The following is a 72,089-nucleotide window of genomic DNA, read 5'->3' on the forward strand; positions in this document are numbered from 1 at the left end:
TCATCGCGTCTTCTCCCTTCGTCGCCATCGTCGCACGAGCTCTCTCCGCTGCCGCTCTCGTTGTGCCTGCTCCCTTCGTCTCTGCATTTCAGGTATATTCTGTTACTTCCAAGCCAGCCTCTCCTCCAGTATATTCTAACACTGACGCATCTCCTCCAGTTTGCCTTTTTTGTCGAGCTTTGCCGTATCTTGTTCGATTCTGTTACATGAAAGAATTGACTCAATATGACTTCAGCAGTTGAAGTTCTAGCGGAAAGGACTCAGATCAAATAAACTAATCTTGCTGTTAACAATGCAGTGTAAAGAGGAGAGTTTGTTATTCAGAACTGAATTGATTCTATTTTCTATATCTCATATCATATATATATATATATATATATATATATATATATATATATATATATATAGCAGAGAGGTTAGGTAAGCTGCTGAGGTGGAGAAACAGAACTATAAGATTTTTCTCCTTTAGTAACTAACCAACTAGTCTAACAAACTAGTTCCTATTTGTGGGCTTACCCTCAACACCCCCCTCAAACTTAGAGAGGGATGAGTCCCTATCCTAAGTTTGCTCTTAAATTTAGTGAATAGGGAAATTGAGAGCGGTTTGGTGAATAAATCTGCCACTTGGTCAAGAGCTGATATATGGACTACATAAAGTTGCTTAGCATTGACCAAGTCTCTGATCAAATGTAAGTCCATCTCTAAGTGCTTGCACTTGCTATGCAGTACAGGATTGGTAGCAAGCATACAGGTGCTATGATTATCACAGTAAATGGTTGGAGGAATTTGTTGTTGTACTCCCAGTTCTACCAATAGCTGCTGGATGCTCATAATCTCTGTTTGCGCTGAGGCTATTGCCCTGTATTATGCCTCTGGTGGATCTGCTAACCTTTGACTGCTTGCCACTCTTCCAAGCTATGAGGTTTATTCCTAGATAGATACAGTAACCCGTGTTGAGTTAAGAAATTAACTAAATTAATTAGTGATGACAAACATTATTTTTGGGCAAAATAAATAATTAGTGTTGATCAATTTTAATGGCATATTACTAATTATTTATTTCATGTTGCAGGCCAAATTCATTTAAGCAGCCCAAATGGTATAAAGACAATATAGCAAGGCTGATGGGTAAAGCCCAAACAAAAGCAAAAGATAGAAGCCAAAGAAATCAGATGGGCCAAACGGGTTACATGAACCAAACCGATCCAAGCCCGAATTGATTTTCAAATTCCACCATATTGCTCCAACCAAAGCAACGTTCTCCTCCTCTCAAATCAAGTCAAATCAAACCTTCAGAAAAGTAAGAAAGAGAAAGAGCTTCTTCACTAAACAAAACACCAAAGAAGCAAAAGAGAGAAAGGTAAAGCTTGACACACAGAAATTAAATCAGAAAATCCAAACCAAATCAAGTTTAGGTTAAAGGTAATCCATCTCATTTTGCTTGCATCAAATCTTCTTCTCTTCTTCCCAACTCTCTGCTATATCCGAAAATGGCATTCAAGGAAAAGTGGTTCTCTGCCCTATTCTGTTTCACATCTACGGTCACAAGTGATACTTGGGGACCAAGTAGTTTTTCTATGGCTAAGATCAAGCTGACCGTGAAAAGATTTCTATGGTTACTGCTTTGTGGCTTTCGGTCAAGATGAGGAAGTCAGAGGGAAAGTTTCTACTCTGATGATTAAGGAGAAAAAGTGAATTTGTGGTTGGTGAAGCTCAAGGCTCAAGATGTTGACCTTGGAAGAAGGACCCAGCAACATGCAAGGAGTTAAAAGAAGTTTTTCTGTTCATACAGAAGCAAGGAGAGATAACCAGTGAACTTGAGGTGTTTGTTCTGAGAGAGCTCTTTGAAGAAGTTCAACTAACTGGACAGTGTAACCTATTCAAAGGTGCATTCCGCCAGTATGAAGAACTAAATCAGAGGCTTGCTAATCTGGTTTTTCGCATAGCACAGAGGCTGTTGATGAAGTCAATCTCCTTCATGTTTTACTATTTGTAATGTACTTTTCTAAGCTTATCTTTCTGTAATTTCTTGAGAGAAAAGGCATTGTGAGAAAGCTTGAGAAAAAGCCAAGAGTTGAAAAAGGCTGAGAGATACACTTTAGAGAAAAGCCTAGAGTTATTTTCAGATTTCTTTAGGTTAGCTAAGTGTCTTGTATCTTGTACCTGTTTGGTATCCCTTTCTTAGTTAGGTTAGCACTAAGAGTGAATAGTTAGGAGTTAGCATAGCCAATGTCAAGTTAGGATAGGACTTGAGTGTGAAATTGGTGTATGTAATACTGTTAACTATAGTGAAATTCTTCCATAGTTGTGGAGGAGACTGGATGTAGGTTGTATAGCACAAAGCAACCGAACCAGGATATATGCTGGTGTTAGCTTTTTCTTCTCTGTCATGTTCTGTTTTCTGATATTCATGAGGTAAAAATAAATTGTCTCATAAATTTCCGCTGCTGAGTTCAAACAGAATCAGATTTGTAACTTTGATTAAAAAGGGTCAAAACAGCAACTAACCAAGGAAGGCATAGATTCAACCCCCCTTTCTCTAAGCCTACCACAACCTTCAATTGGTATCAGGAGCTAAGGTCTCAAGAATTAAGCTTAACCGCTTGGAGCAAAAATCCAATGGCGAACAACTTGGGCACAACCACAGTTGCTTACACCCTCACTGAAGGCCAGTCAAACAACCGGCCACCTTTCTTCAACGGGAAGAACTATTCCTACTGGAAAGAAAGGATAAGGATCTTCATCCAATCCATTGACTACAACTTATGGAAGATCGTTGTGAGCGGTCCAAAGATCCCAACAAAAATAAGTGCTGATGGAGTGGTGACTCCAAAAGAAGAAGCTGAATGGAATGAAGATGACAAGAAAAAGATAGAGCTGAACGCTAAAGCAATCAATCTTCTTCACTGTGCTATCAGCTTTGAAGAGTACCGGAAGGTGTCTAGATGCAAGACAGCCAAAGAAATCTGGGAAAAACTCCAGGTTACACATGAAGGCACCAAACAAGCCAAAGAAACGAGGATTGACATGCTGCGAAAAGAGTACGAGATGTTTAGCATGAAAGATGGAGAAAGCATTGATGAAGCCTTTGAGAGATTCTTAATCATAATCAACAACCTTGATGCTATGGGTACAAACTATGCAGAACAAACCTTGGTGAGAAAACTCCTTAGAAGCCTCACAAAAGAGTAGGAAAACACTGCTACTGTCCTAACCGAAAATAACAACATAAGTCCCATAACCTATGATGAGCTGAAAGGAAAACTCCTTGCCTATGAAGCCACACACACAAACACAGACTCAAAGAAAAAGGGAATAGCCCTTAAGTCACAAATAGAACCAAAAGAGAGTGAGTCTAGTGATGGTATTTCAGATGACGAGCTTTTGTTTTTTGCTAGGAGATTTAGAAGAATGATGAAGAGCAAGGGCAAATACAAAGGTTCAAGTTCAAAGGAGCACAAAATAGACTTGAGCAAGGTGACGTGTCATCATTGCAAGGAGGCTGGACACTTCAAATCAAACTGTCCAAAGCTCAAAAAGGAAGATAAAGGAAAGAAGGAAAGGAAGAGAGTACTCATGGCAGCTTGGGAAGATCTTGAGAATGACTCAAATGAAGAAGAAGAATCTGAAGGAGATGACAAAGACTGTTTCATGGCTGGAAACAACAATCTTGATGAGGTAAATTATTATGATTTGACCATTGAGGACTTGCATGCTATTATTGATGATCTTACTTTAAACACATCAAAACTGCTTGATAAATACAATGAATGTAAATCTGAAAGAGATATGTTAAGAGCTGAAAATGATTTTTTAAAAGAAAAAGTAAAGGAAACTGAATGTGCTTTAGACATCATTGAAGAAAACAGATTTCTAAAATCTGAACTTGAAAAATTAAAAGGAAAGCACATTGTGGATCCTTCTCATGAGTTAATTGCTGAAAATGAAAGATTAAATGATATGATTAAAAGGCTGAATGGTGACTTGGCAAAATTTGCTCAAGGTTCTAGTAACTTGGACAAATTACTTGCAAGTCAAAGACCATTGTTTGAAAAATCTGGTTTAGGCTACATAGCCAAGGAAGATGCAGTTTCCAACACTTCCTCTATGAAATTTGTGGCCTCTTCATCAAATACTAAATCCATACCAAATAAATCAGGTATCGAATATGTTTCAACTTGTGAAGAAAAATCTGATGAAGAATACACAAATGAAGCTGAAATTTCACCAAGAACTGGTCCGAGTTCAAACCGGCCAGGTTTGGGTTATATTTCGAAAAATGAGGCTGCTTTTAAGAAACCAATTTTCTATTACAAAACCTCATTTTTGAAAAATCCAAAGAGCTCTAAAAATTCTGGTGAAAACAGTTTTGCAAAGAGGAACAATTGTAACAAAAATCAATTTGTTAAAGGAAATGTGTCTCCCCCAAAAACCAGAAAATTTCAACCATTTAATCACTTCAAGCAATTTAACTCACCCAAGTTTCAGCGACACACACCAGAAAATCATTGTGTTAATTGCAGAAAATTTGGTCACTCATATGCACAATGCTTCATCGAAAAGAGAGTTGTAGGAAACAAGGTCTACAATGTTGTTTGTGATTTCAATGCACTTGGGCAACCAAGATGGATTAACTTCAAAGGATCCAAATTAATTTGGATACCTAAGACTACTTGAAACCCATCATGCAGATTTGCCTAGCATCCAAGAACAAAAAGGACATGTGGTACATGGATAGTGGATGTTCAAGGCACATGACTGGAAGGTCAACCTACTTCATCAAACTAAATAAGTATGACGGAGGTTTTGTGACCTTTGGAGATGATGGCAAAGGTAAAATCATTGCAGTTGGAAAAGTAGGTAATGAGCAATCTACTTTCATTGATGATGTGCTTTTAGTTTGTGGTTTAAAGCACAATCTTTTGAGTATTAGCCAACTGTCTGATTTAGGATATTTAGTTGTTTTCAAAAGACTTGAATGCTATGTTGTTAATGAAAAAACAAATGAAGTGATGTTTGTTGCCAAGCGTTTCAATAATATGTATAGACTTACTCTTGATGAACTAAAGGATCAAAATGTAGCTTGTCTTCACTCTAAAGAATCTGAAAAGTGGTTGTGGCACAAGAGATTGGGCCATGCAAGTATGTTTCAAATAAACAAACTTGTAAAGAAAGAGTTAGTAAGAGGTCTTCCTTTGATTAAGTTTGACAAAGACATCACTTGTGATGCTTGCCAAATGGGAAAACAAACAAAAAGTTCTTTTAAACCAAAGGAAGACATCTCTACTAAAAGACCACTTGAGTTGCTACACATTGATTTATTTGGTCCAACAAGAACTCAAAGCCTAGGTGGTAAACATTATGGTTTAGTAATTGTGGATGACTACACTAGGTTTGGCTGGGTTTTATTTCTTGCACACAAAAATGAAGCCTTTTCGGCCTTTGAACCTTTTTGCAAGAAAATTCAAAATGAAAAGGATTTGAAAATCTCTTCTATAAGAAGCGATCATGGAACTGAATTTGAAAATAATTTGTTTGAATCCTTTTGTGAGGAATTTGGAATGTCTCACAACTTCTCTTGTCCAAAACACCACAACAAAATGGTGTTGTGAAAAGAAGAAATAGAAGCATACAAGAGATGACAAGAGCCATGCTTTGTGAGAGTAATGTTCCAAAATTCCTTTGGGCTGAAGCGGTTATCACAGCTTGCCACATTTTAAATAGAACAATCATAAGGAAATTTTTAAAGAAAACCCCTTATGAACTTTAGAAAGGCTACCCACCAAACTTAGATTACTTGCACATCTTTGGATGCAAATGTTTTGTTCTAAACAACAAAGAAAATTTGGGAAAATTTGATCCAAAGGCTTATGAGTGCTTATTTGTAGGATATTCCACAACTAGTAAAGCATACAGGGTTTATCATCAAGATGTTAGAATTATTGAAGAGTCCATACATGTTACATTCTGTGATACTAACTTGGTGCAAAGCATTTTGGAAGATGGTGATGCAGGAAATCAAGCTCAAAAGGAGGATGAAACTGCTCAGAATCATGGAAAAGAAAATTCTGGACAAGCTGAACCAGAAACAGCAAATGCTGAAAATTCAAGAGACAATTCCATTTTGTCTCATGAATCTGAAGGAAATTCTGCAGACAGCAGCACACAGAATCCCTTGGTGACTGAATCTGCATCCAAGCCCACCAGACCTCGTGAATGGAGATTCTTGAAGAATTATCCTGAGGAATTTGTCATTGGGGACGTCTCTCATGGAGTGCAAACTAGGTCTTTCACTAGAAACGCAAATGAAGGTTCAAACATTGCCCTTCTTTCACAAATAGAGCCTCAAAACATCAAGGAAGCACTAAATGACTCCTCTTGGGTTAAAGCTATGAAGGATGAGCTTCTTGAGTTTGAAAAGAACCAAGTGTGGACTTTGGTTCCAAGGCCAAGTGGAAAGAAAGTGACCGGCACCAAGTGGATATTTCGGAACAAGTTAGGAGAAGATGGTAGCATTGCAAGAAACAAGGCAAGACTAGTGGCACAAGGATATGACCAAGAAGAAGGAATAGACTTTGATGAATCCTTTGCCCCTGTTGCCCAAATGGAAGCCATAAGACTTCTCTTAGCCTATGCTGCATTTTGTGGTTTTAAATTATACCAAATGGATGTGAAATGTGCATTTTTGAATGGTGTGATAGATAGAGAGGTATATGTGGAGCAGCCCCCTGGTTTTGAAAATAAAGAGCATTCTAATCATGTTTTTAAATTGTCTAAAACTCTCTATGGTTTAAGACAAGCTCCTAGAGCTTGGTATGAGAGACTTAGCTCTTTTCTTTTGAAAAATGATTTTCAAAGAGGCACCACTGATACAACTCTATTTATCAAGAACTCTAATGATTCTTTTATTTTAGTCCAAATATATGTTGATGACATTATCTTTGGATCAGCAAATGAATCCCTTTGTACTGAATTTGGAAGGCTCATGACAAGCGAATTTGACATGAGTATGATGGGTGAACTTAATTTTTTCCTTGGGCTGCAAATTAAACAAACTGAAAACGGTATTTTCATTCATCAAGAAAAGTATGCCAAGGAATTAGTTAAGAAATTTGGTATGGAAAATGCCAAACCCATGGGAACTCCCATGCATCCTAATTCTAAATTAGATAAGGGAGAAACTGAGAAAGATGTTGACGAGACTAGGTATAGAGGGATGATCGGTTCTCTTATGTATCTAACGTCCTCTAGACCCGATATTGTGCAAAGTGTTGGATTGTGTTCTAGGTTCCAATCCAAACCTAAAGAGTCACATCTTTCTGCAGTTAAAAGGATCATTAGATATGTTCACGGCACATCCAATTTTGGTCTTTGGTATCCTAAGACTCATGATTTTTCTGCAGTTGGTTATTGTGATGCAGATTTTGCTGGTGATAGAGTTGACAGAAAGAGCACTTCTGGTTTATGCTGCTTCCTTGGAAAGTCCTTAAATGTTTGGTCAAGTAAGAAGCAACCAACAGTAGCCTTATCCACTGTAGAGGCTGAGTATATAGCTGCTTCTTCTTGTTGTTCTCAGCTTTTATGGTTAAAAACACAGCTTGCTGATTACAAGTTAAATGCTAAAAATATTCCCTTAATGTGTGATAATATGAGTGCCATCAATATTTCTAAAAATCCAGTTTTGCACTCTAGGACTAAGCATATTGAAGTGAAATTTCACTCAATAAGAGAACATGTCCAAAAGGGGGATATTAGCATTCAATTTGTTAAATCTGAGAAGCAATTAGTAGATATTTTTACAAAACCATTAGCTGAGGATAGATTCTGCATACTTAGGACTTGTCTAGGCATTTTGAGCTATGATTTTCTGTTTGAAAAGTGCTGATATATTTGCTGGAGCTTTTTGTCTCATAAACAGGTATGAGACAATTCTGGGCAGATGATGAATGTTTCTTTCAAGACAGCGTGTTTTGGACTTGCTTAAAGAGAAACTCAATGTGGGCCAACTTCAAGACTCAGATCAAGAGTGGTCCAAATATGTTTCATTAAATCCAAATCACTTCAAGGCCCAAACATGAATGTTACAATTTTTTGTGTGGCCTGTGTGTTTATTTTTTTGTCCAAAAAGGATTTACAGTGTGATTTGATTTTTAAAGTTTTTTTTGAAAATTTAATATTTTAAATCAAATCAAATCTTTCTCTTATGATGCCATGTCTTTTCAAATCTTTTCAATTGATGATGCAGTTGCATGGTTTTGGAAACTTGCTTTTGGGTTCGATTACCAACACTCCCTCCTTCCCTCCATAACTCCTCCTCAACCCTTCGGTTTCTTCCCTCTCACACCACTATCTCTCTTCCATCAAAAGCATCAATTTAACCAAAATGAGGAAGAAAGTCATTGCCAAAAGAGCACCTCGTGAGAAAATCCATAAACTTCCAGGTTTTCTTAGGCCATCAACCCGTTCTCAAGACACCACCTTCACTCCCTCACCTTCTCCTCCTACCTCTCCTCCTCGCTGTGACCCCATGGCTCGGACCAAGAACACTCCAAGGTATCCTGCTCCTGCCAAACCGACGCCACCTTCGAAGGCAACGCCATCCAAACCAAGCTCTACAAAACCTAGTTCATCCAAGGGTAAGCGTCCTGCTGTTGAAGAACCTGTTCCTGAGACTGCAAAACCTAATTCAATGTCTGTTCCTGTGCGTTCACAAAGAGGTAACCCTCACCCTTTCAAATCTGTTAGCGAACCAGACATTGATCCCTTTGCTCACAAATCACACTTTATGACATCTCACTCAGACTATAACCCCCATCATTTCAAATCTGCCATGAACCATGACTTTTATGAGGGAGTTATTGATGACGTCATCTATGTCCCTCTTTTCTTGCTGATTTACTTGATTTGAAAAAGAAAGGATTTCCTTTTGTTGAAAATCTGGAATTTTTAGACTGGAATCACCTTTTCAAAATCAAAAAACCAGTATATCCTAAGTTAGTCAAAGAATTTTATGCAAACATGACTTACCATGAAGGAAGTGTGCATTCTTATGTTAAGGGCAGAGACATTATCTTGAATAATGAGACAATCAGTGACTCCTTGAAGTACACTGATGTAGGGCCGTGTGCTTATACATCTGTGAAGTGGGATGAAGGTGTTGGTATCTCTTACCATGATGCTCTTTCTCACATTTGTGAACATGTTTCTTTAATTGATGGCATCACACCCACTCACAAAGCCCTAGGATATGAACGTGCTCAGTTGCATCGTATTATCAACCACATTTTAATTCCTCAAAGTGGTTCATATCAAAGGGTTTCTTACACGGACACACTTGTTTTGTATGCCCTAATCACTAAAACAGAAATCTCTTTTGCCTATTTGATGGCTAGATACATGTTTGATTCTGTTAGAAGTGTGAAGGATAAAGCACTACCTTATGGCATGTTTTTGACTTGCATATTTGAGACTTTTGGTGTTGACTTGTCAAATGAGGCTTATGAAAATAAACATTCATACCTAAAAGGGGGTGGTTCAGTGAAACAGCAAAAAGGGCCAACTAGATCTGAGAGAGTGGTCTTAGATGATGATGATGAAGAGTACATACCAGATGACTCTCCTCCTCCTTCCACTGAGGGTACTTCCATTTCCACTGGGAAGAAATCAGCTCTGCTGAATGTAGTCAAAGATGTTGCTCAAGAGTTTGTCTCCCAGTCAAATCATTTGATTGCCATGAGTAAGGAACAAAGAAAGCTAGCTAGCAAGCATGAGAACTTCCTGAAGAAATCAAGAGATAGGGTGGCTGTGCTTATGAAATTCATTGATAACATGAATGAGGATGAAGATCAGGCCACTGAAGATGAAGAGAAAGATGGATCAGAAGGGGATAATTCTGATGCCTAAAATTTGTCTCATGAAAACTGCTGCTGCTGCTCTCTTTTTGTCTCATGATTTTTGTTTCTTTTGTTACTTTTGCACTGTTTCATTTTGGATGACTGTAATAACTTTTAATTTTCCTACACTTTTGACAGTTTATTTAGTGCTTTGTTATGTGCTCTAACTCTTTTCTGCAGGGTACAAGACTTCCTTTTGTTGGTCTTTTTCTCATCCGCCCTTGATGACAAAAGGGGGAGTAATAGGAGCAATAACAATAGCTGTTTGATTATTTTTGTGAACTTTGTTTGATAGATATTGTGAACTATTGTGAATGAGGCTGGAAACTTGCTTTATGATATGTTGCTATCTGACTCTGACCCTGATGTATTAAAATTTTTTGGCAATTTAAACTGTCACTGTTTGCTATACTTTTGGTTGGTACATAAGCATCTGTTTAATTCCATAAGAAGCATATGTAAACAGGAAAGAAGAAAAGAGCATCAATCCAGGGGGAGCAACATAAAAGCAAATCAAAGGGAGTTTCTAAACCTTACTTCACTTCCTTTTGATTATTGCTTAAATCATGTTTGTCATCAAGGGGGAGATTGTTGAGTTAAGAAATTAACTAAATTAATTAGTGATGACAAACATTATTTTTGGGAAAAATAAATAATTAGTGTTGATCAATTTTAATGGCATATTACTAATTATTTATTTCATGTTGCAGGCCAAATTCATTTAAGCAGCCCAAATGGTATAAAGACAATATAGCAAGGCTGATGGGTAAAGCCCAAACAAAAGCAAAAGATAGAAGCCAAAGAAATCAGATGGGCCAAACGGGTTACATGAACCAAACCAATCCAAGCCCGAATTGATTTTCAAATCCCACCATATTGCTCCAACCAAAGCAACATTCTCCTCCTCTCAAATCAAGTCAAATCAAACCTTCAGAAAAGTAAGAAAGAGAAAGAGCTTCTTCACCAAACAAAACACCAAAGAAGCAAAAGAGAGAAAGGTAAAGCTTGACACACAGAAATTAAATCAGAAAATCCAAACAAAATCAAGCTTAGGTTAAAGGTAATCCATCTCATTTTGCTTGCATCAAATCTTCTTCTCTTCTTCCCAACTCTCTGCTATATCTGAAAATGGCATTCAAGGAAAAGTGGTTCTCTGCCCTATTCTGTTTCACATCTACGGTCACAAGTGATACTTGGGGACCAAGTAGTTTTTCTATGGCTAAGATCAAGCTGACCGTGAAAAGATTTCTATGGTTACTGCTTTGTGGCTTTCGGTCAAGATGAGGAAGTCAGAGGGAAAGTTTCTACTCTGATGATTAAGGAGAAAAAGTGAATCTGTGGTTGGTGAAGCTCAAGGCTCAAGATGTTGACCTTGGAAGAAGGACCCAGCAACATGCAAGGAGTTAAAAGAAGTTTTTCTGTTCATACAGAAGCAAGGAGAGATAACCAGTGAACTTGAGGTGTTTGTTCTGAGAGAGCTCTTTGAAGAAGTTCAACTAACTGGACAGTGTAACCTATTCAAAGGTGCATTCCGCCAGTATGAAGAACTAAATCAGAGGCTTGCTAATCTGGTTTTTCGCATAGCACAGAGGCTGTTGATGAAGTCAATCTCCTTCATGTTTTACTGTTTGTAATGTAATTTTCTAAGCTTATCTTTCTATAATTTCTTGAGAGAAAAGGCATTGTGAAAAAGCTTGAGAAAAAGCCAAGAGTTAAAAAAGGCTGAGAGATACACTTTAGAGAAAAGCCTAGAGTTATTTTCATATTTCTTTAGGTTAGCTAAGTGTCTTGTATCTTGTACCTGTTTGGTATCCCTTTCTTAGTTGGGTTAGCACTAAGAGTGAATAGTTAGGAGTTAGCATAGCCAATGTCAAGTTAGGATAGAACTTGAGTGTGAAATTGGTGTATGTAATACTGTTAACTATAGTGAAATTCTTCCATAGTTGTGGAGGAGACTGGATGTAGGTTGTATAGCACAAAGCAACCGAACCAAGATATATGCTGGTGTTAGCTTTTTCTTCTCTGTCATGTTTTGTTTTCTGATATTCATGAGACAAAAATAAATTGTCTCATAAATTTCTGCTGCTGAGTTCAAACAGAATCAGATTTGTAACTTTGATTAAAAAGGGTCAAAACAGCAACTAACCAAGGAATGCATAGATTCAACCCCCCTTCTCTAAGCCTACCACAACCTTCAACCCGAAGTCGACCTCCGATCATCTAGGTCTGAAGCCCAATCTGAATCTGCAAAGGAGAGAATACGATAGTCAATGCATTTGGAAAACACTAAGCCATCTTGAATTGTACCTTGAAGATATCTAAGGATCCGTTTGACTGCTTTCCAATGATCAATGGTTGGTGAATGCAGTAGGAGTGTGATTATATTGCAGATATCTAAATGGATTTGTTGTATTAGTAAAACAGTCATAAACAGAACGGGGGGCATGAAAATAACCACACAATGCATCATTAGAGGCAACAGTATTAAGAGCAGTATAAGGGGATTTATGCTTGTCATATAAGGGATCAGGATTGATATGGAGAGATGAAGTAAGAATAGGAGAAGAATGAGTATTATTGTTATTCATCTTTAGATCTTTATTAAGAGCATTACAAATCTGATTATTACACAGAGCAACTGAATTAAAAGATGTAATAGATCTGTGTAAATTATCTTGATTAACTAAGGCCTTAGGACTAGCAATAGTAGATTTTATCACTCCATTTCTTGGAACAACTAATTGATCAAAACAATAGATTCCTCCTTTATCCATTCCTTAAAGGAGATGATCCCGAGTAACCTGATCATGAATCACACAAAAATCAAGCCAGAATTAAAAAAAGACATGATTGTCCTTTGCAAATTGAGAAACACTTAATAAGTTTTGAGAGATATTAGGAACATGTAAAAGAGTATTTAATTTAAAGCATATATTTTGACATTTATCATAAAGAAGAGATGAGCCATGGTGCAGAATAGGAATCCCATGTCCATTACCAACAAAGACTTGTTCTGGACAATTTGAAATGTCTAATGTATGGAGAAGGTTCGCATGGTCAGCAGTCAGATGATGGCTAGCTTCTGAATCAGGGTACCATGCAGTGTCTGGTAGAGCTGAATTTGTAGAAAGATAGGCTCTTGGTTGATGAAATGATGAGGAAGGTGGTGGTGGGAACGAATTACTGTAAGGAACTTGTGCTGGGGGTGGTGTGTTAGACTGTGCAGAAGTAGTGGAGTTCTGTTATTGGGGAGTGGAGGCTACAAAGTAGCTTGAATTCTGGTACTGAGGATCATATCGAAAGAAGAAATTCTGCACCATATGGCCAAGTTTGCCACATAATTGGCACTATGGTCACTGAGTACCAAACCTTCCACCACGGCCAAACCTACCTCCACGCCCTCTTCTTCCACCAGTTCCTCTATTGAAATTATACCATGGAGTGGAAGGTGTTTGTGCTAAGTTGGCCAGTGCAATTCCCTGATCAGACTTCTTGTATCTTTCGAGTAAATCCTCATAGCCAAGTAAAAAAGACTCAGCTTCTTGGACTATGAAATTTGACATCCGTGACATTACCGAGGTAACATATCCATGATATTCTTCTGTGAGGGCATCCAAAATAGCTTGAATATGATCATCCTCAGTAAGAGGATATCCAATGGCTAAAAGAGAATCCACAAGTTTTCGAATGCTAGCCAGATATTCAGTCACACTTGAAGTTTTCTTGACCGATCGAAGTTGTGTTTTGAGGCTTTGGATTCGAGTTCTTGAGGATGTAGTAAAATAAGAGTGAATGACATTCCATACCTCATAAAAGTGTCTGCAGTTTACCACCTTATGCTTGAATGTTACCGACATGGAAGCCAATATCCAGTTCATGAGGGCTTTATCATTCTACCTCCATTCTTTGAATTTACTGGATTCGTTCTTGCTTGAAGGAGTAGCTGGAGGTTTAGAGGGAGTAGCTAGTTTTGTTGAATCTGAATCTGCCTTTTCTTGCACAGGTTCTTGTGGATCGAATTCGGAAGGGATTTTTGAAGGATCCAAATGATCTTCAAGTTCAAGGGTTTCAAGGGTGAGAAGAACAGCTTGCTGCCATGTAGAGAAGTTATTTTCTTCAAGCTTGCCTTGTATTGGAACCAGGGCATTCTTGATAGTTGAGGTTGAATTCGGAAGAAGAAACGCCATGAATCTTCACAACCTTGCTCTTGATACCATGTTACATGAAAGAATTGACTCAATATGACTTCATCAGTTGAAGTTCTAGCAGAAAGGACTCAGATCAAAGAAACTAATCTTGTTGTTAACAATTCAGTGTAAAGAGGAGAGTTTGTGTAAAGAGGAGAGTTTGTTATTCAGAACTGAATTGATTCTATTTTCTATATCTCATATCATACAATGAAGCATACACTTGTATATATACATCTCTATAGAGCAGAGAGGTTAGGTGAGCTGCTGAGGTGGAGAAACAGAACTAATAGATTTTTCTCCTTTAGTAACTAACCAACTAGTCTAACAAACTAGTTCCTATTTGTGGGCTTACCCTCAACAGATTCACCGCCATTGATTTCTGTACTGATTTTTTGTTAAGGATTTTGGTTTTGTTCTGATTTGGTTTTAATTTTTGGTTCTATCTGTTCTAATTTTATTCTTGCTTCTTTTCTAAATTCTTGTTCTATTTCTGGTTCTGATTTTGGTTATCTCTGGTTCTAAGTTTTTGTGTTTCCACGATAGGGATATATCCCTTGATGGACAAACTTTGGAGGTGATCACTCAATCTTTTAAATTTGTCATAGTTTGTCATTGATTAATTAATAATGATCTGCCTCTGATTATTGCACTGGTTGAGTTTGTCATAGGAAGCTAATGAAAGCTTGGATGAAGTGGTGGCTCTTGCTAAAGACCTTCAAACTAAGGTAATTTGACATTAAGCATCCTTTTTCTTCTAGCTTATGTCATACATATACATTTGTTATAAATAATGCATTAAGTATGTATTCATTTTATAATATTTTATTTTCTATTATATTTAATCATGTAGAGCAACAAGAAACTTACCTTAACTGATAATTCAAAATGGTTGAGAAGCAGAAAGTTCAAATTAGGAGCCAACGTTGTTGAATCAACTTCCTCTCGAGCAAGCATAAAGGAAGGTACAAGTGAACCTTTCGTCATCAAAGATAATCGTGGAGAATGTGAGTCTTAAAACCGAATAATTATTTCATCTGGGATCATTGTGCACAAACTTACATGTGATATTGTGATGTCTTTTGTTGTAGCTTACAAGAAACACTACCCTCCATACTTGAATGATGATATACGGCGTTTGGAGAAAATTGCAAAGGATGAAAAAATCCACAAGCGGCTCTCTTCCCATGGAATTCTTATGTGGTAATAAATCTTGTTTCTTTTTATTTTCTTATGATTATGGAATGTCATAAAATGCTAAAGAATTTTTCATTGAGATGCAGAAGTGTGGCAGCATTCCAATTAAGTCATGGACAGCAATTACTAGCCATGCCAAGACTTGTGTGATAAATGATCACAAGCTCTATAGCTATTGTGCGACACAATAACCTATAGTCCTGCTATTCAATTCCATCTACATCCTTGTAGGAGTATTCAACGGGCAAAATTATTGTTCACCTGATGCACTCACTCCAAAGGAGAAAGTATGCATTTAAATTCTATTCTGAATTGTCTACTACATATAATTTTAAAGAACATGTTTCTGGGACAGAAATGAATAAGTCAATCCTTCATTTGCGGAATTTGGTGGAAACCATGAAATAGTATCTATGCACAGATACAAACTATGAAATAGTGTATACTAATCCGAATAGTTCTAGTTTAATCCTTTTCTCTTCCAAATAATTTAGGCGGAGAGAAAGTACAGATGTTGAAGACTTGTTCATAGCTCACATTGTTGGAATGGACACAATGGCTCGTGGATTCAAGAATGCTGCTAAGTTAATTGAGGTACCATTGCTTACACCTATTTATCAATATTTTTCTAATTTAGATCTAGAGACTCCATGTCAAAACTTCACTCATAAATCATACTAATTTTTTCTTTTTAATTTCCATTATATTATACTTGACCAAAGGATGATTCCCTTGCTCAGTTTGTTAAAAAGCGACCAGATTTTTGACACTAACCTAGGTGTTCAGATAGAGGTACATTTTTCTTTAAAAAAAATTCTTCCTCTCTGTTTAATGCTTTTTAATTTTGGGAGTTAATGGTTTGATTGGAGATAGTGCTGCCTTAGAATGGTAAAACTGACTTTGAATTACTTGAGAAGAAAGTCAAAGAAATAGATGAGCCTAAAGTAGCTTCAGGTAATTCACCAATTTATGCACTTTGGTAAGCTTTTCTTTTTGTTTCCTCATCAATGAACTTGGTAAGGTTTTTATGATGTAAGCTTTTTATGATGAGAAATTGTATTTGTATCATTTTCCTTTTCTTTTAACCCTAAGTGTACAAACTTCTTTGTTTTTAATATTAAAAGAGAAATATTTTACATTTTTTGTTTGTCTTCCTGTCACTTTATATACTAAAAGAGACAATATATACAAAATGTGTAAATACGAAATGGTGAATATAATCATCAAGGTTGCGAGAACCGGACTGGTTATTGAACCGGTCAAGTAACTGGTTCAATGGTTCAATGGTCCAACTGGGGTCGAACCGTGATCGAACCGGTTTAATTAAATATACAGTAAAATTATAAAAAAAATTTAATATATAATCAAAAATTGAATATAGCATTCAAAAATTAAACAGGTTTTCAACTAAATAAAGACACTACTCATTAATAATCATAATCATCATTAAGTATTCCATTGTTCCTATCATAAAGACAATCCATATTACAAAATTTGATGTAACATTCAAAAATCCAGAATTACAGAATCCATAATCCAAAATATTCTATATAGCATTCAAAGTAAAAAATAAAAACTGAAAAGCAGATTTTGAGTGGATATCAAATTGCAAAAGAACTTTTGTACTTTCTGTAACAAACAAACCACACAAGCAATTAGCATCCATTGAAAATAAAATCATTTGTTCCTAGCAAAGTTCTGTTACAGGGTTTGGACCAACAATGAGCTTGAACAATTGAACACACACTTATCTTCAATTGAAAACAAGATCATTCATTCATAACAAGATCATCCATTGAAAACTCTTCTTCCAATATCAAGTCAGAGATAAATCCTCAATTGCATATTGACACATTTATTCCCAGCAAAGTACCATCAACAACTCAGAATTAGTAAGAATTAGAAAAAATCAGGAACCAACAACTCAAAAATCAAAATTAGTATAATAAAACAAAGCTCATAAATCAGAATCAATCTAACAAGCCAAGTTTTTTTTAAGTTTAACTAATTTCACTTGGCAACAAGCCAACAACTAGTAAATTAACTTAGAATTAGAAAAAATAACACCAAAATAACTCAAAAAATTACCAATAATCAACAATAATTAACCAGAGGTCAGAACAAAACAACAACAATAATCCAGCTCTGTTAACAACAATAAACAGCGAAAAAAATTAACTCAGAAAACAACTAATTAGCCCAGAATTAACAATTACCATCAACAATCAACAAAATTATTTTAAAAAATTTAACTTAAAAAAAATTATCAAAAATCAGACAAATTAACAAGAATAATTAACTCAGAAGTATATATTAATCATAATTAATTTCAGAAAAAAAAAGGACTGAAGAAGCACCAGAGGAGTGCTCACTGGAGAAGACAAGACAGCCGAGCAACAGAGACGTCCGAGAGGAGGTGATGGCCGAGCAGTTAAACGGAGGTGACGGCGAGGAGGACAAGCGAGCAGAGACGTTCGCGTTTCGCGTGAGACAGAGTGAGATCGGAGAGGGAGAGAGAGCGAGCTTGAAGAGATAGAAGCCAAGCAGAGACGTCCGGGACGGCGACGAGAACAAGGCCAACGATGGCACCTTCTGTCGCTGCCGACGACGACGATCACAGAGGTGGGCTTCACGACGAGCACAGAGACAGTGAGGAGGAGAAGAGTAGCGGCAGTTGATGGCGCTTCACGACGAGCACAGAGAAGGGGAGGAAGAAAAGAGTGGCGGCGTCTAGGGGCTCACGGTGGCTGGTGGGGTTTCAAGACGAGCAGGCGGGATGGGGGCTGACCATGGCGACAGTGTTTGCTCTGCTAGGGTTAGGGAGTGAGGGAATTGGGACTGGGAGTGAGGGAATTGGAAAGAAGGGAATTGGGTCTGGTGGGTTACCGTGGGTGTTAGTATAGTTAGCCTTTCTTTTCTTTTTTTTTTTAATTTTATAAGAGACAAAACGACGCCATTTTGTTCTTTTATTTTTAAACCAAAAACCGTTAAAAAACCGGACGGTTCTTCCGGTTCACCGATTAACTGCCGGTTCGACCTTTTTTAACCGGTTTTTTATCAGACGGTTTCTGACCTTATCCGGACCGATTAAGTGACCGATTCCCGGTTAATCCGGTTGAACCGGCCGGTCCGGTTCGGTTTTCAAAACCATAATTCTTCTATAATCATAATTTCTCTTCTCTCACAATTACATTAATATGAGGTATCTTTTGAATTTTTGCAAGGGCAGATATCAGCCTGATCCAGTATCAGTGGTGATGGGAGGCCCAAGCACCATACTTGCCTATAGATGGAAGGTAAGAAACTTTGTTAAAATGGAATCTCCAACTTTCCTCACTTGAGTGGTTTATTCCCATATAATTTTACTCATTTCTTCGTTAAAAAGAAATTAACAACTTCGTTGTCTTCTTTCTGTAATTATTGCTGCTGCTTTTTTCTTTCCTTTTTCCTTTTTATGTTATTGTTTCGGTTGGTATATATTTTATATTTTATATTTTAAGTTTTCTTCTCCCTAACATTCTTCTTTGGATGAGAAGCATGACAAGGATTTCATAGAGTTAAGTTTACAAGACAGCGAGAAAGTGAGTATAAATGTTAGTTTTCTAGGTCAGATAGAAATTTTCAGTGTCATAACATAGTACTGAAGTAGTATATTTGGTTGTTCTTGTTGATGAACAGATAGAAGGTATTGTGCTGTGTGAAGGTGTTTAGAAGGGCCTCCAATCCTTATTGAGTTTGTGTAGCGGGTAATTGGTTTCTGTAGCACTCTTTAATATAAATTTTGGTAATAGATTTTGCCAATAAGTGAGAAAGATCCAAAATAATAAGGTTCTAGTTGGTTACTTGGTTCCAATTTTTAAAACCTGATTTCAAATACTAAATAAAACTATTCTTGGCTTTTCAATTAAAAATTTTCCCTGAACTCAATCATGTAGTAATTAACTGAGCATTTCCTTCCCTTCTTTCTAGTTTCAAGAATATAATGCTTAACTACATCAGTTTTGTTAAGGTTTTATTTTCTTCTCTTGACGTGGTTTCTTCCCAGTTTTGTGAACAGTCAGAAGAAAGATTAAAAGATCAAAGAGAGGAGGAACTAGAGCAACATCTGAAAGAAAGAGATGCAACAGGGACCTGGAAGGTACCCATCTGAAAGAGAACTAGAGCAATGCTTGAAGGTGGCTCCAAATTTCCTTTCCTTTTGAGTTTTATACATAGTGGTTCCTTCCCAATTTTGCAAACATGTTCTAATATATCTTATCAAATATTGTATCAATTTTTTACATCTTGTTTATTCTATTGACAGGATTCTTGGAGCCGTTGTTGTAATAGCTGCAAATGCTAGTGGTGCATGGACTCCTATTGGTGATGTTACCACCACTATGCTGTGGATACATGGTTAAATATCTACAGTGCAAACAATGAAGGTACCTTTAGGGTTTGTTTGTACCTTCAGCCATTTCTCTAGCTGTTCCATTGGCGCTCATGTCCCTGACTAGGTATCCTTCTATCTCTAGAAAAATCTGCCAGCAAAGCTTAATTGAATGTCGAGATTCAGCATAACATAACACATTACAGTTTAGATGATGTTGATTATTTTTATTTACAGCGAAGTGAATGGGAAGGGACAAGATTCTCCAAATGTCTTAGCTTCCGAACAGATGGCACCTCGAGGACAGCTTGTTTTCTCAGTAGGTTTAGGGGTTTTGATTTTTGTCCCCATGTTCAAGGCCCTCACAGGTTTGCCTCCGTACATGGGGATGCTACTTGGACTTGGTGTCCTTTGGATCTTCACTGATGCTATTCATTACGGTGAATTGGAAAGACAAAAGCTAAAAGTGCCGCAGGCTCTGTCAAGAATGGGAGCGGATTTGGTGTGCCGAACCGCTTTGGCACACCAGTGCACATGATGTTTATGTTTGGCTGATCGGTGCGCCATTTGAGGATGGCCGTCGGATCTCTCTATTTTTTTAATCCAATGGTAGAGATTACTCTTTCTCTTTTCTCCTATGATTGGTTAGTTGTGTAGGTGTGTCAGAGGGGTTAGTTTGCAAATTTCACTTTGTAGCTGGTTATTTTTGTTACAATAAAAAATTAGTTGGGTTTATGTAGAATTAGTTTATCATGTTTTAAGAACTAAATTAATGGCTGTTTAGTGATTCTGTTTAACGCCAAATCAGACATGATAGAGGAGGGCTGAGAGGGAAGAAAAAGCGCCGTGGACGTCGTTTGACGCATACAATATAAGCTGCGATCCGTCACTGACCCGTCAATGGAGTAACGGAGTTGCAGGAAGCTTTCTCTCGCGGAGTCACACTGGAAAGCTGCCTGCTCTCCGAAATGCGGCCTCTGTCGTGACTCGTTGGTTCGGAGGATGAAGATCTGCATAGCGTCCTCGCCGGAGCTGGAAACGGTCACCGTCGGATAACAATGAGTGATGTTTCGGCTAAATGCCTGGCTTTGCCGGAGACGCCCAACAAGGAAGGATCGAAGCGGCGCGGGGATGGTGGGCGACAGGATGACGAAGGAGAAGCCCATGGTGTTACGGGTCGGGCGGGTTAGGTTAGAACACAGTTGGTTGAACTTGGGTCAATCGTGATGGGCCTCTGGAGTTTTTTTCCCTGAGATGCACATTTTTTCTAAAACCAATGCTGGGCTCAAGTGTTGGGCTATTAAAAGTGTTGTTAAAACTAGATAAATGGTCTAGTATGGTGGTCCTTTTCACCGCACGAGCTGGTCCGGTGTCGAAAGAGGCAAAGAAAGGAAACGATGAAAGGGGGTGCAGAGGTGCGGTGTTTGTCGCCAGCATAATGAACACAGAAGAGGGTGCAGCATACTTTATTGGTGAGGGCGAAGGTGAAACTGGCAGAAGGGAGGACTCGTCTGCGGAGGATGAGGTAAGACTTTGCCAACAAATTTGTTTAGTCGTCTTTTTCAATTAATGTATTGCTGTTCATCGATTCCTAGTTCATGGCTAACTGAAAGTATCATTGTAGCTGGCATGGGACGATGCATCGGATGTTGCCTTGGACAAGGATTATGATTCACAGGGCACAATTTGGTAACCAGTCATTATTTTTAGTGCGCTCACAGCTAAATCCAGTGGGAACGTGGGTCTTCAAATTAGGCAAAGGTTTGGTGATGCAGCAGGTGTTTTAGCTTCTTAGAAGATCATGCGTGATGTTCTATATTTGGACAAACAATAGGTAGCTATAGAAAACTGTTTTGGACTGTTATACTTCCAATTTGACCATATCCAGGCCGCTATATGACTTTATTTTGTAACGCGCTATATTTAAACTGGAAATTATTGTAGAGCATCCATGGTGCTGTATGAATTGAAATTGCAAATTAGTGTAGAGAGCATCCATGCTGCTGTGTGAATTGGAATTGTAAAGTAATCTATGGAACACTGATATTTTGAAAAGTTCTTAGTTACACCGGTCATAAGATTGTACCATGTACAAAAAGAGTTAAGTCTAGCAGTTGCAACACATCAACAATCAGAACAGAAAAAGTTGTTTCCAAATCAGAAAAGGCAATCCAAAATAACATGCTCAGCTAGTTCATCAACCCAGTTGGATTCATTCAAAATCAAGAAATTGGACCAACAGCTCCACTTCTGGGTGGGTACTGGAGATCTCAAAGACGGCCAGCTTGGGCACACCTATGTTACACTTGCGCAAGAAACCCACACAGCCTTGGCTAATGGTGCCACAATTGCTCCTTCTCTTGCCCCCGTATTTGCTGTAGACGGCCGGGACGGAAATCTCCCCCGATCTGAGAGTGACCATGACACCATCGTTGATGTCGTCTCCAAAGTGAGGCGCATTTGGCTGGGCAAACCAAAATGGAGAAGGAGATGAAGTTAAGGACATGTGTAACATGAATGCAATGTGCATGCAGTCAAACAGAATGAAACGACAACTACTGACGATGGCATTATGAACAATTAGCATGCAATTGGGTGCTTATTTCCCTAAACAATGGAATTTAAGTATTTAACAACAACATGCATTACGAACAAATTTCTGTAATGAATCTGAAGTCAACAACCGATCCACCAGATAGCCAACCATTAACAATTATGCAACAGCAGAGGACAGAAGATGTGGAAAACGTAGAAGGGCACACATGCCAACAAAGTAAGGACCAGCGAAAGAACAACACTTTATGTAGACCAGGTAGGCCGCCACATTACTTTTAATAGAGGGCACAGCAGGGGAACAAAACAGATAATGCAGTCCCCAAAGTTGAAGAACGTAACACGTGTATATATAGTGGAGAGGGAAAGCCATTACCAGGAAGTGGGTGCCCAAGAGCCTTTTTGTGATGTGCATGATGAAGAAGGGGTGCTCGGACCAAAACGTCTGCTCCACCTCAGCTGCAGCTGCGCTCCTGGGGACATTGATGCACCCCGTTCGACGCCGGGGCGCTTCAGGAGCGCGTGTACGGTTCCGTCGAACCTTCGGGGGTGTGACGTCGACGGCTTCATCACCGGACGTAGCATACGTCCTCTCGACACCTGGTGACTGAAAGATGCGAACGCTGAAGTCGTCTCTGCCCTTGTGCTTGAACAGCAGAATGTTAGATGGTTGTAGCTTGTATTCACGATAGAACCTTTGCCATCCCTTGCCGAGAGTGATCGCTTTCCACCCCTTGGGTCTGAATGCAATCTTGTAGGTATGGTTTGACCCATCGGCGACCGTGACGTAGAGATGGTTGCTATCTTTGGGCAGGAGCCCATTCGGTAACGGTAGACACTGCATATAAGGGCACATGAGGAGTCGGCGTAAGAGATAGAACAAAATGCGGAGAGGAGAGTCAGAAATAATGGAAAGAACAGAAGAGCAAGCTTTAACCTACCATCGGTCGCGACGGATCTCCTGCCGCTTTGATAACCCTAACGACGTCACCTTTCGCGTGTTCTCGTACCATTTTCTCGTCCAGGCACCAACAGAGAAGAAGGGGATATTCCTAGTTAGGAGAACACCAAGAGAGTGGACAGCGTGTGAATCGAGTGGATATGAAGGGTGAATCCTATCTAATTAATTAATTTAGTCAGAGTTCCACCCCTTAGCACTGTGCGCCATCACCCTTCCATGAAGTCTTCCTGGAGAAGCCAAAAAGTTTCGTCCCTGAAGAGGAGAGGAGCTTCGAGTGGGGTCGGGTATTAGGGGTTGGGTTTCTGGCAAGTTCGGGTTTTCGTATTTGGTCGAGTCAGTTTCTCTGGCCCAATACCAGATTAAGAAAAAATGTTATTTTCCAAGATGACCAAACCAAAAAAAAATTTAAAAACCGTAAATATACAAAATAATAAGTGTAATTATGAACAACTTACCTGCTTCGATCGACTACATCAATTCGTGCACCCATCAACGGGCCAAGGCTGACAACACGAAGGGATTTTTCACTGACCCACTCAAATGGAACGATTGATAAGATTAGGTTAAGGCTATAATTTAAATTTTGAATTCATTCGGTGGTCATAGCTTTTTTTAGAAATCCGATTATTGCCCTTGGTAATTGCACCCACATTAATTCCCAATTAATGTCCAGTCTAATCAGGTTTAAGGGTTATTTATTAAAAAGATAAAAATATTTTAAAAGGCGGGAGGTGTTTCGCCAGATTAACGCACGTACGTTTACGTTTTTCACTACCCCCCAAACAAAAAAGCGCGTACTTTTCAAATAAGGGAATCACACTGAGGTACGTACTTGTTTAAACCAGTCCCGTCGTATTTTTTGTTGATCCAAGCATCTTAGTTGGAATCATGAGTTGTAAATAGTTGCCGAAATGTTCTGGAATCATGAGTTGTAAACGTTAAATGATAACGGCTCGAGACAATTCCGTAATTTTGTCTAAACCGCTCAAACGACTTGTTTTACTTGGGTGAATTACAGGCATAGGGGCTGAGTTATGGGTAACAACAAACAATTCACGATAAGCAGAGAACGAACCGATGAAAGTTGATATAATAATCGCTACAGAGTTTTAATTAGCTTTTCATAAGATCAAAAGGACGACGAAACAAACAAACCAGATAGATCATTCAAGGCTTTGGTCATCGAACGCCTGCCTGGCGGGACAAAGATTTCTCCTTGGCTTTCAAAACATCCACGACACTGTTTGCCAGGAGTCGCCAATTTGAGCTTTCCGCCTTCATTTCGGTTGCTTTGTCATACAGTCGTCGACCATTAACTTCAAGTTCTCGGACCTGACACTGAAGAGTTGCTGTGATATTGTTTCAACGCTAGCCTCCCAAATTTCCTCCCTCCTAACAAGTTCGGCTTGAACGAAGTCACATACCAGGGACGTTTCATCTGTACGGATGATGTCGATCAGTTTGGACATGGGCTGTTGCTTGAGGTAGACGGGACTGGCGCCGTTGTCGTCGACGGTCTCCTTCGACATTTTCTCGGTAGTGCACAACGGAGAGAGCAGTGGAGGGTGGCAGAAATAAGGAGGTGGGTAAGGATAGACGGAGAGGTGACAGAAGGAGATACGACAGAGAAGACCTGGTAAAGAAGCACTGAGAGGGATAGGGTTTGTCATTAACGTGCACGTATACCTCTATAGTGTAGGCCCTATACTGTAAAGTGAGAAGGTGCTTCGAATACTTTTTTTTCCATAGAAAATGTGTAATTAATGTACGTCGTTTTTTTTTGAAAAAATAAAATATTTATATTTAACGAAAAAGAAAGAATAACAAATTTAATGTAGTTTTAAATTTAAATTTAAAGTTATTTTTCAGCGTTCAGGTTTTAAACCTACGTTTAAGATGTCTTCGATTCCTGTGCCAAACCCAAAAACGAAGCATCGGTTACAGCGGGCGTAAATGAAGGCGTGCGTGGCACGGTTCCTGACTTATCTGGTGAGCCGTTTTGCAGTTTATAAGTTCACTACCCAGTTTTCCTTCATCGCATCTGGTGATCCATAGTAACGACGGTCCTCCTGTGAACTTCCCCTTCTACAACCTATTCAATAAATTTAGATCAAATAGGATGAGATCTAGTGCAACCACCGAGAAAGGCAGAATAGGAGAGAAGGCCGGATACGGGACAAGGAAAGGGAAAGGGAAAGGGAAAAGGGTCCTACCACGCGTCTGTCCGCTGACTCTTCTGCCTCGCGAAACATGGGAGAGAGTTGCCTCAAGGGTTGCGTCGTCCTCGATCCAGGATCTGTTTAACACGCAGGCGACCTGCAAGGTATTTTTGGACACAGGCCGCTCGTCTGCGGTGTACAAGGTGGCCTCCATGGCGAAGATACCCGTCGTGTTCGGTTATGACTTGGAGGACCGTCCTGAGGATGGGTTCCTTTATGTAAGCGCGCGCGCAGGAAATCCGGGCGCTGTATTCCGTATAGGGATGAGAGAATTCTGCTGGATGGGCCGACACGTCGCCGGGGTCGACACCCTGCTTGAGGCCGCCGATGCGGGTGATGTCCAAGCCCGCTACATGTGTGCGATGCTGCTGCTGACGCCAGGTGTTGGGGACGGGGCAGACGCTGGAAGGGGGGTTGAAATGTTTGAGAACGTGCTGGCTGCTGGAAAAATCGAAATGTGCAGAGAATTCTACGGGCAGTTGTTCGCAAATCCGCTGATTGGGGTGCACCCGTCGGTTCCAGGGAAGCCCGTCGTCTGCCGGTCAAGCGTCTGCCCGACTCGCGGGACCATGGTTGCCACCAACGATTCCTCGACTGTGTCCTGCGTCCACTGCCTTGCCGAGTTTGAGGTGTTGCATTTCTTTAGTCTATTTACCTTCAGATGAAGCTTCGCTGTAACCAAAGATGAATGCATTTCATTGTTAATGAGTCGGGTGTTTGGGTTGGGTGGCCTTGTAAATCCCCGCTTTCGTGGACCAGATGAATGACATATTCGAACCGATGCATATCACCGTATTCAAACATTTAAACGGTCACACGCATAACCTTCGATAGAAGCACTATTTCATAACTTCATTAGCTAATAGGCCAAGCCGAATAAATTAAAAAAAATAAAAAAACGGGCCATAAAAGTTCAATATTAACATTGGGACTAAACAGTACAATAGTAAACCTAAACATACATTGCCGGGGAGGGGAGGCGTCGGTTTATGGTGTCTCCATCCCGTTGTTGCACTGACCCGTAAGACCTGGGACTTTACCTGTCCAGCAAAACGTCCGCCATCTGCCGTATGATTTAATTACGATAAATGCTTCTTTAATCAATATAATTATTATAATATATGAATGCATCGGTAAACGAAAACATCTAGGAAAACGTATGCGGTACTGAACCACGGGCAACCCCCCTCCCCCTAACCCCCGAACGGCAATATATTATATTAAAAGCAAAATGCCACAAGGGCATCTACAAATTCGTCCACCCCCCTTTTGTAATCTCCAATAATCCGTCCTCGAAGTCCCTCCAAATGGCCGGAAGTTCCCAAGAGGACAAAACGAAACTGGAGGTATCCATTCAGCACGAGTGTCTGCCGAATATTTTTCCTCTCGAATTATGGTCGAGTATTGCGACGATGGTTGCATCGAATTCGATTGAGGATCTGTTCAACATGCAGGCGAGTTGCAGGTTATTTGCATCTGCATGCAATTCCGACGCCGTGTACAGGCACACGTTAGTGTCGGTGTTGCCGATCGCCTGCTTCCTCGACTACTCCGGTACGCCTGCAATGACATTTCTGCATCGATGCGCCAGAGCGCGGAATCCGGCCGCTATGCTCCGCGTTGGGTTGTCTCATTTATTCTGGTGTGGCCACCGCAGAGGTGGTATGCGGACCCTGGCCGAGGCAGCAGAGTTGGGCGATCTGGAGGCCTGCTACATCGCGCGATGCTGCTTCTGTCGCTTGGTGACAAAACAGATGGTGAGGTCCGCCGTGGATTCAAATTTTTTTGCGTCGTTCGTGACTCCGGCACAGTCAAAAGGTGCAGGGAGGTCTTCACGCAGGTGTTCGCCGGCCCGTGGTCTGATAAACCCCCGGCGAACCCAGAAGAGTCCGTGTCATGCCGTTCCGGTAGTTGCCGTACCCGTGGGACCATTGGTGATGACAGCGATCTGTCCAGTGTGGCGTGTGTGCAATGCCTGGCCGAATACGAGGTGCGGAAGTTCTTGGGGACTTATTGCGTTTAAGTAGTTTTATAAACCCCGACGATGGAGATGCCGATCATGCTAATTGCTATGCGTACTGATGGTGTATTTTACGTTATTTTTGCAAACTCTTTTTTTTTTGTTAAAGAACAGTCTTTTCGATCAATTATCATGTGGAGTACACAGACGACGTAATTAAGTCGTATCTTGGCCATAACTTAGTCTGAATAATTCTTTCTTCTTGACCGGGGTATGATTTGGACTTTGCACTATTGAAGTGACGTTTGAATGGACATAAGACTGTATAGTTGATCAACCTTTTCCACCGTCGGAAGGATTTTTTCTAGGGCTGCGTATTGAGACCTCGACAGGGAATTTATGCAAAATTGGTAACTTGTATAGGCAATAGGGATTGACCGAAAGGGGTCATGTAAAAAAAGGGCACGGGATAAATTTTTTATGAGCAATGATGATATTTGACGATGGTGTATAAAATCTGTACAGAGGTTGAACAACGATCATGTGGGTATGCTCAACTCAAACCACGGGATTGTATTCGAATAATATAACAGGGCCAGAGATTCAACAACTGTCCTTTAATGAACAAAATTTGCTTCAACATTTTAAGGAGTTTTTTATTATGTAAATACACTGAATGTATGTTTAGGGTTTTTAAAAGACGTATTTCGTATGATATAAAAAAAAGGACACCATGTCTGTATTAATTTGTTTTTATTAGGTATTAGCGTTTGGCTTCGTCGTAACGTAAATCCCTAATTGTGTTTCAACAAGCTAAGAACACAGAGAAAAGTATGCATAATTATGTTATCCGGGCTTAAGTTCCAATGCAGAAGATAAAAAGGGCGACAGAACAAACATAGGAAATAAAAAGATCATAAAGGCCTTGGCGGAAAACATGACATTCAGATATCTTGCATGTGCAGCCCATCAACTACCTCCGGCCCCGTCTTCATTCTGCCCGGCCGGATGACGACGACGACGACGACGGAGCAAGAACTTTTGCCTTTCCTCCACAACGTCCAGCCGGCGTTCCAGGTCAGACCACGGAAGAGACTCAACCTCTTCTCGTTCATGGCGCTTGGCACTTTCAGCCTGTAATTCCTTCTCAGTGAGAACCAACTGTTGAAGGAGTGCGTCATTTTTTCGCTTCTCTATTTTCAATTCTTTTTCAAGCCGTCGCTTTTCCTGCACCTCTTTCTCCAGTTCATCCTTCCTTGCCTCGAAGACGAACTTGGAGGCCATCAGCTCCACCTTTGCCTGCCTCAGTTTTGCATTGGTGGTTACAAGTGTAGCCTTTAAGATCTCCTCCCTCTTAACTAGTGCCGCCGCAACGAGATCACAATCTGCGGACTTTTCATCTACGCGGATGATGTCGATAAGTGCGTCGATGGAGAGTTCCACGAGGTCCTCGGGACTAATGGCGTGATCTGTGATTGATTGCTCCGACATTTTCTCGGGATAAGAGGACGAGGACATAGTGGCAGTTATGGAGAAGGGTGGACTGAGAGTTGAGAGAAGGAGTTACGGCAAAGAAGAAGTGAGGAAGGGTTAGTAGTTAGTAGGGTTTGGGGTTTTGAATAACGGGCACGTATACATATATATAGTATAAAGTTGCTTGGATGGGTTTTTTACGCAAATAACGTGTCAATGATGGGGTTTATTCACGAAAATAAGACATTAATTTAAGCTATTTCGCTTGAAAAAAAAGTAAACGATAACAGTTAACATTTCTTCAATTAGCAATTAAGGAACGCAATTAAGCTTGTCATGAAAATAACACAAGAATCGAAAAGTCAACATTAAATTTGTGCGTCGTAAAACCAAATCAGTTGAATTGGAAAGCACATTAGTATTTCGTTCGTCCCTTATTAATTAATTATCTTATCTTTTCCAGAACCATCGGTTGAGAAACGAACGAGGCACTGAACCAATTAAAAAAAATATATTTCCTAACAGCACAGAACGTATCGTTAGTGGTCGTGTGTCCTCTTTATACTTTGTATAACCTACGGTCAGGATTGCCACTTGGGTTGCGTTGGATTTAATTAAGGATTTGTTCAACGTGCAGGTTAGTTGCAAGGTGTTTCTGGGTGCAGCGAGGTCCGACGCTGTTTACAAGGAGGCGTCGATGAAGGAGTTGCCGATTGCGTCCTTTTAAGACAACCATTGCCTACCTAAACATATGTTCATAGAACGATGCGCCGAGGCAAGAAATCCAGGTGCCATGCTCCGGGCGGAGATGAATGAATTCTGTTTGTTTGGTGACTCCGTTGGTGTAACCGGGGACGAGTTGGAGGGCTGTTACATGGGTCCGATGCTGCTACTCTCTATTGGCAATGAAGACGAAGTGCTCGTGCGAAAGGGACTTAAATATTTTGAGATTGTACGTGCTTCACGGGTGATGCGGAAGATTTGTCCCGGGTATCCTGTGTGCAGTGTTTGGCCGATTACGAGGTTCGGGTGTTCCTGTTGGGGTTTCTGTTTTCCTGGTTTGTCGTTTACGATTCTCGTGAGTCGTGTTACCGTATGATGCATTATCTCCAATTTTGTTAACTATAATCAAGGTTATCCTCATAATATATTTTTATTCTGTTTCCGTCTTCGCGCGTAGGTATAGACTCAATGGTGCGAATTGGATTATAGGTTTTCCCTCGCCTGGATGCTCAGTAGTGGAAGTGGAAAGGTAGAGGTTTTCTGTCACGCGGACGCCACGCTCAGGAGTTAACGTGTACCTCAAGCCGAATTAGGTTCAGAAGCAGGTGTGCAGGGATGCTAGGATCAGGTGTAGGGGTGTGGTGTACAGAAATATGAAGAAAAGAGTTTTGTTTTGTCAAATCAACCATAAAAAATTAATGCAATTAACCGAAAATAAAAAATTTACCATATTATTCGATAAATTAATTTGATGGGATCACTGACGCTTTTTAATCGGTTTAATATTCCAAAATATACAGAATACGACATGTATTTAACTCTCTTATTTGACGTTTTCCATTATTAACGATTATCGACGAGCTCCATTAAATTTGCAAACAACAAAAATGTCATTCACGTTTCCCAATTCCCATTTCTCATTTCCGGATATCTACGCAAGCTGGAAAAAGAAATCCAGACTGCCCACCGGCGTTTGGCAAAAGGATGCCACTTCTAATTGTACGTATAGGTAAATATGGGTCTAAGTACATAAATTAAATGTACTAAATATCCGGTATTAACCATAACGTTGTGCAACGAAACGAGTTCGCGCTAAGCCGTAAAAATTAACTAATGTGAGTGTGTATTCTAATGTTGGGCAACGAAACGATTTACGTGTTATACCGTTATTGTCCTTTATATTTTTCCTTGACCGGCCGGAGAGTATCGATCGCTGTGTTGAAGCAGGCATTGCGGATGCTATACTCCGACAGGGGTTGACGGAGTATTTCCAGTTTGCCCGCCTATGTAGATAGCTTCATCCGAAAATAGAAAGAAAGAAAGAAAAATAACTCAAACGCTGCGGAAATTATATAATTAAGAAAATCGAGTTTTACGCAGGGGTTACAGAACATGAAAAGAACAGCTACAGAAATACGGAAACACAGCAAATAAAGACTTGGAAGGTAGATGCCGTGGGTCATATAGCCCCGACATCGTCTCCATTCTGCCCGGCGGTTTCCTGATACTCAGATCCGTCTGCCGTTGCCGCAGGTTGACCATACAGTTGGCGGACCAATAAACCTACCTTGATCTCCACAACCTCAAGCCTGCATTCCATTTCACGCCACGGTGCCATCTGTTGCTGTTCCCTTCGACGAAGATCGGCAATTTCCGCTTTCAAAGCGTTTGCTTTGTCTTCGAGTTCGCGAATGGTGGTTTGATGCTGTTCCATCTCCGTGCGCAACTTCTTCTCCAACCGGCGGCCTTGTTCCAGTTGATGCTTCCTGATACTAGCCCTGACTTTCACGGTGATTACCTCGATCCTGGCCGTCCTTGCTTCGTCCCGTGTCCTACGAAGACTATCACTCAGAAACCTCATCCTCTGTTGGAGGGTGTTGATCAGGTCTGCGGTCGGGTGTTCCTCGAGATCGCCCGGACTAATGGCGTGGTCGTCGAGGGATTCGCACGACATTTTGTCGGATGAAGACCCGGAGGTTTGGTATACGATAACGGCCTTGAAGCTATGACTTTTCTCCCGGCAGTGGTTATGGATAAGTATAACGAATGGTTATGAATTGTGACGGACTTGTGCATTGATGTACATTAATGAAAATCAAAATTTAAGTTAATAATAAATAAATTAATACATTTTATTGTGGTTAATTAATGTACGTATGGTATTCCTTGAGAAAACGAAGATAATAATGCACCTGGTAGTTTTATCGATAAACGAAGAAAAAGCCTGGGAAAACTTAGGCTGCATCGATTGCGCAAAATCCGCTATGATTGCAAATCTTGGCAATGTGACGTTAGAGTAGGCAGGGAGGGCTGTAGGTCTATGGACTGCTATGAATAACGTGGCAGACATGACTTGTGTTGATCTCATAAAAAGAATTGTATTTTCCATAACTTTAATTTTTAATACTACGCGGAAAACACAAAAATAAAAATGATGGCAAAACGAGACAAACAGTGCCAAAAAGGCAAAACAAGTCAAACAGTTGGAGAAATTATTACATAATAGTGATAATAGATATATTACGTAGGATAACCAAAAAAATATTCAGAACCCAATCCTATCCAATCAGTCAAAGAGGTGGACAAACAGGATCAATTCATAATCAGCCCTACAATGCACGTACGGAATATGAGCAGCACCTCCGTCACCGTCGTTTACGTCCCACCCCCTTCCACAGCGTTGATGGCGGTAAATGGCACTCATGTTTCCACGGCTTGGACATCCATGCGAAGAACAGACTTGATTCTCTTCGTTTAGCCTTGGCAGGCGACGCAGGTGTCTCCACGTCCCCTGGACAACGCCGCGGAACACCAATTTGCAGTGTGTCAGGGCACCGGCCGCCTCAAGCCCACGAAATGTCTGTAAGCCCTTGTTCTTTGACTCGGCGTCGTCGCGTAGCATCAGCATCATCGCCGCTGTGTACTGGGCTGCCGAATGGCCCTGGGCTGCGACAACGTGCATGGTTTCCATCCCCGCAAAACGACACCCGCCTAGGAAAAGGTCAGACACAGCAGACCGAAACAGAACTTCCAGGTGGCCACTCTGCCTGCATCGCGCTAGGAAGTTTCTTCCCGACTGGTGCATGGGACTCACACTCCACCATCGCTGGTCCCAAATTGGAATGTTGGCGCATCTGTAAACGAAATCCTCATCCCCTGCATTACGTGCAGCGGTGCACGACATTCTGAGACTGCACAACTCCCTGTCGGACTGTGTTGCGGTCCTTCCAGCAATTAAGGTCCATACATCGTGGGGAAGGTTGGCCGGGCCTGTCGGACGATACATCTCCTCCCCTAGTATTGAGCGCCCTCACAGGATAGATAAATGGTCGGTTATATGTAAGTACTGGATAACAGAAAGGCTCCAGTCAGTTATCTCAATGGCTGTTGTTTACGGTGTATATATAGTCACCCGGTGCCGTGTGCGATGGTATCCCATCGGTTGTGTACCGTTCATCTACACCTAGTCAGCTACAATCACGTCGTTTAGGTAGCCTGCCGGTTGAGTTTCCCGTCGGCTCACAGAAGGGTTCCTTAGCCAACACGTCCCTTGTATTCATATTTTTTATTTTTTTTTCATTTATGTTTAACTAACCGGTTAGTAACTTCCCTTTAAAGTTAGGTTTTTTCCGTTTCGTCGCTTGGGGATTCCGAAATTTATTTTTTTTCCCTCTTTATGTTTTGTTATATCATAATTTCATGTTATTAGTTAAGTGTAATATTTTAATAATATTAATTGACATTATTTAGACATTGTTCAAAATTCCTGTTCTTTAACTATAATTTTAAGATATCTATATGTAATAAGTATCCGTTTACGTAAATAACATTTATATGGTAATAAAGAAGATAACAACTAATATTATACGTCCATACTAAACCGAAATATAATATGTCAATAATAAACCTAATATGCATAACAATCCTAAACCCTAGCTATGTCAACGAATCGTTCCCCCTCGTAGTCGGCGCGACAACGAATGCACCGAATATGGTTGGCGCCTCCGACACCGTGGATGGAGCCCCGCTCTGCCGCCCTTCGGCAGTAGTCATAGAGAAGACCCATGTGGCCTCGGGTCAGGCATCTGGTGGACTCACATACTGTATGTTCTTCTCCCTTATCCGGCATTTGGACTTCATCTGGCCAAGAAATTGTGAGGACTGCGAAGCAACTCGAGTAACATGCCGGGAGTAAGTTACCCGCTTCGAGCGTGCGAAATAGTTCCAAACATTCTTTTTTTGCGTCTCTGTCGTCCCTTCGGAGGAGCAACTCCATTGAAAGTGCGTACTTGGCGGCGTCCAGCACATTCCTTGCTGCATTTTGCAGCATTTCCCATCTGACGGCGTGGTTACGTCTTATGTAGAGCTCCCGCAGCGCCTCCCGAAACAGAAGTTCCAGGTGACCAATCTCAATGCACCTCTCGAAAAATCTTCGCCCAATAGGGTCCCGTATCCACACCCAATTCACGTCATTCGGAGGTGGTATGGCAACCATCATGAGCACAGTATCGTCGTCGCCTACATCGCGCGCAATGCAACACGTCATACGGAACCTGCACAGGTCCTCAATCGATGTCGTTGCGACTTTAATGGCTATGGCTACCCAAACGTCGCGGGGTAGTTCGGAGGCGTTACATAAACGCTCCATTAAAACTTTCGCTTGGACTGGGGCCTGCTAGTGTATATACTTCACAGGATGTTATCCACTGACCAGTGGTTTTGAGAGTAGGAATGCTAGTATATTTATGGATAAGGGTCGCCCTTTGGAATCCAATTCCCTCGGACTTAACCGACGCATCATTTCGTTGGCGAAAATCCAATTAAGTTTTCCAAAAAAATAAAAACGGAAAGGGATTCTACAAACTTGCATTGTAAATAGAAATAACATTGTTAATTGATGGCATTTATTAGATTTGTCGTTACGCGCTGGTGCATATTTAGTCGACAGCTAGGAGTGTTAAAATTAAAGTTAAGTAAAAAATACGCTAACTAATCATCATCGCATTCATATGTATAAATATAGTTAAAGAAAATCGTTCCTGGAAATTGCAATAGGGGTACATGCACGAAAGAGGAAACATGAAACGAACGGCCGTAAACACAGAAAGTCTTAATTTGCGAGTAACATAAACTTGAATCGCCACACGTGGTCGCAGTGTACCCTAATATAGGACTAAAGAAGAAAGGAACGTAATACCACCTCTGGCATGGGGGCATAAGCGTGACATCTGGTTGAACCATGTCGGCAATGCAGTACCAGCCGGTGGACTTAGGTGTTCTTCTTTGTTTTCATCCTCCATAACTCTGCCTTGCCCAATACACGGTCCCGGAGTTTGTTGAATGGTGTGCTGGTCAGGTTCACCGCAGTTGTTGCCCTGATCTCGTTCTCCCGTAACTGCAAAATAGTTAACGATCGGGTTTATTGTGCCCCTATAATTTAATATCCGTAAACTACTTTTTTTTAGCATACTTACAATCCCCTATACTTAGTTGAATTTGTCCCCCATGTTGAGCCACCCAATGACCCATATCCCTGAGTTCATGCTGAATGTTGATCTGACGAATAGACAGTAACCGTCAGTACGTATTATGGATAACATGTGAAAATCATCACTGTGATACGTGCATGTTTTATTTGCTGATAACGTACCTCTGCCCACAATTAGGTATCCCTATGGGGATCCTTATCGGGAAATCTCCGAAGTTGCTTGGTAAGGGCATAAAGTGCTTCTCGTAAAGTGCTTGTGTCACGTTGTACAACACCCTTGCCTGCACGGACGGCAGAATATAAATTAGAACGCTTTTATGCACGCCGTGTTGCATGCTATGCCAGTATGCCAAATTAAAAGTAAAGACTACAATCATAGTTGTAGTTAACCGTTTTCCGAATCCGGTCTTCCCGGTGAGGCGTCTCGAACTGGTTCGGCGATGAATCAAGGTTGTAAATTGCCTTGTCTTTCAGAGACACGAGCATCAAAAACCAGTGGCCCAGCGCGTCCTGCATGGGGACATAAATCTGCACAAGATAAACACGTATAGTTATTCCACTGAAGACACTTGTTCCTGGTTTAGTTTTCGATGAACCAAAAGTTGTCCTTCAACAGACAAGTTCAAGGAATTTGGATGGCCGCATCCAGTTCTCCATGTAACGGTTGAGCATTAACTCTGTCGTCTCCCCGTTCAATATATCATCCTATACAGACAACGCTAACGAATTAAATAAGTTATGTTCTATAAATGTTAGTGCGTCGACGACTGTCAACGACCGTTAACGGCGCAATAATTCGTATCGAGTACCAACGCCAGATCAGGACAAGCTTACCGACACAGACGGTGGTAAGCACCAGTACGCGGGTGACGTGGCAAGTATCTCAGCACCGGTCATAGTCATGGCAACCAGATGGATGATCTGGTAACGAAGAATAGCCAAAAATATAAAATAAACAAAAAACTCCGACGATGTCTCGCAACACCATATATGTGTTTTTCCCACTCAAAACAAGCATAAATAGGTGCCATACCTTGTCATCATCGTCATTTCCCGGTAGTAAGCTTTGTAAATCAACCCTATCCGCGGACTTGACTCCAATACGGACAAGTTCCTCGCTATAGTCAGAGGAAAGTGTTAACGATTTAAAATAACTGCGATAAGCAGGTTGAAAGAAAACAAAGCTCGAGTTTTACCATGGATCAAGGTTTCCGTCGAAGATGTACGCGAATAAGGCCGACTGTCGGTTGTTAAAGTCCATGGCAGGAGTGATCTTGAACCTCATCTGCGACACATGTTTGTCAAACATCAGTATGTTAGCGCAGTTTTCGATAAACAAACTTACCGATTAGTTACCTTCTTGCTCGTTGAATGGGCATACTTTTCCCTGCTGGAACCAGATCGCATAGAACTGTCAGTTCCATCACCGGAACGTCGCCGTTTGGCGTTCCTTGTTGCCGATGGTGGTGTGCGAAACAACTTTCTCATGATGCTGTCGGTTCCTGCAAGGGGTGGAGTACTGTTCTCGGGCGGATCTGGGACAATTGTCGTTCCACTAGCGATGCCAGATGCAACTTTCATGGACTGCGGGGTTGACTGTTCATCTGTCTCCCCATCGGAATCCAACAACACGATGGTTTTCTCGGAGATTGCCGCAGCTGCGTTGTCGGTCTCCTTCTCGAGATCCCTCTGTCGGAGAATAAGCTAAACCGGTTTAGTATAAGGAAAACCTACATGACATGTTACATACATGGGCAAGGAGTAAAACCTAACTAGAACCTTTTCGACGAAGCCCCTCATCAAGTCCTTGACGATGAGACCGATCTTCGGAAACGACCAGTCCTCTTCCGACTGGATCTGGTCACTTTGACCGCATTAACATCATCCGGCTGTGGAGCTTCGGCTAAGTTTTCGAAGTCAGCTTTGGGTCCACCGGGGAGCTACATATTAAAAAAAATAACAAAATCAACTCAGTTATTTGTTTAAAGAATGTGTGAAGTACACCTGAGCAGAAGATTTACCTCAGACGCTTGCCGGGGCTGCGACTGCTCAACTGTATCTGCGTCGTGGACCTCTTCGCATACATCCCTGCATGTACCCCGTACGTGGCTGTTAATGCAAATATTCGTCTACCATGCATATGCAACGTACTGCGTTTTGTTGTATTCTAAAAGTCATAAATGAAACCTGTCTAACCTGTTGTGTGTGTCACCGTCGGAGTGTGCTTCACCGTCGCCCATTGTTTTTGTTTTTTTTTTTGTGTTTCGAATATTGATGGTTTAGCACGGTAGGTGGGTTTATTTTAAATGCAAAGGAACTTGCAAATGCCCACGGCTTTGTCCTCCGTTTACGGAGTGTGATTCGTCTATGTTAATGGTACTCGGGTGTTGTGGATGGAGTCACGACTATCTGTTGTAATCGTCAAACTCGCGACAAATCTTTCACTCGTATGGTACGTTGTTATTTGGGCTCGTTTTATGGTGTGTTCCGTATCCAAAAGTGAAAGTTCTGAGTGACACTATACTATAAAAGTCCCTTTCTTATGCTGTGACCACTGCGGTCAAATCAATCCAAAACTATCGAGTGGCCTCCACCCAGGCGCTAAGTCACACCATGCCTTCCCCACCCCCCTCGCCATCATTATTTTAATTCATTATATCGTAGAGGCATGGGACTGCGCGCTATATATGCGATGGGCGTAATGCTGAATTTCCTACACAAGTAAACCGTCAAAAGGCATTCGTTGGGAGATGGGACAAAGCCAAAATGGGTAATACATTCGCTTCCTTCCGGTTCCCTTCACAGCGTATGTATTAACCTTTTGTCCAAAGTTGTACCATTATTGTTTAAAGCATAAATATCTATAGAAAGCGTATTGTCCCATACCCCGAATTGACATATACACCTGCTCGTCTGCAGCTACCCATGCTCTAGGTCAGCGCGACATAAAGTTTCGCCTCGGGCGCATCACGACGAAATTAGTGGCTGAGGTTACTTTCCACTATCGTGCGCGGATTAGTAGCATCTAGTTCTCTCCCGGTTATGAGCACCATTGCCCACGAATCTGGTTACGTTATTTTTTAAGCATAATGCACAGGAGTTACTTTTAGGTGGACTTTCTAGTGAAGTCTTCGAAAACGACCGTTGGATATAATTTCAGATTAAAGATTTGATGAATATGTGTCCTTTTTAGTAGACAAAAATTTAAAGTTGGTGCAACATAAACCGTAAACCCTAAACCCTAAACCCTAAACCATAACCCATAAACCCTAAACCCTAAACCCTAAACCCTAAACCATAAACATTAAACTGTAAACCCTAAACCCTAAACCATAAACCATAAACCATAAACCCTAAACCCACCACCCTAAACCATAAACAATAAACCCTAAACCCTAAACCCTAAACACTAAACTCCAAACCCTAACCCATAAACCCTAAACCCTAAACCCTAAACCCACAACCATAAACCCTAAACACTAAACAATAAACCCTAAACCCTAAATCCTAAAACCTAAACCCTAAACCCTAAAACATTACACCGTAAATCACAAACCCTAACCCATGAACCCTAAACCCTAAACCATAAACAGTAAACCGTCAACCATAAACCCTAAACCATAAACCCTAAACCCTAAACCCTAAACCCTAAATCCTAAACCCTAAACCCTAAACCCTAAACCATAAACCCTAAACCCTAAACCCTAAACCATCAACCCTAAACCCTAAAGCCACCACCGTAAACCCTAAACCCTAAACCATAAACCATAAACCATAAACCCTACACCCTAAACCCTAAACCATAAACAATAAATCGTAAAACCTAAACACTAAACCCTAAACCCTAAACCCTAAACCCTAAACCCACAACCCACAACCCTAAACCCTGAACAGTAAACCCTAAACCCTAAACCCCGAACAGTAAACCCTAAACCCTAAACCCTAAACCCTAAACCCTAAACCCTAAAGCCACAACCCTAAACCCTAAACCCTAAACCCTAAACACTAAACCCACAACCCACAACCCTAAACCCTAAACCCTAAACCCACAATCATAAACCCTAAACACTAAACAATAAACCCTAAACCCTAAACCCACAACCATAAACCCTAAACACCAAACAATAAACCCTAAACCCTAAACCGTAATACCTAAACCCTAAACCCTAAAACATTATACCGTAAATTAAAACCCTAAACCCTAAACCCTAAACCCTAAACCATAAATAGTAAACCGTCAACCATAAATCCTAAACCCTAAACCCTAAACCCTAAACCATAAACCCTAAACCCTAAATCCTAAACCCTAAACCCACAACCATCAACCCTAAACCCTAAACCCTAAACCCTAAACCCTAAACCATCAACCCTAAACCCTAAACCCTAAAGCCACCACCCTAAACCCTAAACCCTAAACCATAAACCATAAACCATAAACCTTAAACCCTAAACCCTAAACCCTAGACCCTAAACCATAAACAATAAATCGTAAAACCTAAACACTAAACCCTAAACCCTAAACCCTAAACCCACAACCCTAAACCCTAAACCCCGAACAGTAAACCCTAAACCCTAAACACTGAAACCTAAACCTTAAACCCTAAAACCTTATACGATAAATCACAAACCCTAACTCCTAAACCCTAAACCCTAAACAATCAACCCTAAACCCTAAACCCTAAATCATAATCCCTAAACCCTAAACCCTTATACCATAAATCACAAACCCTAAACCCTAAACCATAAACCATAAACCCTAAACCATATAACCTAAACCCTAAACCCTAAACCCTAAACCATAAACCCTAAACCCTAAACCCTAAACCCTAAACCATAAACCCTAAACCCTAAACCCTAAACCATAAACAATAAACCATAAACCATAAACCATAAACCCTAAACCCTAAACCCTCAACCCTCAACCCTAAACCCTAAACCATAATACCTAAACCCTAAACCCTAAACTCTAAACCCTAAACCCTAACCCCTAAACCGTAAATCCTAACCCCTAAACAATAAAACTTAACCCCTAAACCCTAAACCCTAAACCCTAAACCATAGACCATAAAACTTAAACCCTAAACCATAAACCCTTAACACTAAAAAATATACCGTAAACCCTAAACCCTAAAACCTAAACCCTCAATACTAAACCCTAAGCCATAAATCCTAACCCCATGACCGTAAACCCTAAACCCTAATCCGTAAACCATAAACCCTAATCGAGAAACCCTAAATCATAAACCCTAAAACCTAAACCCTAAATCATAAACCCTTAAACTTAAACCATAAACCATAAACCACAAACCCTAAAGCCTAAAACCTAAACCATAAACCGTAAATCATAAACCGTAAACCCCAGCCACTAAACCCTTAACCCTAAATGATTTTGCAATTTTTACCTGTTTTTATCTTAAATATTATAGTAAGTAATTTTATATTGGCTTATTAACTTGATACGCTATTTATATTGAATGACGTATTAAACTGACATATAATAATAACAATAGTAAATGTTAATGATGTAAGCAAAAACAAATAATCAACATAAAATTAGTTAAATTATCAAATATTTAGATTTCTTAATTAAAGACTATAAATTTAAACTGAAAAAATTTTAAAAATATATATTTAATGAGAAGACATTAATCTTCTATAAAATTCGTAAATTATATATAAATATGCTTGTTATATATAAATTTAATCTTGTCGTTACTGTCAAATGATTAATTAGGCTAAATATTTTTTAACAAATAAATTAAGATAAATAAAACACAAAACATAATCTAATCCAAAACTAGACCCGCATCTAATGTTCATAAATAAGCCTACATTTTTTAAATAATAACTCAATATCATACATCCCTATATATATATATTCATTATTTCCTTCACTCGATAAGCCGTTAACACTATCCAGATCATACAGCCCCACCCATGAACTCCCAAATCCTCTTCCTATAATGCATCAAATCAAGGTGAGCCGAAGGAGCGACAGTAATGGGATAACACAGCGCGTATGAGGACGACGAGCAAACATATGGTTGACAGTCGGGCCTCATCTGGAGCGGGTGCGGGAACTTTAATGGATTCGAGCGAAGCACTGATATTGAGTTGGTTCAGGGCGGTCTGCTGACCCAGAACCGCGGACAAAAAATTTAAAAAAGCTTTCCTCGGTATTGTGGCAAGACTCTTCCGTTTCGTCTGAATTTATTGTCACCTAATATCACGATATTTCTTGAAAAACGATGTTTAATTTTTTATTTTATTTAAGGGGAATTGACGTCTCTTGATGTGATGCGAGTGACTGCTCCAGACGGCCCGCGGAACAACATAGTCAGAATAACCACGTTGCCCAACGCAACGCGCTCAACAACTATATAATACAGCAAATGTGGAAACTGTATAATATACGCTTCCATCTACTCGATTGCCATTGTTGGGGCTAGTGTAACACACGGACTTGAAAGAAAAAAAAATAAGTAGGAAAAGAAAAGCAACTCGAGTATGGAAAATCAATTTCCGGAATCGTTGGCTGATATGGGGGAGCAGATCCTTCCAGACGATCTCTTGATGGAGATTTTCACTCGAACTGACCCGAAGACGGCGGCGAGATACAGAACCGCAAGCACAACCTGGCGTGTCCGACTGTCTTCCGAGAGATTTAGGAAAGACAACACGCTCACAAACATTGGAAAATACCGTAATGCGTTGCTCCAAATTGGTGACCCGGAGAGGTACGGTTCAACCCAGGCTTTTTGCATTGTGGACTGTGTAGGCGGAGGAAGAGTAGCCGTGCCAATGCCAGAACAACTGGGTCCACGCGGATGGTGGAATGTTATCGGCTCCGATTGCGGTGTGATCTGCGTCCAGTATAGTACGAATGGTCCTGATATGAGGCTCCTGTTATGGAACCCGCTGCTGCGAATCGCTCGTCAACTTGACAATCCGGCCGACAAACTACTTAAACAAGCCGTCATTGGATATGCGTTTGGATACCGGGCGGGAACTGACAATTACTCCGTTGTCCATATGTCAAAGAGGCACGTCCTAGACAGGTTTTTGCACTGCAATGTTTTCAATTCGGCAGAAGGAAGCTGGAAACACGCGTACATAAACGATCAACATCTAACTCACCTTGACGAGGGCTCAGCTTTTCACCTTGGTAAGGCCGTGTGGGTAAATTCGGGTGGACGTGGTTTGACGATTGCAACACATGTGGTAGTGTTGCATGCAGACACATTTATTCTGAGCAAGATAAGGATAAACCGTAACTTAATTCAGCACGTGCAGGCACTGCGTGTGCTCGACGGCATCCCACACCTGGTCGGCTATGAACGATCCCCGCACCGAGGACTATCGACATTATGGTGCAAGATTGACTTGGAATCCATGTGCGTCGTCCCGTTCATGAAGCGAAGAGTTGCCGGTCAGTACGGCGTTCCATGGTAAAACCTAAACACTAAACCCTAAACCCTAAACCCTAAACCCACAACCCTAAACCCTAAACCCCGAACAGTAAACCCTAAACCCTAAACACTGAAACCTAAACCTTAAACCCTAAAACCTTATACGATAAATCACAAACCCTAACTCCTAAACCCTAAACCCTAAACAATCAACCCTAAACCCTAAACCCTAAATCATAATCCCTAAACCCTAAACCCTTATACCATAAATCACAAACCCTAAACCCTAAACCATAAACCATAAACCCTAAACCATATAACCTAAACCCTAAACCCTAAACCCTAAACCATAAACCCTAAACCCTAAACCCTAAACCCTAAACCCTAAACCCTAAACCCTAAACCCTAAACCATAAACAATAAACCATAAACCATAAACCATAAACCCTAAACCCTAAACCCTCAACCCTCAACCCTAAACCCTAAACCATAATACCTAAACCCTAAACCCTAAACTCTAAACCCTAAACCCTAACCCCTAAACCGTAAATCCTAACCCCTAAACAATAAAACTTAACCCCTAAACCCTAAACCCTAAACCCTAAACCATAGACCATAAAACTTAAACCCTAAACCATAAACCCTTAACACTAAAAAATATACCGTAAACCCTAAACCCTAAAACCTAAACCCTCAATACTAAACCCTAAGCCATAAATCCTAACCCCATGACCGTAAACCCTAAACCCTAATCCGTAAACCATAAACCCTAATCGAGAAACCCTAAATCATAAACCCTAAAACCTAAACCCTAAATCATAAACCCTTAAACTTAAACCATAAACCATAAACCACAAACCCTAAAGCCTAAAACCTAAACCATAAACCGTAAATCATAAACCGTAAACCCCAGCCACTAAACCCTTAACCCTAAATGATTTTGCAATTTTTACCTGTTTTTATCTTAAATATTATAGTAAGTAATTTTATATTGGCTTATTAACTTGATACGCTATTTATATTGAATGACGTATTAAACTGACATATAATAATAACAATAGTAAATGTTAATGATGTAAGCAAAAACAAATAATCAACATAAAATTAGTTAAATTATCAAATATTTAGATTTCTTAATTAAAGACTATAAATTTAAACTGAAAAAATTTTAAAAATATATATTTAATGAGAAGACATTAATCTTCTATAAAATTCGTAAATTATATATAAATATGCTTGTTATATATAAATTTAATCTTGTCGTTACTGTCAAATGATTAATTAGGCTAAATATTTTTTAACAAATAAATTAAGATAAATAAAACACAAACATAATCTAATCCAAAACTAGACCCGCATCTAATGTTCATAAATAAGCCTACATTTTTTAAATAATAACTCAATATCATACATCCCTATATATATATATTCATTATTTCCTTCACTCGATAAGCCGTTAACACTATCCAGATCATACAGCCCCACCCATGAACTCCCAAATCCTCTTCCTATAATGCATCAAATCAAGGTGAGCCGAAGGAGCGACAGTAATGGGATAACACAGCGCGTATGAGGACGACGAGCAAACATATGGTTGACAGTCGGGCCTCATCTGGAGCGGGTGCGGGAACTTTAATGGATTCGAGCGAAGCACTGATATTGAGTTGGTTCAGGGCGGTCTGCTGACCCAGAACCGCGGACAAAAAATTTAAAAAAGCTTTCCTCGGTATTGTGGCAAGACTCTTCCGTTTCGTCTGAATTTATTGTCACCTAATATCACGATATTTCTTGAAAAACGATGTTTAATTTTTTATTTTATTTAAGGGGAATTGACGTCTCTTGATGTGATGCGAGTGACTGCTCCAGACGGCCCGCGGAACAACATAGTCAGAATAACCACGTTGCCCAACGCAACGCGCTCAACAACTATATAATACAGCAAATGTGGAAACTGTATAATATACGCTTCCATCTACTCGATTGCCATTGTTGGGGCTAGTGTAACACACGGACTTGAAAGAAAAAAAAATAAGTAGGAAAAGAAAAGCAACTCGAGTATGGAAAATCAATTTCCGGAATCGTTGGCTGATATGGGGGAGCAGATCCTTCCAGACGATCTCTTGATGGAGATTTTCACTCGAACTGACCCGAAGACGGCGGCGAGATACAGAACCGCAAGCACAACCTGGCGTGTCCGACTGTCTTCCGAGAGATTTAGGAAAGACAACACGCTCACAAACATTGGAAAATACCGTAATGCGTTGCTCCAGATTGGTGACCCGGAGAGGTACGGTTCAACCCAGGCTTTTTGCATTGTGGACTGTGTAGGCGGAGGAAGAGTAGCCGTGCCAATGCCAGAACAACTGGGTCCACGCGGATGGTGGAATGTTATCGGCTCCGATTGCGGTGTGATCTGCGTCCAGTATAGTACGAATGGTCCTGATTTGAGGCTCCTGTTATGGAACCCGCTGCTGCGAATCGCTCGTCAACTTGACAATCCGGCCGACAAACTACTTAAACAAGCCGTCATTGGATATGCGTTTGGATACCGGGCGGGAACTGACAATTACTCCGTTGTCCATATGTCAAAGAGGCACGTCCTAGACAGGTTTTTGCACTGCAATGTTTTCAATTCGGCAGAAGGAAGCTGGAAACACGCGTACATAAACGATCAACATCTAACTCACCTTGACGAGGGCTCAGCTTTTCACCTTGGTAAGGCCGTGTGGGTAAATTCGGGTGGACGTGGTTTGACGATTGCAACACATGTGGTAGTGTTGCATGCAGACACATTTATTCTGAGCAAGATAAGGATAAACCGTAACTTAATTCAGCACGTGCAGGCACTGCGTGTGCTCGACGGCATCCCACACCTGGTCGGCTATGAACGATCCCCGCACCGAGGACTATCGACCATATGGTGCAAGATTGACTTGGAATCCATGTGCGTCGTCCCGTTCATGAAGCGAAGAGTTGCCGGTCAGTACGGCGTTCCATGGAATCCTGTGACGATCATGGGTGATCGTATGATCGCAATGCGCGAAAACAACCACAAACCGGCAAGAGGTGCTAACGGCGGTTTTCTGACGGAGATTTCCTTGGTTCAGATTAATTTACTTAACCAACACAGAGTCACCGCATTCAATGGTGAGTGGCCGAGTGACATGAACCTTCAGCGCGTTATAACTGTGGGAGTGGGTTGTCTAGTTCCCTAATAGAGCGGCCGCTAGTGTGATTCGATCACAGAAGCGGTCGGCACTTGGTGCGTAAATCCGTCGCGAAGACATGTGGACCAGTTGTATCGTTGTTTGTATTCCGGCCATGCTTAAAATATGTTTTTCAAATGGATTGATGTGTATCATGTTTTATTATACTTGGTAGAATGAATATGCGAAATGAAAATTATATTATTAGATTGAAAAGATAGTACCAGTGCAATCAAATCCACGCAACAATTAGGGCTAGGCAATTCCATTGAACTACTCATGTTTTCCAGTCGTGAATACCAAAAAAAAATAAATTTCAGATAAAAATTCTCATCAAGCGATCTTCACCGGTAAAAAAACCATCAAAATGATCGCGGATATCAGCACGGTGATCAGAACACCTCGCCTCCTCGTCGTCGCGACACTCGCAAGCATGTTGTCTTCCTTGGCCGTAGATGCTGAAATGGCGGCCTCCAGATCTGCCCTTGTTTCATACAAAGTATGTTGCAAAGAACGCAGCTCGTCTAGGAGTTCCTGTCTTGTCTTCTTCAACTCCGTGTTCTCGCTTCTAATGCCCTCGTTCGCTTCTAGCAACCTGCGAATGACGTCGGAGTAACGAGGTGGGGGCTCTGGATCGTACCACTGAAAGAACGAGCATTTCCTGCTGGTTCCGTACCCAGAACATCCATAAAATCTTCTGCCCGGATAGTCACATTTCCAAGCGGTTCTGATTGGCGACCTCACGCCACAGTGACATCGAGGCATCGGTGCATCGACGGAGGACGAGCTTATGGAAGAGGATCCCTGCATTGTGTGTTCAATAGTTCAGGAGGGGAGTAAAACACTGGCTTTTGAAATAGCCGTGCGCAACGAGGTTTCATACTCACCTCTCTGCTAATGCCATAATGTGTTCGCATCCTAACGGCCTTCTTGTTCACTGACACATGTGACGCCAACTTGGCACGGAACGGTCGATTATAGCCCCCAACCATGGGCCCGATGCATCTTAAACCATGTAGTTGTTAGCTGACGATCCAAACCATCAACATTAAATATGTGACCCGTTTTCTCTGCATGTTATAATCTTTCTATATGAAACACTTCGAAAATACTAATTGATATGTAATTATCTTATTGTCAAGTAATCTCTTGCTATTCGTTGTTGTTAAAGGATATTGATTAATAAGTTGTTTTATATGTTTCCGTATTTAAGGGGCATTTACGTTGTTTGATATGACGTGATTGACATACCCATCATGATGCACAACTGCGCGTCTGAGCGCTACACAGTAGGAAAAGTAAAGAAGTGTATAGCAAAACTGACCTCATGCCCCCTCATGCTATGGCAGGTCACCTTTTGCTATCTTAGGAAGGATTTTGCAAGGGCTTGAATATTGGACGGCACCCGTGGTTACCAAACCGGTGCAATTCTAAACGCATGTGATGCATCCTGCCTGGATGGAGCTGACCGTCTTCAGACTCCAAGAAAGGTGTTTGCAGACCCAACTTTCGGCTTTTTCTATCGATCACAGGTCTATATGCCAGCGCTAGAAGAAGACTATGACAAGCACTCGTTCTTGGCCGTGGTTGACCTGTCGGACAAGCAAGTCTATCAATTTGACACGAATGCGACTAAAGAATTAAAGGCAAGAAGGAGACGTGTCATACAATGCATGGTAGGCGACGAACATAAGTAAGATCATCGTCCTATCCGAATACGCTAATCTGTTTTATGTTTTTGAATATGTGCCAGCTGACTGCCCTGGATGGAATTGTTGCAACTGACGGGTATAAAAACTTACGCTCTAAGGCCGCCCCCGAGTTTGCCAGTATGGAAATCATGTCCGCACCGGGAGTGCCAAAAAACAGCAGCAGTACAGACTCTGGCATTTGGGTCATGCAGTGGATGGCAATGGGACGCAGGTTCATGTACGCGGTGTTGCCAATTGTAAGTTAACGCATGCAAACAGATAAAATGCAATCGCACTGTGTGTCTCTAATAAACGCGGTATTGACCATTGTAGCTGGACGAAGAGAAGATCAGGATAAAAATGGCAATTACACTGCTAACGGGAAGATGCAACGAGGAAAGTGGTGCATTGCTTGCTAAGTCGGCCGCCAAGAAGGGAAAGCGTGAGTAAGAAACGACTGAAGGGGCGGAATACAACATTTTTTTTGGTTAAGTCATGCACTACAATTTTTTTGGTTCTTGGATGCATTGATAACGGTTATGTTATGTGACATTGTTGGGCATTCTGCAATTGACGGACAGTCTTCGTGGACTGTTTATATCGTGGGCCATACTTCTTATCACTTTTATGAGCCCATACTTTTATTGTATACTTATGTTCGGCCCCTTTATGTTATTTGATGTCGGGTCGTTGGACGAGTACGGGATCTGGGTTTTGAGTCGACTCGGTTTCTCCGGACCAACACCAACACAGAAGAAAATGTTATCTTCCAGCATGTGCAAACAATTTAGATAAAGTTTTTTTCAGGGAAAAAAAATTAAAAATGGTAAATATACAAAAAGAAAAAAATATCGTGATTATCTGCGTCGTTCGAATACATCAATCCATCCATCCATCACCATGTCCAGGCTGACAATACAAAGTCATTACTCACTGACCCACGCAATGGAATGAATGATAACACTAGATTAGGCCTAAATTTAAATCCTGTGCTCATTCGGTGGTTATCGATTTTTTTTTTGAAATCCGGTAATTGCCATTGGTAAGTGCAACTATATTAATGCCCCATTAAAGTCCACTCTAATCAGGTTTAAGTGTTATTTATTAAACAAAATAACTTTAATCGGCGGGAGTTGTTTTGCCTGTTTAACGCGCGTAGGCTTGTACGTTACCCAAAAAATAAAGAATCGCATACTTTTCGAAGAAGGGAAGCCTTTGTTGGATACTCAACATCTTCCGGCAGTAAAGAACCCAAAACCATCAAATAAATCGCAGACGAGGTATCACCATGCCGCCGCTCGCTGATTGTCCCTTCTTCAGATTCATAATCCCCAACATGGAGAATCAAATTGTAAGTTTTCACTTTTTTTGTTCTACTCACATAACCCCAAGGCCCGCATGCAAGCCCACATCAATATCGATTTTTTGCTCCTGCAGAGATTGCCGGTGGCCTTCTCCAACGTTGTACGGGATAACATGAGCAACCCCGTCGAGGTAATCACAACAAACGGTCAGTCGTGGAGCATCTCGTGGGTTGTGGATGAGGAGCATCCGCATCAAATCGTATTCGCCGGAGGCTGGCGAGCCTTTTACGAACACTACCACCTACGAATCGGTGACTCAATGCTGCTATCGTATCACCAACCGAAGTTTTTCTATGTGGCCATCCACGACATAAGATACTGCAAGATCAACTACGGAAGGTAACAATATCATTCTAGCGGGTTATTGATCAACTACGGAAGTCTTCCGGCAATACCCGCACATGGCAACTATACAGTCCAGTTCTTCGCGATAATCCCAGTGAACGACCCTGATACACTGGTATAGAACCCAATTTCAATTCCTTTACCACCTGCAATCATCAATCCATCCATCTGTGGCACATTGTAACCCTTTTTTTTTCACCATCCACTACAGAAGCTCCCGCTACGGTTCTCCCGGGAATATGGCTGGTCCCTACCGCGACCACTGACCCTAACCACGCCTACAGGACATCGTCATCGCGTGGGTTGGAATATGCAACCTAATGGGAGGATCGTGCTTCATGGAGGATGGGACGGTGTCCGGGCACGCTATGGCCTAAGGGATCAGTGGCTTGTGCTGTTCCGTTATCACGCCCTTCAGAACACAATGTACGTCATGTTCTTCAACGGTCATACAATGGAAATCAACTACTGGGCCCATGCTGGCCCCGGGACAGACTCCACTTGTATAACCGATCCGTCGGCCCCCAGGTCAAGGCACATAGCCGATGGGTTCAGAACGACCAATCCGTTCTTTGTAATTCCAATCATGCACCGCCTGGCAAACCGTTTTCTCGTAAGTGTGCCGATAATTGTTTTTAAGGGCAACTATTTCATATCCTATTGTTCTAGTCAACTATTTTATTGATCTAACCCAAAGAAATGTCTTCACTTCCAGCCGAATGTCCCCCCTCTGCCGGGAGTATGCGAGGATAGCCCAATTACGATTACCAACGAGAGGGGCGCGTGGACCGTTCGGTTTACGCACTATGTCGGGAGGACGAACGGATGCTTTGGAATTGGCTGGTCTGCCTTAGCAACTGCATGCCAACTAAGACACGGCCATGTTTGTGTCTTCGAACGGCTTGCGCCGCAAGAATACCGGCTGCATATATATTGAGAACTCCGGTCCCCTAAACCCCAAGCCACCGTCCCCAACCCCATCCAAGTAACTCGGTCAAGTACGGTGGTGCAACCTGCATGTCCATACATCTGTATCTTGAATTTATATGTTATTAGGGCCCAGGAATACAATTCTACCTTCCCGTCATTAGCTTATGTTTTGGATGATAAACACGATTATCGTTTCTGTCGTTAACGTGCACGTAGCATTGCAAATGGACTGATCTGCCAATATTTTCGATTCACTTCACCTGCATTTTGTATCTTTGCATTTTTAATTTTGAAACTTCACAGTGAGGTGTTAATACCCTCAGAACCCTAATCAGTAGTGGTTGTTTATTGATTCGAAGTTGTTGCCGTGCTTCATTTAGTGCTCCTCACTTCAGCTGTTTTAAGCGTGTGTTTTAAATTACATCCAGAAGCAACGATCCATTACAAAGAACTTCAAGGTCACGATTCAACCACATGCATTTTCCAACGAGATTTTTTATGAGACGTGCATCTGAATATGCACTGAACGTTACTACCAACTACATAAAAAATATCTACTTACCATACATACAAAATATCCACTGAACATAGAATGGATGTAAAAATGCCCCTAACTACCATGTCCGGTTCAACAAAAGGGTGGACAACGACCGAATAATAATACATCAGGTTTGACAGTCGATTTGCAGCTGTTCGCATGACACTACTTAAACCCTACACATCCTGAATCCCGGTTAAAAACGGTGATATCTATAGAACATTTACATACCAAGGAAAGCCAACATACCAAAAACTTGTTTTAACGTGGACGACATGTAGACGGTTCTGTACCTATTTGACATGCAGACAACATTCGGTGTGCGGCTACAACCTACCGGAGAACGTCAAAGGGTTCGACCAACCTGCCGTTGCAACACACGGTGGTGACGACTGTAGGCCCCCTTTGCTCAATCGGCAAGAGACATGACTGGCCCGGACGTCTTGGTCCCAGCGAAGTCGCTGTTAGCAAACCCGGCCTGCGTGTCACTATCGGAGCATTGGAACAAAGGAATCTCCGCGGTCGCATACAGATCGCCGGATAGGTTATCATAGACCTGACACCAATGTAAAAAACAGATGATTAGATCCATTTAACAGAGCAGAAAACTTAACTACATCGTCTATAGAGCGACCAACCCACCATGTCAGTGTCCATCGAATCCATGTCTTCTGCAACTGAGCTGGATGGTTCCATTGTGCGACGCTCCGGACACGTCGTCCTGTTGTGTCCCACCTCCCGGCACAAACGACATCGCTGGGTCTTCTTTCCACCATGAGCACCGTTACCCTTTGTATTGCGCCTGGGTGGATTTCGCGCCGGGGTTCTGCCACCCTCCGTAGGTGGCCCCTCGTGTTGAAAACTGCTGTTCCCTGCATCATCGTTCTCGAAGTGCTTCAGCATCAGCACGGCTATGTCTCTTGCAAACTGGAACTTTTCGGTGCTGTGATATGCAATCTTGCACACTTTCCGGTACCAATCCATCAGGCACCAGTGTTGCGTCAGTTGTACAGAATCCCAAATCACGCCCATCGACTCCACCGCCACAAGTTTTGCATCCTTGGTCCATCTCGGTAATATCAGAGACCTCGGGATCTCATGAACATTGTTAAGAACAAGCACCGCAATTATATGTTCGCAGCGGACCCCGAAACATTCCATTCTCATGCACGTGCATCGGACCTCGCTCGTATCAGACATCGCAACAACACGCCACTCTTTCCCCGGAGTGCCGTATCGAGAGACGGTGTGAATAAAATAGGAACCGTTGTCTTCAGAGTCAACCACCCTCATTGCACAGGCCCTGTCAAGAATGGGAACAAACAAATAGAATATCGCACGAGTGTAGTTGTCGGCTGCACTCCGCTCCAGCTGTTTCAGGTTGGTGGTCATAACAGGGTCACCCTTTGCGCACTCGAAATCAGCCTCCACCTCCTTTGCGCGGACGAACATCAAGCATCGATGGAAATGACGTAAAAACTCAGTGTAGCTGTATCGAGACTTAACATACCGTGATATCACAGCGTGCAAGCCCTCGCACCTTGATGTTGTTCGAAATCCGGCAAAGAACTTTCCCTGTATGTGTGCTGTGGCCCAGCTGTGCCTTCTCTCGTACATGTCCTGTACCCATCTTTTATCGGCCACTCCAAATTTCTCAACCATCTCAAACCACTTTCTCTGAAATGTTCGGACCTCGTAGTCGCCGAGCATGCAATCCCTAAACATCCTGGTGAATTTGGGCTTTCCAATGTTGCTCGTGGCGTTTCGAAGTAGATGCCAAGCGCAGAGTCGATGGTGAGCCTCTGGAAAAACTTCCTCGATCACAGACTTCATTTGCCTGTCACCGTCGGTTATTATGGACACGGGAGCCTTCCCTTTCATTGAAGTTTACAACTGCTGAAGCAGCCAGACATAGGTCTCTTCTTTGTCGTCTGCCACCAGTGCAGCGGCAAAGACAACCGTTGGGTTGTGGTGATTCACACCAGAGAATACTACGAGAGATGAAAGGTAAATGTTTTTCTTGTACGTTGCATCAAACGCAACCACGTCTCCAAACACCTGGTAATCAATTTGGCTGGTGCCGTCACACCAAAACAAGTGTTGCAACACGCCCTCACCGTCAATGACTTCCTCGTAGTACAGTGCTGGATCATTTGCCTTGCACTCTCGGAGATACCTCAAGCACGATTCCGCATCTAGGCCACCCTCCCTTCGTTGCTTCGCATTTACATTGTGCATGTCCCTTGTTGTGTACGGGACATTATGATACCCGCCGGCCAGGCTTGCCATAAAACCGTGGATTCGGGAGTCGCCAATGCCCCCTTTGCGCATGTCGTTCATCTGCTGGATGTCCGCTTTGCTCATCCTCCGATGGCCCGGGAGCATGGAAGAAAATCGCAACTCAAGAACGTGGTGGTTATGCGCGTCTGAAAAGAACGCAACGTGCCAACGTCCTGATTAATCGTCCATGCGGAGTAACATCCTTGCAGGGCATCCACACCGTGTCTCGGCCCTCGGCCTCTTTTGCCGGTTAGGCATCGAGTAGAACTTCGGGGATCGGAACCCTTGTCGGTGGTACACGAACTCCTGCCGTATCCTTACTTCGCCGCGTTTTTCGCTTCTGGAACGTCTTGCGCCGAATCCATGGTGCTTTGCATATTGCTGATAGAACTCAAATGCAATGTCAACATCTGCGAAATTAAACCGGAGAACATCCTCCGCGCTCAGGTTCAAAAAATCAATCCAACCTATGGACTCGCCGGAATCAACGGCGTAAAACTCGTCTTCCGCATAATTCTCAGACATTCCTCCGGCGCCGTCCAAACCGTCTTCTAATTCAACCGCATCCCCATTGTCGACATCGGCCTCTGCATGACGGTCGTGTTCTGTATCGTCTTCCTGAAAGTCGTCCATCCCTGCAGAGCCTTCGCCCTCAAACGATCCAACTCCGTCCTCTGCTCCGTCAGACATTTCTGGTTCATCGGCAACACCCACGCCCCCAGTGGTATCTTCATCCCCGGCAACCCTGTGCCAAACAGCAACAATGCGGTAATTTAGCGAAACACGCAAAATTGGGAGATGTCCTCCAAAGAAAATTGCAGTCCTGTGACGAAGAAAAATGGGGATATTTGTAAATCAAGTGAAGCGTGATAATACAACGGGTACCTTCTTTCCATTGATGGAGACGGCGAAGTCATCAACTGCCGAAGACAACCGACAATGCAGATCGGGCTCCGTCGTCGTCAGAGGTGAGGCTATTTGTGGGCTTCGATCCGCTTGAACAGACTCGTTATCTGAGTGGGAAGGCTTCGGTCGTTCTCGGTGGTGGAAATAGGGAGGGACGGTGCGATTGTGACGGAGGGGAAGGGGAGGAAGAGGCCGCGATTGCGACGGAAGGGAAGGGGAGTAAGAGGACGTTATTGCGATGGAGGGAAAGGGGAGGAAGAAGGTGCGGTTGCGACGGAGGGGAATGGGACGAAGAGGTGCGAGTGCGGAGGAGGAGACGGGGAGGAATAGGGCGGCAGTAATAGTTGATAACCAAATATTGAGTGTCCAGCTAATTCTAACAATTAAGTTAATTGTATGCATTTTAAAAATCGTAAAAATGATCCCTACTTTATATGAATTTGCAAAAAGAACCCAGGAAAAGCATTAAATTTTATTTTGGCGCTTCCTGGCTCACCGATGCGCCAAACACCAAAATGGCGTTTTGGTGCGCTAACTGGGGCAGCGTACCGAATCCGTCCCCGTCAAGAATAGACACTCAAGGAGCTCTATTCTTCCTAGGAATTCTATTTCTATTAGCAGGTAAACAAATATATAATAAAAATTTTTGATCTTATATACAAAACTATTCTTTTGCATTCTTGATTTTTGGGTGGGGAGTTACAAATTTTTTGTTCCAAGCAGAAATAATAATGAATCTCTTGTGTAGTGAATCTGAATTTTTAACAATCAGGTATGGTTTCTTGCAGGGCTATTAAGATGTGGAAAAAGTTGTAGGTTAAGGTGGACAAATTATCTTAGGCCAGACTTAAAGAGAGGCCTTCTTTCAGATTATGAGGAGAAAATGGTCATTGACCTTCATGCTCAACTTGGAAACAGGTTATTTTTTTCACACCAACCTCTTTTTTTAGAGTAATTAATATTATTTGTTATCTCTTTAAACTTTTATCAAATTTAAAGATAAAAATAATGGATCGGATAAGTAAAATTAAGTGAACTAATAATTTTATTAAAAGTAACAAGGGTCTGAATACACTTTTGGCTTTAAGAAAATATTGTTTTACTTTCATGCTTTTATATATTCACCTGTTCTGCATGCTTAATCATAGTATAATAAACTTTTGCAATGATTAAATTAATAATTGGCATGGCAAAAGTAGCCTTATCTAAGGAAATGATTTAAACCAAACTGAAAAGAAGAAAAAGATACCTTAATGACACCCAAGCCCCACTAACTTTAATTTGATGAAGTTTTTTTATTTGTGTAATTCATGCCATCCAAGATCTCTATGTATTGAGTTCTATTTCTGTTAGCAGGTACACAAATTTCACATTCAAGACAGCTCTTCTCATTTCTCGCTTTCCCCTGCATCCCCGCCTTCGTCATTCACTTTCACTTTCTTTGATAATCTAACTACGCTATCAATCATTCATCCATATAACAATGGATTGCTTAGAACTCTACAAAGAGGTCGGTGTCTATCTTATTACTTATCATTGTGTTAATTCATTCGTTCATGGCCTTGTTTCTCAAGGACTTTTGATGTTAAATGTCCCTAAACAAGTGTTTGTTCATGGCCTTGTTCAAACTGTTTGTTCAATATTTCAGTTGAATAATTTGAAGGTATTAATATTATTTATTGTGTTATTAGATCCATGAGGTCGACAAACAAATCAATAAGCTCTCTAGGCATCAATATTGGCTATGTAAATATTCTCTTTTTTATTGCATCAAATCAATAATTTTTAAATATATTTCCTTTTTTATTAGGACATTATGCGTGACTGAAACTTAATGCTCTATGATCACTGACGGAAATGCAACATCATTTTCGGCTATCAAGAAGAGGATGGAGAAGGATATTGATGAAATTGAAAAGATTGCACATAGTGTCAAAACAAAAATAAAAGCTATAAACACAGATGTAATGAGACGAAGATAATGCCTTGATGTTTTAGTAGATTTTAGTCCTGAAATTTCAAACATGAGGAATTTTTTATGTGGTCTTGTTATTTGCATAATTTAGTATAGTTGAACAATATATTGAGTTTATGTTTTGAATTATAGTTGATGTATCAACACACTTTGATGTATAGTTGTTACTTATTATTGTAATTGATGTATCAATACACTTTATTTATGTTTTGAATTATATTGACTTGCTTGTTTATAGTACTTTTCTTTTAGTTTGATAATACGATGAATTTGTTTATTTTTTGTAATATTATAAATATTCAAATACAAATTAGATAAAAAAAATATATTTATTAAATTTATATTGATTTTGTATGAAAATAAATTTATTTTGCAATGAAAAATCTAAAAGAAATTTATTTTACCTTACTGAAAGATTTACAGACAGATTTTTTTGTTTGTATTCAAAGTTTAGAATGGTTTTTCAAGGTTCTAATTATAGATGAAAAATTTGTCGAAAAATCTATTGCCAATTACTGACGGAAAATTTGCCGGAAAATCTGTCTCTAATTACCGACGAAAAATCCGTCGGAAAATCTATCTCTAATTACTGACGGAAAATCCATTGGAAAGTTCGATGTTTCAGGGAAATGGAGGGGAGAATTTACTGAGAGAAAATCTGTCGGTAATTGGCAAAAATTCGTCAGTAATTTTCTGACGAAAAAAAATCCGTCGATAAATAATTTCCGATGAGGCTTTTATAGGGGGACAAAATCCGTCAGTAATTTTGTCGGTAAACAAATTCGTCTGTAATAAAGACCAAATCCATGTGTAAATTTGTCTGTATTAAGCAATTTTCTAGTTGTGGAAGCTTGCATGGAGGAACCGTAACTCCCACCGAAATTTCGACTTTGATTTCTTGAGTTCCGTAACTCTAATAAAAAATTTAACTCGATAAAAGTATTCATATTTTCTTTTTCTTCACATTAGCGTTACTTTAGTCTGGTAGAAGTTGACGGTGACATAGCTTCCCTTCCCCATGAATTTGGCCAATTGGATTTCTAGGAGGCACTGACAATTTCTGACGTTTTCTTCTTCAGTAGCTCGATCAAAAAGCTTCTCCAGATTTTTCGTTGATTTTGATTTTGTACAGAGGTAGGATTTGGTAACTTTATAATAATTAAATATTTATTGACATGTGAATGTTGATTTGGTCGATTATTGTTTGAGTTTGAATGAGTTTATGTTGAATTATTGTTGTTGCTTGTGATTTGTTAGTTCGGCAATGAGGAACAACTCAGCTATGGTTGTTTTAATGATTTGAGACTGTTGTGATGTGGTATTTTGAGAAAATTGATGAGATTTGGTGGTTGGAAGATTGAATGAAAGACTATGAGAAATCGATAACTGTAAAGCTCAAAACAGACTTAAAATCAAGCAGAAAAACTTGAAGAATTTGGGAAATAGGATTCGTTCCTTTGCTAAAGCTATAATTATGGAAGCAAAATTTATATTTGAGATTGAAATAGTAATTTAATAAAAACTTGATGTATGTTTTGTAATTATATACATTTTGGGATATTTTGGGTAATAATTAAGAAGTTCAGAGATAAAATGGGTATTGATGATTAGATTTTTGATGGTTTAGAATTTCACAAATGAATTCTCGTTGCAAGTATAGTTCCTAAACCAAACAATAATCTTTTCATACAAAAAGTTGTTTGTCACTAAAACAAACCCCTAAATTTATAAACCGAAGTATTTAAACCTCAGGTCGTTCTCCCTATGAATTACAATAAAGTGTCTTGTTATTGGTTTGAGTTGTTTTGGGGTTTTGATAAGAGGCATGAAAGTAAATGGCAATGAAAATAAACTAACAACTATAAAAGGCTCTTGGCAAGGTATGAAAATTAGAAGTCCTATCCTAGTTATCCTTCTCAATTGTGATGAGAATTGTTCATTGCTACCACTTAGTTAACCCTTGCTAAATAAAGGAAAGTCAAGTGGATGAATTGACTTGAGCCACAAGTCCTAGCCAACTCCCAAGGAAAGACTAGCTTTAGTGCACTCCAAACCAATTAGCAATCTCTCCAATTATCAATCAACAAAGGAATTAGATAATTCAAGTGTCACTAATTACTCTACCTAGGCCAAGAGGAACAAAATCTACACTAAAACTAAAAGAGACATTTCAACAAACACATAAAGTGCAATAGAAGTAAACATTATTAAATGCAAGAATTAAAGAGAAATCTAACTACAAAAATAAGAGATCAACAATAGAAAAGCAAAGAGGACACATTTAGTATGAATTACCTCTTATTGAATTGGAAGAATGTAGAAGGAACAATACTAGATCTACAACAAAATATAAGAACAACATAAAGGAAATTACAACAAAAGAGTAGAAGAAGATGAATGTAGCAACAAAGAATTGAGAGATAGAAGTAGAAGAAAGCAAAGACTAAAACCTAGATCTAAGAACTAAACCTAATCCTAATCCTAATCCTAGAGAGAAGTGAGAGCTTCTCTCTCTAGAAACTACTTCTAAACTAATCCTAATGAGTGTGTAATGAATTAATCTCCTTTTGCTCTTCAATCCTTGGTTTTAAATAGCATCTTTGGCGCCAAAGTTGGTTGGAATTGGGCCCCACCACCCTTGAGAATTTGTTGGTCACGTTTTCATTAAAAATCATAAACCAGCACCGACGCGTACGCGCACAGCACGCGTACGCGTCCATGGGGTGATTTGTAGGTGCGCGCAAGCGCCAGGTGCGCGGGCGCGTCCATGGACGAGTTCAACTTCTTTGACTTTTCATGATTTCTCCACTTTGCATGCTTTCCCTCTTCACTCCTTTGATCCATTCCTAGCCTTTTCAATCTGAAATCACTAACAAACATATCAAGGCATCTAGTGGAATCAAAGGGAGATTAAAATCATCAAATTAAGGGTTGAAAAGCATGTTTTCACATCTAAGCACAAATAAGGAGACAATCACAAAACCATGCTATTTCATTAAATAAATGTGGGTAAAAGGTAATAAAAGCTCTTACAATCAATACAAGATAAACCGTCAAAACGGGGTTTATCCACCTCCCCACACTTAAACCAAGCATGTCCTCATGCTTAAACCAAGAATGAAGTAAAGGTATGGCATTTATTCAATGGAAACTAACTAAATGCAATCTACCTATATACAACTATCTAAATGAATGCAATTTGCTTAGTCAAAATAAATCAATTCCCAAGAAGCATATATGCACAAGGGCTAAGGACTAACAAGTCTAATCCACAATTGAACTGAGTTATTAAATATTTTTACAAACTTGCGTGAGAAGAGATGATCATAGGTGGAAACATGTAATTGAGCATCAAACCCTCACCGGATGTGTTTGCACTCTATTCGCTCAAGTGTTTAGGGTTGATTCTCTCAATTCTCTCCTAATCATGCTTTCTAAGATTTGTTTTTCTTCTAACAATCAACATATATTTCATGCATGCATACAAGTATCATGAGGTCTTTTCTTTGGTTGTAATGGGGCTAGGGTCAAGGTATGATGCATATATGGTTAAGTGAGCTTGAAATTTGAATCTTTGATAAGCTTAAACTTCCCACCTAACCTATGACATCCTATACAATTAAGTTCTAACCTAACTACCTATTTTTCACTTTTTCACATACTCATGTATCCCTTTTCATTTCACAACATATGCTTTGAGTTTTATTGGACCTTGCTTTGGGGCATTTTGTCCCCTTTTTATTACTTTCTTTTTCTTCATTTTCTTTCTTTTTCTATTTTTTTCTTTTTCTTTTCCATATTATTTTTCTTTTTTTTCTTTTCTTTTTTTTTCTTTTGTTTTTCTCAATTTTTTTCTTTTTTTATACAAGAGCATCAATGCATAAGGTCAATACATTTGATCAATACATGAGCATGTACCCAATTCCCAATATTTTCAATAAAAATACAAAACTACCTTTCTATTCACCCAATATCCCAAGATTCCCACACTTGAATGATACTCACACACACTTGCCTAAGCTAGTCAAAGATCCAAATTAAGGACATTTATTGTTTTCCGCTTTTGGCTTGTAATGTGCTAAAATTAAGAACAAGTGGGTTAATCGTAGGCTCAAATTGGCTAACAAAGGAATATAAAAGGGTTGGCTATTTGGATAAATGAGCTAATGAAATGATGGCCTCAATCATATAAATGTATGTATACACAAAATAATGGACATAAAGAATCAAACAAATCAAAGATTACATTCATAAAAAGAGAATAATGCACACAAGAAGGAAAATAAGTGGTTATAAGATGTAACCACACCATTAGGCTCAAAACTCACTTGCTTGTGTTCTTAGCTCAAAAAAACATGATCCACAAGATATATAATTCAAGCAAGTTTAATGAAAAGTTTTCACTCAAATCAATTGAGATGCCCTATAGATAGAAATCTTGAAAATTTTCATTATTTTGACTAAGCTTATTGTGTATATATATGCAAAAATTAAGAAAATGCAAGTAAAAATCCTAAAATCTTAAGATGAAATGCAAAAGTGTTGGGATTAGAAATTTGTCACCCAAAATCGCCGAACGGTCGGACGACCACCCCACACTTAAAAGTTTGCACCGTCCTCGGTGCACTCAAAGATGAGCAAGGGGGTACGGCAACTCTCCGGATTGCTGCGTGTTCTTTCTCGTGCTTCCATGTTTGCTTGTGGTGCATTCATCATAAAAACAAAATATAACACCATAAGAGGAGAAGATATAAAAGCAAGGAAGCATACATTGTTGGAATGAGGTAAATCACTAGAAATGAGTGAGTGAATTATTGTGACATTAATGACAAATAAGTGTGTGAATTCTAAATTAGGCGGTTTAGAACACACATTAGCATAAAAGTTATGTTACAAAAGAAGCATGCACTTTACTCATTCTAGTGTGCTTGAGATGCTTTAGGTAAACTTGTAAGGTAAAACAAGTATTAAAGAAGCATGGAAGCATTCAAGTTAAAGCCTATGGACGCATAGAATCAAGAAATACAATGCATTAAGGTAAATGCACAACATCATCCATCAAGAAGTTGCCTAATCATAAAGAGAGAGTTCAAATCACATGGTGGCTAGCTACAACATGCAATTCAAAAAAAAGTTACAAGCTCAAAGGCAATTTTCATCACTTGGTATTTTTCAAAAGGTAAGTGTTCATACCCTGGGTCGAGCTGTCCGACCCGGGATGTTCTACAGGCAAAGCGACCGACCTCTTCAGGTCAGGACAATCCGACCTCTTCTCAAAGAGCTCGGCCCAGTCACAGGAAAGCCCAAACAAAGGGCCCAAATAGAGGAACACGCCCCAAATCCTAAGGCGGCCCAAGCCTACAGGGATAAAGGCGGTTCCCTTAAAAGATAACCTCACTTAAAGATAAAGATAAGATAAGATAACTAACTTATCTTATCAACAGGAGGCCACATCTCATCATTATAAATACATTGGAGCACCCAGGTATAACTCATACTCTGATTCTACTCAATACCTGCTTAATACCCTTGCTAACTTAAGCATCGGAGTCCCTTGCAGGTACCCCCCACCCTCTGGGGACGAAGGATCAGCACCACCGCTAAATCCAACAAGTTGGACACGCCATCTCCGGCTGCCGTACACCTGCCGGACACGTCGGCTCCGACCAACCCAGAAGATCTCATCCGAGATCGACCTACGGTTTCAGGTAACCCTCGGAACATTGGCGCCGTTGCCGGGGAACCTAGAAGTCATCCCATTAACATGGCGGATGACCATGACAACGACCACGATTCAGGTTTGGAAGACAGAACGCCGCATAAAAACGCGGACACGATACTCAAAGATACTCCAGAAACCAACGGAGACAAAAATTCATCAAATCCAGGAGTAATAGAAGCACTTCAAAATCGATTGGAGCAACTTGAGAAAGAAGCCCAACATCAACGTGAAAAAGAAGAAGATCTACGCCGGGAAATAAGGCGACGCCGAGAATTAGAAGATAAGCTCATAAAACTTGAAGCTGATCTCAAAACTAAAGCCACTCAACCATCCACGGAGGATAGTTCTCAGAAAGATCAAGATCCATTTACCAGAGAAATTATGAAAACCAAAATTCCAAAAGATTTCAAGCTTCCGGATATGACTCCATATGACGGTACCTCCGACCCCAACCATCATCTCAGCAACTTCAGAAGTAGAATGTACCTCACCGATGCTTCAGATGCAGTTCGTTGCAAAGCCTTTCCAACAACTCTCACCAAGACAGCCATTAAATGATTCGACAACCTACCTCCAAAATCCATCTCGAGTTTCGATGACCTGGCCAAGAAGTTCCTAGCCCAATTCTCCATACAAAAGGATAAAGCCAAACACGCGCCTAGCCTACTAGGGATCAAGCAAGGAGATCGAGAAAGTCTTTGCAACTACATGGAGAGATTCAACAAAACATGCATGGACATACAAAATCTGCCAACAGAAGCTGCCATCATGGGCCTCATAAATGGCCTGCGAGAAGGACCATTCAGCCAATCTATATAAAAAAGATACCCGACATCCCTAGATGAAGTACAAGAACGAGCGCATAAGTACATTAACATGGAGGAAAATTCTCGACTTGGCAAAGCCTCAAGGTCCGGTTCTGCCTACCAAGATAAAGAATCCAAGAAAAAGGAAGATCGCTCCGGAGAGAAAATCAAGAAATATCACAACTACACCCCTCTTAGGGTATCCTTGGTAGACGTTTACAAAGAAGTCTGCCATACGGAAAAAATCCCCCTAGCTCGGCCACTTAAAGGCAAAAGAGGAGGGGGAAATCGGAATGAGTACTGTGAATATCACAGACTTCGAGGGCATTCCACCAACGAATGTTTCGACTTGAAAAACGTCATAGAAAAATTAGTTCGAGAAGGAAAGTTAGATCGGTTCTTGGCCAACCGGGACGAAGAACTAAGGAACAGAAGGAGAGATGAGGACGTCGGACGACCTGAACGATCGCCTCGCACTCCAGAAAGGCATGTCCACGTGATACCTGGCGGATTTGCTGGGGGAGGAATCTCCAAATCATCCCGCAAGCGACACCTCAAAGAGGTATACCATGTCGAAGGACAGAAGGAGACGCCAGACATCCCGGCAATCACGTTTACTAAAGAAGATGCATCCGGAATCATCTCGGGACATGACGACCCCATGGTCATCACGATCATATTGGCAAACACCAACCTCCACCGCACACTAATCGACCAGGGAAGCTCTGTCGATATCTTATTCAAAACTGCCTTCGACAAACTCGACCTAGAAGAAAAAGAGCTAAGAGCATACCCAAACAGTCTGTTCGGACTGGGAGATGTTCTAGTTCAACCACTGGGATACGTATCACTGCATACAACCTTCGGAAAGGGGAACCAATCCAGAACACGCAAGATAGACTACATCGTGGTCGACGTAAGTCCGCCTACAATGCCTTAATAGGTCGGACAACATTAAATCAACTCGGTGCAATAGTTTCAACTCCACATCTATGTATGAAATTCCCAACTGCGGAAGGGATAGCTACGATAAAGGCAGATCAAAAGATGGCACGTCGCTGTTATAACGAAAGCCTAAACCTCCGAGGTGAAGGAGGAGAGTTCCACACAATCGAGCTCGGTGGAGTTCAGAGGCGAGAAGAACTCCGACCACAACCCGAAGGAGAAGTAGAAAGAATCCAGATCGGAGATACCTCGGATAAAATAACTAATATTGGCACGATCCTAAAAGGAGACATAAAGGAATCACTAATACGGTTCCTACGAGATAATGTTGATCTCTTCGCATGGAAAGCCGCTGACATGCCAGGTATTGATTCCGGACTAATGAGCCACAAATTGGCAGTCTATCCGGGATCCCGGCCGGTACAACAAAGACGGAGAAAACTTGGACCAGAACGAGCTCAGGCTGTAGAAGAATAAGTGCAAGCACTACTCGAGGCCGGGTTAATAAGGGAAGTCAAATATCCACTATGGCTAGCAAACGTCGTCTTGGTGAGAAAGTCAAATGGGAAGTGGCGAATGTGCACCGACTACACCGACCTCAATAAAGCCTGCCCGAAAGACCCCTACCCACTCCCAAGCATCGACGCTCTAGTAGATGCTTCATCGGGATACAAGTATCTCTCATTCATGGACGTATACTCAGGGTACAACCAGATACCAATGTATCCGCCAGACCAAGAAAAAACCTCATTTCTTACACCTAAGGCAAATTATTGTTACATTATGATGCCTTTTGGCCTGAAAAACGCAGGAGCCACTTTTCAAAGGCTAATGAATAAAGTCTTCTCAGATCACATCGGAAAAATCATGGAGGTCTACGTGGATGATATGTTGATAAAGACGCAAAGTGAAGAGACATTGCTAACCGATTTGATTCACGTATTCGATACCATAAGGAAGCACGGCATGCGACTCAACCCGGCTAAGTGCACCTTCGCAGTAGAAGCAGGTAAATTTTTAGGATTTATGCTCACACAAAGAGGAATCGAGGAAAATCCAGATAAATGCCAGGCCATACTCAACATGAAGAGCCCAACCTACGTCAAAGAGGTACAATAGCTCAATGGAAGGTTGGCAGCCTTGTCCAGATTCCTAGCAGGATCAGCGATAAGATCCCTCCCTTTCTATGCTACCTTAAAGAAGGGAAAGAACTTCGAATGGACAGTGGAATGTGAACAAGCCTTCAAAGACTTCAAAAGATTCTTAGAGCAACCACCTATCCTATCTCGACCACAAGAGGGAGAATCACTCATACTATACCTCGCAGTAGGAAGTCGGGCAATAGCCTCAGCGCTGATTCAAGAAGACGAAAGAGGACAGCAACCCGTCTACTTCATTAGTAAAGCACTACAGGGATCCGAGCTGAACTACCAAAAAATAGAAAAGAATGCCTACGCTCTGATCCTTACATCCCGGCGGCTTCGCCCATATTTCCAAGCGCATACCATTAAAGTTCGAACCAACCAACCCATAAAAGGGATATTTGACAATCCCCATTTTTAGGGTTTATCTTGTATTGATTTTAGGGGATTTTATCACCTTTCACCCACATTTATTCAATAAAATAGCATGGTTTTGTATATTCTCCTTTAATTGTGCTTAAGAGTGAAAACATGCTTTTTAGGCCTTAAAATAGCTAAATCTAATTCACCTTGATTCCATTAGATGCCTTGATATGTTTGTTAAGTGATTTCAGATTTAGGAGGCAAAGATTGGATCAAGGGAATGAAGAAAGAAAGCATGAAAAGTTGGAGAACTCATGAAGAAATGAAAGAACCGGAAAGCTGTCAAGCCGACCTCTTCGCACTTAAACGACCATAACTTGAGCTACAAAGGTCCAAATGATGCGGTTCCAGTTGGGTTAGAAAGCTAACATCCGGGGCTTCGAAACGATATAAGATTTGCCATAGTTGCTACAAGTATGGTGGCGCGCACGCGCATAGTACGCGCACGCGCCGTTGCTGCCACCTAGTCCACTTGAAGCAAAACGTGGCCAGCGATTTTAGAAGCCTTGTGGGCCCAATCCAACTCATTTCTGATGCTATTTAACCCAAGGAGTGAAGAGGGAAACATATGTTAGTTACCATTAGTCATAGTTTAGTTTTAGAACTAGTTTCTAGAGAGAGAAGCTCTCACTTCTCTCTAGAATTAGGATTAGGATTAGGTTTAGTTCTTAGATCTAGATTTAGATTCATCTTCTTCTACTTCTATCTTCTCAATTCCTTGTAGTTACATTCATTCTTCTCCTACTCTTTTGGTGTAATCTCTTTTATGTTGTTCTTATATTTTGTTGTAGATCTAGTATTGTTCCTTCTACTTTCTTTCAATTCAATTCAAGGTAATTCATAATAATAGTGTTTCTTTTGATTGTTGTTGTTAACTTCTTTCAATAATTGTTGTTAGATTCTCTTCTTATTGTCAAATTGCTTTGCTTTTCTTTTGTACCTTCCAAGTGTTTGATGAAATGCTTGGTAGGATTTTAGTGTAGCTTTTGTTCCTCTTGGCTTTGGTTGAGTAATTAGTGACTCTTGAGTTATCTAATCCTTTTGTTGATTGATAATTAGAAGTTACTAATTGATTTGAATACCTCTAAAGCTAGTCTTTCCTTTAGGAGTTGATTAGGACTTGAGGAATCAAATTGATTCATCCACTTGACTTCCCTCCATGGTTAGAGGTTAACTAAGTGGGAGTAATGGATAATTTGTTATCACAATTGAGGAGGATAACTAGGATAGGACTTCTAGTTCTCATATCTTGCCAAGAGCTTTATTAGTTGTTAGGTTATTTCCCTTGCCATTTATATTTTTTTGTCTAAAATCTTAAAAACCCCAATTATAACTCACAACCAATAACAAGACACTTTATTGTAAATCCTTGGGAGAACGACCCGAGGTTTAAATACTTCGGTTTATAGATTTTAGGGGTTTGTACTTGTGACAAACAAATTTTTGTATGAAAGGATTATTGTTGGTTTAGAGACTATCCATTCGACGAGATTTTTTTTTTACCGACGCGTGCGCGTCATGCACGTTTACGCGTCGATGGGTATATTAGTCTAAGGACACGTACGCGCTGTGTGCGCGCACGCGTGCGTCGAGTTAGGCCGGAGGCATAATGTCGGCCCAAGTCTGGCACAACTCTCGGGTAGAAGTACCAGGAGTGTGGATCGTGCAACCGACGCGCGCGCGCACAGTGCGCGTGCGCGTGCATTGCGAATGTAAGATGATGTGCGCGTACGCGCCAAGTGCGCGCACGCGTGCATAGACTTGTGCCTTAGGCCCAATGTTCGCACAGTGCAGGCCTAACTCTCGGGTTTTTGGCTGGAGGTGAAATTTTGCATCCACGCGTACACGTACAGTGCGCGTCCGCGTGGGTGGTCGAAAAATGCTCAGGTGCGCGTACGCGTCATGTGCGCGCACGCGTGGATGGTGTTCTGTTTTTCAAAATATCTTTTTTTTTTTTTAAGTTCTTACACCAATCCAAGCCTTTCAATCCTCCAAACAGCTACCAAAACACCCTAGAACCTTATTCAACATACTATACTACTAACTAAACTCAATAAAACAAGAAAAACAAGAAATTAAACTAATTCTACCAATATTTTCAAAAGATAAAAATGAAAATGAGAATCTACCTACAATGGTAACTCAATTCACTTATTAACAAACTAAAAGAGTATGGAAAGAGTTTACCATGGTGGGGTGTCTCCCACCTAGCACTTTTAGTTTAAGTCCTTAAGTTGGACTTATGGGGAGCTCTTCTCAAGGTGGCTTGTGCTTGTACTCATCTTGGAACTTCCACCAATGCTTGAATCTCCAATAAGCTCCATTCTTCAATTTCAATATCTTCAAGCTTTGATGGAGTTCTCCACAAACCATGAGCTCCCAAATTTGATTTTCATTGTGCGATCCGGGATCCCACACTTTGTTTTGACACCCGTCCTTAGATTGATCATCATTATTCCATCCGGGTGGTATGGCCTTGGAATTCTCAAAGAAACCTCCAAACAACTTCCTAGACCCATGCCATTTGGTTCCACACCAACCATTGCTCTTGAATTTTGAGCTTACAACCGTCATGAGCTTAGGATGATGTTTCCAACCACTACACAACTCTCTTATACTTTTGACTCCACAAAGAGCTTTGAATGTTGTTTTGGATGGTGACTTGGGAAGGGAGACCTCCCCACACTTAGACAATGCAAGGTCTACTACTTTAGGCTCTTCTTTAGTTATTTCCACCTCTTCACAAGCTTCTTCAATTTCAACCTCATCCCCTTTGTTACGTGGCTTGGTGTTGTCTTCAAGAGCTTCATCTTGTTTAATGGGAGGTGATTCAACTTTGGATAGGAATTCATTGATGAATGAGTTCATCTCTTGCTCAACCTCTTCATATTCTTCAATTTCAATATATACCATGCCATTTTCGTTATCCTTGGGAGGTTGTGCACACTCTTTTATAGTTTCAACTTCATGTCCAATGGGAGAGGATTCCATTGTAGAGAGGAATTCATCCATGATTGAATCCATCTCTTGATAAACCTCTTCCAAGTCTCCAACGATGATATGCCTTGGAGGTTGCGCACCCTCCTCAACATCAATATCAAGCTTCTTGGAAGAGTTCTTCATGATGCTACATTCCCATGGACTCTCAACATCTCCCAAATCTTCAACCACTTCTTCCTTTTCTTCAATGATCATAGGTTTCTCCAATTGTTCCAACACAAAATTTGACTCCTCCGTTTCCACCGAACTTTCCAATTTCTCCTTCATACTTTGTTGATCTTCTCTTGACTTTTCACATGGGATCATGGAAGTACCTTGAGCATTCAAACATCGGTAGGCTAAGGTGGACACTACCTTGGTCAAGTTGGTCACAAACTCAAGTGTATCCCGCTTCATGGCCTCTTGTCCTTGAAGTAACAAAGTGAGAGAATCGTCTATTGGGGATTGTGGTGGGTAGGAGGGTTCATCATTTTGGAGAGAGGGTTCATAATAGGAAGGTGGTTCCTTTTGGTAAGGTTGTGAAGATTGTGTGTATTGAGGTGGTTCTTGGTAGTGATCTTGGTAGGGTTATGGTGGTTCGAAGGGTTCTTGCTCATGATGGTCATAAAAATATGGTATGGATGGTTGGTTGTACGATGGGTGTGGGTCATAGGAAGATGCTTGGGGTGGCGGGGCTTGTGAGAATGGTTGGGGTTCATGTTGAGGATATGATTCATAGGCATATGGTGGTGGTTCTTGGAAGTCACAAGGTGATTCACCATAGCTATTGGGTTGATATGCATCATAGAATGGCTCTTCTTCATAGTGCATTGGTGGAGGTTGTTGCCATGAAGATTGGTCATATGCATATGGCTCCTCCCACCTTTGATTGCTCCATCCTTGATACACATCCGTATTGAAGCTCTCATTACCTACAACATAATTAGAACCAAACTCATAGCCAAAGTGAGAATTCATGGTGGAAAGAGAAAATAAAATTCTACACTAGCAAATGAAGCAAAAAGCAAGATATTTACAATATTCACATATGTACAATAACCAATAACATAACACCATTGCAAATCCCCGGCAACGGCGCCATTTTGACGATTGGATTTTTGACGGTTTCGAATTTCACAAATGAAATCTCGTTGAAGTATAGTCTCTAAACCAACAATAATCCTCTCATACAAAAATTTGTTTGTCACAAGTACAAACCCCTAAAATCTATAAACCGAAGTATTTAAACCTCGGGTCGTTCTCCCTAGGATTTACAATAAAGTGTCTTGTTGTTGGTTGTGAGTTATATTTGGGGTTTTTAAGATTTTAGACAAGAAATATAAATGGCAAAGAAAATAAACTAACAACTAGCAAAGCTCTTGGCAAGATATGAGAACTAGAAGTCCTATCCTAGTTATCCTCCTCAATTGTGATGGCAAATTGTCCATTGCTCCCACTTAGTCAACCTCTAACCATGGAGGAAAGTCAAGTGGATGAATCAATTTGATTCCTCAAGTCCTAATCAACTCCTAAGGGAAAGACTAGCTTTAGAGGTATTCAAATCAATTAGCAACTTCTAATTATTAATCAACAAAAGGATTAGATAACTCAAGAGTCACTAATTACTCAACCAAAGCCAAGAGGAACAAAAGCTACACTAAAATCCAACCAAGCATTTCATCAAACACTTGGAAGGCATAAAAGAAAAGCATAGTAAATTGACAACAAGAATAGAATCTAACAACAATTATTGCAAAGAATTAACAACAACAATCAAGGAAATCACAACTATCATGAATTACCTCAAATTGCATTATTGAAAGGAAACTAAGGAACAACAATCTATCCAAAACAAAGTGAGGAATTACAATTATGAAAGCACATAACTAGGAAGAGAGAGATGAGAAGATTAGGAATTGATAAAGGAAAATTGAATCAAAGCATGAATTAAATCTAGATCTAAGAAGAGAGATTATCCTAAACCTAATCCTAATTCTAGAGAGAAGTGAGAGTTTCTCTCTCTAGAAACTACTTCTAAAACTAACTATCTATCTAATTATTCCCTCCTTCCGTCTATGGGTGTGAATGTGTGTCAATGTATATCAATCCCCTTCAATCCTTGGCTCTTATATGCATTTTGGCGCCAAAGTTGGTTGCTGAAAACCTTCCAAAATCGCCAGGCACGTGTTACATTAATGAGGTCATGTGCCACCATCGGCGCGTGCGCGCACGGTACGCGTGCGCGTCCTTGGCCTGTTTCGTAATGTGCGCGCGAGCGCCTTGTGCGCGTGCGCGTGCATGGCCTGGATCAATTCTTTGGCTCTTTTGTGCTTCTCTCCACTTGCATGCTTCTTTCCTTGCTTCCTTTGATCCATGCCTAGCCTATTTCAATCCTGTAATTACTAGCAAACACATCAAGGCATCTTATGGAATCAAAGAGAAATTAGAATTCATCAAAATAAGGATCAAAAAGCATGTTTTTACACTTAAGCACGAATATGGGAGAGATAACAAAACCATGCTAATTCATAGGCTAAATGTGACAAAAGGTTATCAAATTGGGGTTTGTCAATATTGCAGAAAACAGATCTAGCAGGAAGAATCCTACAATGGGCAATCGAATTTTCCGAATTCGACCTCCAATACGAGGCACGTACAGCAATCAAATCGCAACACCTGGCCGACTTCATCGCGGAATTCACAGACATCCCGGAAAATCCCCATAGAATGGAACATATATGTGGACGGATCCTCGAATAAAACAGGAAGCGGTGCGGGTGTGATAATTGAAAGCAATCAAGGAACTCAACTTGAGCTCTCCCTTAAATTCGGATTCCCGGCCTCAAACAACCAGGCAGAATACGAAGCACTACTAGCTGATCTGAAGCTGGGCTGGGAGGTTGGAGCTCGGAAACTCAACATCTACAATGACTCACAAGTCATCACCTCACAAATAACAGGAAGCTACCAAGCCAAAGATCCGACCATGAAAAAATATTTGGATAAAACCAAAGAACAGCTCGGACAACTCGGGGAATATAGGATCCACCACATACCTCGTGAGCAAAATGCCCAAGCCGACGCCCTTTCAAAATTAGCCAGCACCAAACCAGGGGGCAACAACAGAAGCCTTATCCAGGAAGTACTACAGAACCCGTCAATAGCAGAAGAAGAAAGAATCCTAGCCATAATAGGTCGGGATCAAGGATGGATGACACCCATAATAAACTACCTCAAAACAGAAGAACTCCCTACAGATGAAAAGGAGGCAAAGAGGCTGAAGAGGGAGGCACAGTACTACACCATCATAAACAACACGCTGTACAAAAGAGGGATATCAACACCTTTACTAAAATGCGTACCAACTTCTAACACAAAGGAAATCTTGGAAGAAGTACACAGCGGCATTTGTGGTAATCATCTCGGAGCGCAAGCTCTCACCAAAAAGATACTCCAGGCAGGATTCTATTGGCCAACTCTACAAAAGGAGGCTACAGAATTTGTAAAGACATGTCCACCATGCCAGAAGCATGCCAACTTTCACATCGCCCCACCAGAAAAGCTTATCAGCGTGACCTCACCCTGGTCATTTGCGAAATGGGGACTCGACCTTCTCGGACCCTTCCCACAGGGATCGGGACAAGTAAAATTCCTCATAGTAGGAGTAGACTATTTCACAAAATGGATCGAGGAAGAACCCCTGGCCAACACCACCGCTCAAAGAAGTCAAAAATTCCTATATAGGAATATTATTACGAGGTTCGGGGTACCATACTCCATCACCACGGACAACGGTACCCAATTTACAGAAGCAGGCTTCAGAAAAACTGGTGGCCGACTTGAACATAAAACACCAGTTCAACTCCGTCGAACATCCCCAAGCCAATGGACAAGCCGAAGCGGCCAACAAAGTTATATTGGCCGGATTAAAGCGGAGGCTACAAGAAGCAAAGGGAGCTTGGGCCGAGGAACTTCCACAGGTCCTATGGGCATATCGAACAACCCCTCATTCCACTACCAACGAATCACCATTCCGACTAGCATACGGAGCGGAGGCAATGATTCCAATAGAAATCAAAGAAGGATCTCCCCGAGTAGTCCACTACAATGAACAAGCAAACTCCCAACTTCAGAGAGAAGAGCTCGACCTGTTACCCGAAATTTGAGAAAGAGCTCGGATCAGGGAAGAAGCCCTAAAGCGACGAATGGCTTCCAGATATAATCAAAAGGTAGTGCCGAGAAGTTTTGCAGAGAATGATCTCATCTTAATCAGAAACGACAACGGAACAACTCGACCCGGAGAAGGAAAGCTGGCAGCAAACTGGAAAGGACCCTACCGAATCATTAAAGTACTAGGGAAGGGCTACTACAAACTGTCCGAGCTTGATGGACGAGAGCTTCCTCG

General features: G+C 41.0%; 1 protein-coding gene across 1 annotated transcript; it reads right to left on the reverse strand.

The window, feature by feature from the left end:
• Positions 1 to 32,101: 32,101 nt before the first annotated feature.
• On the reverse strand, positions 32,102 to 32,719 carry LOC140183614 (uncharacterized). Its single transcript, XM_072232073.1, has one exon. The coding sequence runs from the start codon at positions 32,717 to 32,719 to the stop codon at positions 32,102 to 32,104; it is 618 nt and encodes a 205-aa protein (XP_072088174.1).
• Positions 32,720 to 72,089: the final 39,370 nt, after the last annotated feature.

The sequence above is a fragment of the Arachis hypogaea genome, chromosome 1 (assembly GCF_003086295.3).
Source record: "Arachis hypogaea cultivar Tifrunner chromosome 1, arahy.Tifrunner.gnm2.J5K5, whole genome shotgun sequence".
Lineage (NCBI taxonomy): Eukaryota > Viridiplantae > Streptophyta > Magnoliopsida > Fabales > Fabaceae > Arachis > Arachis hypogaea.

What these genes read in the sequence shown, in the direction of transcription:
- LOC140183614 (XM_072232073.1), bottom strand. Translation starts at nt 32,719, where the DNA reads ATGTCGTGCACCGCTGCACGTAATGCAGGGGATGAGGATTTCGTTTAC.